Source organism: Zonotrichia leucophrys, chromosome 3 (genome assembly GCF_028769735.1).
Source record: "Zonotrichia leucophrys gambelii isolate GWCS_2022_RI chromosome 3, RI_Zleu_2.0, whole genome shotgun sequence".
Lineage (NCBI taxonomy): Eukaryota > Metazoa > Chordata > Aves > Passeriformes > Passerellidae > Zonotrichia > Zonotrichia leucophrys.
Window position 1 is genome coordinate 89,854,407 of NC_088172.1, and position 72,089 is coordinate 89,926,495.

Consider the following 72,089-nt stretch of genomic DNA (forward strand, 5'->3'; position numbering starts at 1 on the left):
CCAGGGTCTGCAAGTTATTTACTCATCAATCATATTTTATCTTGATTCATCATCCTTTTTCCTTTTAGTTGACTCTTGTAATTCAGCACAACAACATTTTTAGACACCTGTGATGAGGATTTAAATTTAACATTGCTGGGCACTTAATACAAAGCATTTTTTCCCATGTTGCTACATAGATGCCATAAAAAGTAGGTTAGGATTTACTAAATGATGATAGTCTTCCATTGCAGATAGGAGATGGAAGTAGATTATATGCTGTTTTGCCCAAGGCCTCAGGCAGAAGTGGAAAGTGAACTCCAACCCTATTTTCTTGTTTGGATGTCTGTAATCCCAGAACAGACTTTCTATCTTATCTTGTTCACAAACTTTATTAGTGTGTGGATGGACCTTGGTGTCCCAGCCACTCCGTGTAATTATCCAGCTGTGTCTTGCTGGACTTGGGTGCTGGAAGTATTAGGTCTATTTTACATAATTTATATCATTTACTCTTGAATGTCAGAAGGGAAAAGGAACCCCTAAGTTTGATTAGACACTAAATTCATTATTTCACATTAGAATTGCCTTCTCCAGAGGACCAAGGATACTTATTTGATTCAATAACAAGAGCTCCAAAGGGTACTAATTTAGTAAGACTATTGACTGTTCATTACTCTGATGTTGCTCAAATAGCTGAGAGCATGTGCGGTGTTTAATGTGATCTTAAACATTACTATCTATGGTAAATCAGAAACAGGGCACAAGTGCTATAGCTGCTGTTTAATGATGTATGAAAATGCTGCCTGGTAAAGTGCACCATTAAGAAAAGCTAAAACCAGTGCTGAACAAAGACCTGATGAAATATTGATACCTTTGAAGCCAGTACGATTTCTTCTTACTTGGAAAGCAAAGTCTGGGCTTCTGAAATATCAAACTTAACTTGAGCAAAGTAATGCAATCAGATGGATGGGAGCAAACTATCTATTAGGGGAAAAGCAAACCACAAAACAACAAGGAAAAATAATACAGTTAGTCTTCAACATGTCAGTGTTTATTTTATAACTGGGAAGACTTCCAGTTCAAACATTATTCTCTTTCCCTTGAAATACTGAACTTTCCCCACCCCATCCTCAACCCTTTCCTCTTTCTTAGAGAAAGAATCAAATAAAAAATCTCCAACTTAGCAAGACATTCAATTTCAAAAGATGGACTACAGGATGCAAGATTTATCCCATCTTTAAAAAGTGTAAAAAGTATAAAATGTTTGTGGAAGCTTTCTCAGGTCAGATGCCATCATTGCTACCTACACATTCTCTCAGAGATTCTTGGGAAAATCATCGCTCCACCTGCAATGGACTTGTATGTGCTGAGCAGGGACAATGGTTCTCTTCTCTGCACACGTCTATCTGAGATAATGGCTCTGTCATGAACACTGTTACTTAACTCCAGACCAATAAAGTGCACTCACTTTTGCCAATGTTTTGCCATAAAGCTAGTGTTTGTGCTTGTAGACTTGACTCCAGGACAGGATTTTTTAAGCTAGGAAAGCACCTCTTCAACTCTTTGTGAATCAAGGCTCAAACATCTGTGAAAGTTATTTTACTTTCAACTTCTTTGGTTTTGTTTTCCTCTTCCACAAAACTCAGGTTTTTCTGTAGCTTGGGCTGTGGTACGTCAGTGCTGTTGTCTGTTTTACCTGCTGCAAGGTCTTGTGTCCAGACATGTGATGGAAGTTTTCATCAATCAGGGTTGTATCATAGTTGTGGAAGCTGGCAGGGATGGCAGTGCTGGGTGGTGAGAGTGACTCCCTCACAATAACAGCTCTGTAGTTTGTGCTGTGGGAGACATGAAGTTTATCCTCCCCAGCTACTGTAAGAATATTTTGTGGGTCCCATAGAGCCCTCACTCAGCCTGGAAAGAAATAAATGTGAAACAGAGAAGGTTCCCAGAAATGGTTGAAGCAGGGAGTTTAATAAAACAAAACCTAAAGGAAGTGCTTCTTCACATAGCATGTAATGAAATTGTGCTACTCATGAACACAGGATGTTGAAGAGACCTGAAGAATAAACTCAATTCAAAACAAATAAAATAATAGGATTGGGCAACTTTATTAGAAGAGGTCCATTGCTGGTTATTAATGAAGTAGGTGGAACGTCCAGGTCAAGAAATCCTGGAGCGATTGATTTTAGGAAACAGGACACTGTAACCAAGATAGAATCATGCTTCACTGGCCCCATTGTTATATGGAGCTTCTATTACTGAGGTGTGCCAGGGACCTCGGGTTAAAGCAGAGCAGCCTTTCTGCTTAAAATATCCTGAAACTAGGGACTTGATTCAGTCCAGGTGAAACCTACAGGTCTCTGCTCTGGGAGGGATGGTGCCAGCTGCATGGAGGTGAAAACAGGAGATCATATTTTGGAATTTGGCAGATGTCTGGAGAGAGCCTTTTCTCTTAGCAAAGTCCCAGTGGTCAGTCTAAACTTGGGAGAAGCTCCAAATTGACAGGATAAAAGCCAGGCACATGGTTCCTAATGTGAGGCTTTGTATAGCTCTGCCTACTGCAATATACGCAATAAATGTACAGAATGTGTACACATGCATGTATGTTTCTGACTCTGCAAGAGGAGCAAAATGAAAGAGGATCAAGAATTATGTGCTCAATCTTTGGTCCAGCAGCATTTCAAGTTTTTTGGGGCTGCAGCATAACTTTTTTCATTGTGGGTATTTTAAAACCAAATAATAAAAGAGACTTCAGAGATAATTGATGTGGATCTGTGGTATTGTGCAACAAAGTGCCCTGAGAAAGACCTTGAGACAGGCAACTCATTCAGGTTGCAATTAGCTCACAAAGAATAGGTGAGGGGAGGGAGAAACCTCCAGCCTTTCTATTCTTCTCCTTAAACAAAGACCACCTTTACAAATATGTGTATTAGAGCCTTTGGTCTGCAAATTTCTCTCTTGCTCACACCATCATAAAAGATTCAGAGTGCTGTATCTTTTTGATTACTAATTTATGCTGTTTACAGGCTGGGTAAGGGGAAAAGGAGAAAAGCTCTAAAAACTCCAGGATCTGTGGCTTGTTATTAGGAGAAACCAGCATTCATCAGTGTTGTGCAGCCTGATACAGGATTTTATTTATTTGGAGAGGTTGTAGAGTCCAGTTTAACAATATGGGTTCTGACGAAAGTAGCACAGAGTGGGAGCAGTAACGATGCTGGTTTTGGGGAATATTTGCTGAATGAGACCTGACATGAGTCTGAAGCCAGGCCCTTGGAGATGCAGTTCCACTAAGCTGTGGGAAAGGCTTGTGTGCTTAGCTTTGTACGCCTCCTTCCCGCCTCCTTCCCGCCTCCTTCCCTGCATCAACCTGAGGCTGGCCATGCACAAAGTGATCCCCTTTCCTGAAAGAGATTAGAGCCATAATGTCCCACTCATATTTCCTAGAGGTCACAAGATGCTTCATCTACCTCAGGTGTGTGTCTACCTGGAAGCAGGGTAGCATTTTGCTCTTGCTCTGTCATGAGGCTGCAGGACCAATCTTACCATCTGTACTGCACTGCCATAATCCCCCATTTCATTTCTCTCAATACCAAGCCTTGATTTTCATCAGATGGGTCAAGATATGCAAGGAAAGTAGGTCTAAGCCCTTCCAGAGACCCTTATAAGGTCCCTGAAACTTCATTTTTTTTTCTATTTCTCTTTTCCTTTTCCATTATTCAAGCAGAAATACGACTCTTCTCCTCCACAGCAGTGCAATTAGCACATTGAATATCTACATATTGTAATCCCTTTGCATCTTTTCCCAGGATTTCTTAAACACATTTGTTCATCTAAATATGTGACCAAAGCTTTTCCTCCCTTGCCTTGAATGGATTCAGACACTCCTTAAGTTAAAAAAAAAAAATGTCATTGGGGTGCTATCTCGACTTGAGAGAAGCCAGAGGAATCAAATTAAGGCCATCACCATCATGTGTCCTTAATTCACACATTTGTGGGAAGGAAAATTCAAAGTTCAGCAGCATGACTGAAAGATGGAATCCTGGTTTGTCATATTCTTTTCTTAAAACATACACTTCAGTGATTTGATTGATCACAAGGATCCCTGTCTCTGAAACAAGGAAGTGAGATGATGCTCTTTTGCTGGTGATGTAAAATAGAAGACACAGCCAGGCTATGAGGATGCATCCTCTGTTAGGCATGTAAATAGTTGCATGTGCTTAAGGTTAAGTACAAATTATGGCTAAACTGTTTCTCAGCCAGTGAATTACAGGGATGGATAATGTTTCCATTAGAACATGAAAGGGTGAAAAAAAATCAGTCACGCTTGAAAATATCAGTACCCATGTGGCAGATGTGATTTGGGGTGTAGAATGTAGGCTTCTCTTTGTATATAAGTGGGCTCAGCTACTCTTTGTGTCTGTAGTTTTCTTCACTTGTACACACAGTCTGCAGATGCTTTGCTTTGATAAGGTATTCCCAGTTCATTTCTCTTTAACCTGGAAGGAGTTTCATCTGATGATGACTGGACTTCTTAAAAAATTCACTTGTACTTTTCAAAATCAAAAGAGCTTAGAGACACATTTTATTAATACGAAAAGCTGGCTTTGACATCTGTAGAAGAAAGGGGAAAGTAGGTGTCATAAATACATCATGTATTTGCTTTTCTAAAAGTTCAACAGGGCTCAGTGGTCCGGCCTGAATATTTGCAATGTACTTCCAAATTCTGCGAGTATCCAGACACCAGCATGCACAAAAATCTACCCATCATGGCAACACATGCTTCTGTAGTTCAGAATAACCTCCTTCCCTGAAGGACCACGTGCACAAAGTGCCAGTACATAACAGCTCTTGTAACTGAATTTTAAACTGAAAATAGCATCTCAGATTGGAAGTGCTGACATAGGCTTAGTGGCAGCAGTGCCAATTTAACAGTTGTATGCACTATGGAGTGTTCTTCCAACATTTCTCATCTAAAAGACAATCTGTGTACGGTATAGATTAGTCTGGTTGGGGAAAAAAATAAAAATTGTGGGGAAAGAAAACCCCAACTGTGGTCTTGGCTGCCAAACTCTGTCAACCAATGCAATCTGTGCTCCTGATGTTTACTGCTTGAAGCTAAATAGGATATTTAGCCAAATTTCAAGTTGTGCTACAAATAAGGCTCAATTTGTGTGTGTGCATACGTATGTGTGAGAGAGATGATTGCTCATTTAAATGACAACTTTATATATGATAATTACAGTCATTAATGAAGACAGAGTTACTTTACCATAGATTACAAGGATAAAAGGAGATCACCCAAGAATCATGTTCTGGTATAGAGTAGAGTCAATAAGAAAATTAGTGCAAATATTATCTGGAAAATTGTTCTTAAATAATGCCCTAAAGGTTAAAGGAACAATGGGTGTAAATTCAGTGGAAGAAATTTGAAAAACACACTAGAGGTCACTGTTGCTACTTGAGCAAAAGCTTTTTCTGCTTCCTTTTCATTTAAGACATTAAAGATCAAATATTTCAGCAGGGAAAAAAAGTACTACTGTTTCTATATATTTCAAAGCATGTACGTTTTGATATCCTAAAAAATAAACAATATATTTATACAGAATAGATGTTTGTGCTATGACTGTGGAAATGGTATATACTTACGAAGAACTTGGAGTCATAGGACAATGCAGTTCTATTTTCTGCAGCATCTTTCATACAAATAACATCCCCCAATACTTTATAGCTTGTAGCATTAAATAATATAGCTTTAAATTGCAGAGATAAATAATCCGTGGGAGAGAAATTAAATGTTATGGGCAAGGGACAAAAGAAATGTTAGATATTTGAAAGCTGTGAGAAGGCATAAATTGCAAATCTGAGCCAAAGATAAATGAGGAAGCCAAACAAATAACTTTTGTGATGCAGGAGAAAATACTTCAGTCTTTGCAAATTATTCATGAGCTGGGTATTAAAGGGGGAGCAATAGTTTTATATCATAAATACAGTCCTATGCCTGGTTATATTTATAAAGATATATATGTGTGTGTGTGTGTGTGTGTGTGTGTGTGTATAAATACATATTTAGATCTGCAGAAGAATCCGTCTGAATGCCCAAGGGTGTAGACACTCACTATAAATGCAGGACTAGACCATGGCATGTTGCATTTGTTACAGCCTTCAGCAATTAAAAAGGACTGGATTTAGCGTAACATTTTTACTCATTGATATGGAGAATAAAATCATACACTTCATATAATAGGAATATTATCATACACTTCAAAAGCAGAAGGTGAAATGTTCCTGAAAATTCAGGTTTTTTCCTCTGAGGTTTTGGCTGTCTCATGAATGCCATTAAATTTCAGGAGACAACCAGTTTCGCTAACAGCTCAAGGAGTTAAGCTTGATAGTAAGGAGTGCAAGTGACTGAGAAGGTGGGTACATTTAATATTTTCAGGGAACACTGTTCTGTGTTTGGTCTTCAAGCTCTAATTATCACCTCATCTCTCAGAGCTGCCACTGAATTGGATATGGGTTTAGGGGGTTGCTCAGTGATGGTTGCTGTTTCTGACAACTCCTCACCTGCTAGCACCATTGGAATCAGAATTTCCAGCTCCTTGGGAGCATGGATACTTTCCCAACTTTCCTTCAGTCTTTTTGAAACGTGGATTTTTCCTCTGTACATCCATTGCCTCCTGTAAATAAGAAACTCAAGGGTTATTATCCTATACCTGTCAATATCACCATTTTTAGTTATAAAGCATATCCTTTACAATTTATCTGTGGTCTTATTGTCCCTTTTTTTCTGTGTGCCTGGGATTGTCAGGAATCTGGCAGCCCAATCAGCTGCTGCCCTGGCTGGCTGTGGCCTGTCTGGACAGAGGGCCTTTGCCACAGGCACACAGATTGTTTCTGTAGCTCTTGTCTGTTGGAGGTCTGGCATCATTCGATTCTAGGGGTCTTCGAACATCAGCAGCTCAAGATTATCCTGAAATACAGTACTGAATTACAGAACTAGGAAAGTAGCAGCAAGATTTTATCTACATATATTCTGTATGTATACAATATGAATTTATAGATTTAATACAAGTCAGGGCCATGTTAAAGCCCTAGACTTTTTCCCTCCAGAGTTGTAGTATATATTTTTTTTCTGAGCTATTTTCTTCTTATAGCATTAGGCATGGCCCTATCTTTACATATGACACTACCCACTACCTGTTTTCTATTTAGACATCCAAAGCATTCCCTGATACCCATGTAGCTTTATTAAAAAGTGGAAGTGGGTGAGGATTGGCAGCTGCTGAGGGATGATGGACCAACATGGTCAGTTTTCCACAATAATATTTTTATGGCTATAATTTTCCTCTTGGCCATGTTTGGACTGAGAAACTCTCCCTTCTAAATGAAGCAATAATAATGAGGTAAACGGGTGGAAAGCTGGGGAAGTCACCCAAACCTGTATGTAAGAGCTGAGACGTTCAAACTCGGATGCACAGTCTGAGTAATCTTTGAGAAATCTTATTTTGAGAGAGCTGCACAATCATTTTGTGGAAACTTAGCTCCAGCAGCTTCTTGCAACTGTGAGTTTAAACTGGATGTGGCCTGAGAGCAGTGTACAAGGAGAGGAGAGAATGAATAGTTTTAAAAGACTGGCAGAAAAGTTCAGTTGTCTCTCTCTGGTTTTCCTGTTTGTATTGTTTTAGCATTGGTCTTTGACTATGTAACACCTGGCCTTGGGTCTTTTATTCAGTTTTCTTTTGAACAAAGTTCTTGTCAAAGCCAGAAAAGAAAAGAGGATACTAAAGCAGGAAAAACCCCATGTTGCAAGAGAATTCCTTCCCAGTTTAGGGTAAGTTCGAGGGATTCTGTGGTGTGCAAAAGGCTCAGTGGATGGTTCTGATCTTTTTCTATAGGAGAAAATACAGCCCAAAGGATAAGATGTTTTCCTATTGGCTCTCATGACTAGTTTATCTTCTCCAAATTTGTTAGCAAAGCCCTGTCCCTCATTCCTTTCAAGCCTCCCATCCAATTCCATCCCTAACATACTCTCTTCAGTGACTATTACAACCAGAGATGGAAAATCCTACATGTTCTTTCCCTTCTGTCATTCACCTTGCATCTCAGTGTATCCACTGAAGATGTTTGCTGTGCATACATCTTCTCCTCTTATGTGTCAAAACCAAGACCAAGGTATTGTGGTTGCCAGTGAGTTACACTTGTGTGGCCTAGCAGCTTGGATTGGAAATCATAAGTGAGCTGGTGAATTCCCAGGCTGCTCCCAAGCTGGGCAGGTAATGGCCTCTTTCTGTTTTCTCTCCCATCTCATTTTTGTACTATAATTCTTTAGAACAGGGCATATCTGTTACTATGTGAATACACATAGGTATTCACAGGTGTAGTGTAATACCTGCTAGACATGATTGGAATGACTATTATAAATAGCTGGAAGATGATTTAGCAGTTTTAAGGACTACAGTATTTATTTCCTTGCCAGCCTTTTTTTCCACCGTTATTTTCCTCTTTGTCTATTCAGTGATTGCTTTCTCTGAATAAAAGCAGAATCTTACTTCCTTTATGAAGCACACAATGAAAACCTGAAAACTCTAGGTACTGCCTCAATATTATTGAGAAACAATAAAAACATGTCCTAGTATCTAGCAATCACTGCATGGGAGAGAAAGAGGCAGGAAATAAAAGAATCATGTTGCATGCCCTTACTGAATGAATATTAGCTCTTCAGGGTACTGTATTATCACAATGCACTTAAGAAATCCAAATTATTGTAAGAGTCTGAATCAAACTTGCTCAGTTCCTTCCCTGTCACAGAGGCTCAGCTGCTGATGTTATTTTAATCAAAGATTTGATCAACAATATTAGGAAGAGAGATAGCAGGGAAAATTAACACATGCTTCTCACTAGGGAAGGGATTATTATTTTTAAATCTGCATTTAGTTTCCCACTACCCAGACTGATTTCTTTGGAGATAAGCACAGCAGCCAAATTGCCGTGTGCTGTATCTCAAAGACAGTAGAAATAGTCACAGTGCCCAGAAATTTACATCATCTTTTTGAGGCTTTTTGAGGTTTTTGCAAGAAAAAAATTCCTATCAGTTTTAGTATGAGGTGAAGGAGTTTTCCACGTCACAGTTTCATGTCTCATGTGAACACTGTTGGATGAAGGCTATTTTTCTTGCAGTTGGATTCGTAGTATGAGCCTTTTAATTAAACCTGGGTGCTGGAAAAGTAGATCAGGCCCTATGGGGGAAAGAAACATTTTCTGCATTTACCCTGTTATCCTGTCACAACAGGGTAACTCAAGTGAATATTTGTGTTTCCTGTGACTGTAAGGAAGACAAGAAGCTCAGGACTGGCAGGTTTATGTGCAGAAACTTGTCCAGGTGCTGGGAGCAGCCCTTTTCCTTTTTGCCTGTCATTCCTCCTTTCCCAGCTGACTTGGGCAGACAGCACAGCACAACAGTGAAGAGTGGCTGCCCATCCCACTTGGAAAGAACTTCCATTACCCTGTGCCACTGTCTTGGCCAAATGAGCCAGCTTTGGAGCAGGATATGGAATTTCCGTTCCTCTGAATAGCCAGGGGAGAAGCCTTAAAATGAGCCCAGTGCATTCATATCCAAGTAGGTAGCATGGTCCAGAATCCACATAACAGAGCTGAAACATGATGGCACAAGACATTTAACTGATGTCAAATTTAAATCCCTATTAAAAAGAGGTGTTCTCTAGTCTGCACCAGGCCATCCATTCTGCTAATCTCATTCCATATTTCTTTTTTCATTGAAAGAAGACGTAGATTAATGACAGAATGAATCTCAGCAGGAGGAACACACTCCTTATAAGGCAGGCTTGGGGTAGAGATGGTGGAAATTGTAACATAGGATGACTTTATTGGCAGAGAAAGTTGCATTTGTACCATTTATATTTGAAAATCCTTCACCCAGGGCAGCATAGTTCAGCCAAATTAACTCCATCTGGATAGATGGAGCTGAGGATTTCCTGTCAGAAAAGGACCTAGAATGGCTTATTGTAACTTAGGGAGACATTTTAAAAACCTCTTAGTGACCATGGTGGATCCATTCAGAAAAAAGGGGTGGATGGGAGAGATACAGTGGGGACTCCTCAAAGGGATTAAAGGTCTGAACAACGCCTGTTTGTTCAGCTGTCTCTCCCAGCTAGTCCACCCCAACTTGCTGTTGGTTTTTAGAGAAATATGGTTGTGGCTCCTGATGGTCTTGAATTAATATACAATCTCACCAGACAAGTGAATGTTCGCTATTTGCTCTGCTGTCAGCACATGATGTTTAGTGAGATTCCTGTGATGATTTCTAAAGCCTTGGGTTCTGTAGTCACATGAATATAGACTCGTCTCTAGCTTCTTGTAAAAAAAACTTCCAATCCCAGCCATAAAATAGAACTTTGATCCTCATGAATGTAGATGTAGAAGAATAGGACAAAAGCCTGTTGCCAATTTGCATGTTAAAAACAATGAACAGCAAATGAAAACAATATACTTTTAACAATGTCACAACCTTGAAACTTGCTTCATGATGAGAAGATGCTGGTGTGAAGGTTCAAAGCAGCACAAAGCCATATCACGGTGTAGGAAGGCTTGTGGTACCTAAGTATAAACTGGTCAGGTCTCCTGTGGATATTTAAACTCTGGTTTATGTGCGGGACCACAAATGTCCATGGAAAATGGCAGATCTCACAAAACAGGCATTCTCCCCCTGCCACTCACCGGCAAAGCCTGGATTTGTTCAAGGCCACCCAAAACATCAGCGGAGAAGGGAGGTGGCAGTTTTCCCTTCCCATTACCTGTCTGCTGGCGCAGTTTCTCCTCCCTCTCCTGTGCTCCTGTGGCCTTTTTGTCCCGTAATTACCTTCATGGGAAGGTCAAGATATACTATCACATACAAGTCTGTGTTGTCAAAGCTGGTGGAGATGGAAGGTTTTGCAAAATATGCATTGGCCTCTGGAGAGAATTGATACAGCCATAATCCAGAGTAGAGTAAGGGCATGTACTCTAGTTTACCTTCAGGTCTCAGGAGCAAACACTAAAGTCCACATTTTAAGTAAAGGCTTCTCCAAGTAATGCACTCCCTTGGCTGTAGAAAACCAGTGAGAGTGACTGTGAATGGACCAGATTTTCCTATAGTCCCTGGTAGCCTAGTGTTAAAAGCATCCCAAATTCATTATACGTTGAAGAATTCTAAAGAAAGTGGAGTTTAAACTGCAGGATATGTGTCAGAGTGTGACATGTGAGGGAAACAGGAAGGGAAGAACATGATCATGTCCTTCTCTCTTTGTGTACAGTGTGTGCAATGTAGTGCTTTTGTTAATGTATGTTTTCATCTTGTGTTTTTTGACCCTTAAATGGAGATATTTTTTATGTATTACTCCTGTGGGAAAATATTTTTGAATTTTCATGGAGGAGAGGAGGAAGAAAAAATGTTCTATATCAGCTGAAACAGATTTGATTTTTCTATTCTAGCAATTGAAGTAAAAAAAAAAAAAATCAATTATTAGTACAGCCCTAATCTGGGGATGTGTATTTCAGAGATCACATTATGCTGAATATGTGCATTACAAACACAAAGTAAAAATCCATGCCATTATTGTGCCTGTTCAGTAGCCACTTTTCAAACTGAAATATCTCAGCCATTTAAAATGACATTTTTATTTTTGCAAAAATGCTAAAAGCAATTAGAGGGCAATATTGACTGTTCACTTGCCAAATTTCACTGTTCCAATGAAAGCTGCCTTTGAGTTACTGTACACAAGTGCAAAAAGCATCCCAGATAATTTTACATACAAGTGAAACCAAAAAGAAATCACCATTTAAAAGAAAAGGAAAAGCTGTTTATAAAATAAATGCTTGCTCCCAGGTTGAAACCATGCGTCAGCATGGAGCAACCTGTTAAACTTGAGTTAGGAACCTCTGAAAAAAAAATAGTTGTTTGCAATGCCGTTGCTGAATATCATAATTCAAGCAGAGAAGTTTCATGCTGATGTTTTGCATAGGGAATGTTCACTACATGCCTTTGGTGGGAGAATTTTGTCTCTCTTCTCTCAGTAACATTTATTAGTTATCTATTTTAGCTGTCTCTTTCTAAATTAAAAAAAAATACATTACAAAAAACTTCTTGCATATACAAATGATCAAGATGGATTTTCTGTAATTTCAAAAAATCACAGTCAACACATCTTTCCAGAATTTGAGGCTACCTCCAGTTCACCTGAAGGGCTATTAATTTCTCCTCAGTGTGAATTTGTGCAGCAGGGTCATTCTTAGAGAGTTGAGACATAGGTAAGTCAACTCAAAACTTTTTTGTGGAGCTCAAACACAAGATGTTGTTCATAGCCAGAGAAAACTATTTAGGATCATCTTGCAAATGTGCTTTTGATTGGATTGGTTAGTAAGTTATCCAGGTTGGCCTGGCAGGAAATTGTTACAGATACTGTTGTCCCTTGGGGATTTTTCCTCCACCCACACCTTGTCCATGCAGTGTAAAAGTCTGATGCCTTTGAAGTCAAATTCTCAAGGTAGATGGTTGTGCTAAAATCGGTTGGGTTCCACTGTTGGGGTAAGTCATGGCTCTATTTTTCCATCTGCCATTAATTTTTCTGTGGGCTATGAGCCAAAATCTGATTTCTTTCTTCAATAGGGTTTGATTCTCATTAATGCTTAGGCTTCTTAACACCTTTGTGACAGTAAAAAAATGGCCTTGCAACAGAACTTTATTTTCCCCATTTGGTGGTCCCCTTTTTAAACTTCTGACGCACTTTTCTGCCTTTTCAGTGTGTTGCCCTGAAGAACTCACAAGTGTTTTGCTCTTGAACCAGAGTTTTCATTACTCTGTTGTCTGCCCTCATGCATGAAAAACAGAGATTTTATCTGCCAGAAATGAATGAGTTTTAATCGTAATGGTCCAAGCAAATGTCATTATTTAGAGCATAAGAGGATCAATGGCATGGATGGGTTGCACAATGGGCCTGTGTAAACAGAAGCTGGAATGTGAAAATTTGGAATGGCTTCCTTTCCTTTCAATAAAAGTTACCCTGGGAGAAAAATGGGGTTACATTTTATGAATTAGGGAAAATTGCTCTTTTTTTCACAAGGCCAAGTGGTGTAAACACAAACTTCTCAGCTGTCTTCCATACCCTGCCCCCTTTCACCCCCCTCACTCTTTATGAAAATGGGGCTACATTCCTGGGACATCCCAAATAGAGTTGATAGATGCCTGGTATTTTCTGGTGTCTGGGAAAACAATTTTCTCCTTCATTTCAAAATAACAATTGAATGCCACACCACGTGCCTTTAAGATATGATACAGGGTAACCCTGTGAAGAATTCAACCACGGCCATGCAGAAAAGGAAGGGGGGTTATCTAAGTGGGGTGGCATAAAGGTGATGATCAGTAGGCTGCACCCAGCCATTGTTCAGTGGAACACAGTCTTTATTTATAAATGAAAAGTAAAGATCTGCTAACTGCCCGACTGAGGATACTTGCTCATCTGCACACTTCAATCCAAGTGCAATAAATACAGATCAAATGTTCACCATCCATATAGAAACAAGAATCTGATCCAAAGCACATTTTTATTTCTACAGGGTTACCTTCCATCACATGTTTTGCTGTGTAATATATGGGTGCATCATTATTTAAATAAAAATAAGAGAAGGAGCTGAAAACAATATTAATTGCAAGCTAGAACTCTTGGGACACTCTGAAAAGTAGCGCTTTAGCCCATATCTATTAATACATTTTGTCTGTGCAATTTACAATGCCATTTATTTTACATCTTCCCTTCCCATCCCTCCCATTCCCCTGTTGTGCCCATTTTTTAAAGGATCTGAGTATCAAAAACAATTGGAAATTTTACCTTCAGAAGTAGCCCTGGTAGAATGTTTGTCGCAAATTCACATGCATGAATTTAAACAATTTAAAGCACAAAAATTTCCTCTTGCTAGCATGTATTTGGTACAGGAAAGTTGATACCTCTGAGAAAAAGTAAAATCAAGCAAGAATTAGGGGGCTAAGCTGAGTCTTTGGCAAATGCTGCTGGAGGCATCTCTGTCTCCCCTGTAATCCTAGGGTTGTAAGGGACATTTGAGGACAAGAATACAACAAAGTCACAAAGAAACAAACAACCTGAACATCTGCCAAGACATTTTCTCAGGTAATTAGCTAGGCTACTAGCAAATATTACTGACCCAAGATGTTCTTCATCGCTCATGTCCTAGAGATTTTCATATTCGGTGCCACGGATGCAGGTGTGCTCTAACTGCACTCACTGCTGGTCTGCCTTGGAGCTTTGAACCACATTTAAGGCAGCCCGTGTCAAAGAATTATGGAATCATAAAATGTTAAGGCCGTGGAAGGTACTTTAAAGATCATGATCATCTCAACCTTCCCGCTGTCAGCAAGGACACCTTCCACTAGACGAGGTTGCTCAAGGCTTTAAACAACCTGGCTTTGAACACTGCCAGGGTTGGGGCATCCACAGCCTTCGTGAGAAGCCTGTTTTGGTGTCTCATCACTCTCACAGTAAAGAACTTCTTCCTAATATGCAACCTAGATTTCCTCTCTTTCAATTAGTACCCGTTCTCCCTTGTCTTGGTGTGAAAGTTCTTGATGATTAGTCCTTCTCTGGCTTTCCTGTAGGTCTCCTTCAGATACTGGAAGATGCTGTGAGGTGTCCACAAATCATTTCTAATTGTATTTGCATTCCCTCCAGACGAAGGAAGGAATGATGAATCTGACTCCATGTTTTCAGAAGGCTAATTCAGTATTTTGTGATACTGTATTATATTAAACAATACTATACTATACTAAAGAATCCTGAAATATACTTAGAGAATGCTGAAAAGATAATAATAATGAAAAATCGTGACTCTCTCCAGAGTCTCCCAACAGAGCTTGGCACTGATTGGCCAATGAGTGAAAACACTCGCACCACAAACTATTCGAACAATCACCTGTTGGATAAACAATCTCCAAACACATTCCACATGAGCAAAACAGAGGAGAAGGAAATGAGATAATTATTGTTTTCATTTTTCTCTGAGGCTTTTCAGCTTCCCAGGAGAAAAACCCTGGGTGAAGGGATTTTTCAGAAAATGTGAATGTGACAATTTCCTTCTCCAGGCAGAAAAGTCCCAGCTTTCTCAGCCTGTTTTCATAGGGGCAGGTACTCCAGTTTGTAAGGGAAGTGTTCCATGTCCTGTTAAATAGCAGGACTCCATCACATCCACACTCCATACATCACTCCACCTACACATCGAGGTCTTTCCCGCTGGACATACCTTTCCCTGACTTCACAAGCCACACTGCAGCCCAGATGCAAATATGAGGCAGAGAATCCTTCAAACACTATTTAATTTAAATAAATCACTTGAAGTAAATGTTGAAGTAAATAACTCTTCTGTTTCATCTATTTCCTGCCTGAAAATGATAAAGCAGGATTTACAGAAGTAAAAAAGAAAAAAAGAAAGATCTGTAGACTTGTACTGCCTCCACTCCTGGGACATGATTAAGGTTTCTCTAGAAATTTTTGGTTGTTTTGGATGGGATGTGTCTCATGTCATTTTAGATGGCAGTTAAGTAGATACTTGTGTCTAAGCCAGGTGTGGAATTTTCTTCTTCTTGATGTTGAGGTGTATCTGCCATACTTTTAGGCCCCTGCCCAACAGAGCACCAGGGCACATGTTTTACTTTAAAATGTTAGTTCCAGTCTTTGCTATGGAGAGGTGGCTTTGAGCACTGCCCTGAGTGCCAGGCTGAAGTAGCTTCTTAGTTCTCTTTTAATGGGATGCTTACAAAGAAGAGCAAAAAATATTCCACTACCACCAGATTTGTGCTAGATAGCAAAAAACTCGGTGAAGATCTATCAACTGTGCCAGAATTACAGAAACAGGAATAAAAAATTTAGTTTTCAATGTCCTATATGAACTTGTCCATAGATCTCCAAAGCAAGGGGTTGCTGTTTCTGTTATAGCTGCTGTATTTTGTGTGTATCTATGACAAACTTTAAAAACCTTTTTTGCATTACTGATTTTAAAAATATTACAGAAATGTACTTTCCCCTTTAGGGGTATTTATTGGAAAACCTCTGTTCTGTCATCTATTCCCACCAGTGTTAGCCCACATAGTGAAGGCCCAGAGACAAGTGTGGAGCTTTTCATATAATGAGGTGGCAAGGAAGGCTGCTCCTGCTGTCATTAACTAAACTGGACAATGTTTTTTCTGGAACAAAACTTCTATGTTTCATCTAGAAAGGGGGTAAAAAGCCTTAGCTTTATATATTTAGCATATAAAAGCCTCAGCTTTTGGATATTTTGTATAAATATTTGCACCATGTTTATTCTGGAGTTTGTGTGTGGTCATCTTTAATTGTTTTAAATAATCATAATAAAGAAAAGAACCACTGTTTTTTTACAAGATAGCCGGAATGCAGTTATGTAGGGAGGTTGAAGTAGTGGCCTAAATATACACAGTTCAGTGAAATATGGAAGGATGGATTTGTCTCAGAAAGTCTGAGACAAAACAGAGCTCTTTCAGGAAAGCCATTGCAAGTACCAGCCTGGATATTGGCAATCTCTGCACCTGCTAAAGATCCACATTTATACCAGTTTCCACTGCACCATCTTTTGGCTGTATGAATAAGAACAGCACAAATTTGGATTTCAGAAGACCTTATTAATGGCATTGTAGAAGAGGGTGAAACTACAATGACTTCAAGAAGGAAAAAAAGGATAGAGCAGCTGACAAAGGGTCTACTGTATGTTCAAGTGGTTTTGAAAGCTGGGCTGATGTTAAATCAAGCTTGTGGACTGATGTGAAAATTAAGGCTGTCTCCTTGAAGCTTCTGGCAGCTGCCCTGAGAGCCCTGGTTGTTATAGAACAGTTGCATCAACACAGAAAGTGACACCCTTAGTTACAGGGATGAGATATTATACCTGGGTTTTTCTCTGCTTACTCTCCTTACTTTGGGTTATTTAAGGCTGTTTATTTGCATGGAATAGGCTGAGTGTTTTCTAGGCTTTGACTATTTACCTTTGCCAAAATAAAATTGCCACTTTCTACTTCTCCACCCAAATGCCAAAAGAAGAAGTGTCCAAACCTTAGCCCTTGATCTGAAGGGAGCACTGAATTTTGGAAGTGTCCCTCATGCTAATAACGAGGTGACTTGAAATCCTGTGTCTGACCAGCTCTAGACTTTCTGGGATTTGAAAACAACTTCAGATTTGATATTTGGCCTAGTTTCTTAATGAAAATGGAAAATTGCATTTCCTCAGCCTTCCTGAAGAAGAGCCCATGAACCTGATGAACTTGAGTTAAAAACAAGGACTAGCAGGGTGCTATGTCTCATCTCATATGGAGGTCAGCAGGAGTTTTGAGCAATGTGGGACTGATCCCTCTAGCTGGAAACTTCTTTATTTGCCTCTGAACTCCACAGCCACTGGGGTTTGAGACCTACACAGGTGTGCAGTGAGCTGAGTGAGCCATTTCTTTTGCTCAGAAGAGGATATTTGTGATGAGGGAAATCACAGATTTTATGTGCTCACATTTTTTGATCCTCCTTAAGCAAAAAGGAAACATTTAGAATGCCAAAATCTTGTCTTAATATTTCACGGAGGTAAGTCTTTTATAAATGCGTTGCTGTAAATGGCACTATAAATTCCCCACTATGGAAAATTGCTATCTAGTTTGAAACGAGGCAGGATAAATAGAACTATAAAAGGTTACCTGGAGTAAACAGATAGGGTTTCCAAAATGTACCACATGAGATATATTGGAGCTCATAGTAATCTGTTTTCCATGCTTAACATATGATCAGCATCAGCTGAACTCTGTAACTGAGCTGCCATCTGTATCAATCCTGTTCCTGGATGTCTTGGCCCTGCTAATGAAATCTGGAAGTGGAATTGTAAATGGATTCAGTGAATGGTAGATGTCAGCCCATTGCGTGATGGGCAATCATCAATCATCCACTGTCAGTTATTTCTGTCTCAGTGAGTAAGCCTTTATTTAAAGCATAAAGTAAGAATGTTGCCAGACCACAGGAACAAGCCCTGAGCTGTTTGCAGGTGCTGCTATTCACAGCTGCCAATTAAACCCCTGACATTTCCATAATGGCCAAGAGGCAAGGCATATGCACTTGATACAAACATTTTTGTAAAAATTAATCTCAGTTTATCAATACTTCACTTTTTTCTTTTTTTTTCCCCAGAGCGACATACAACATCCTACTTTGGGCCTATTGTTTGTTTGCCGTAGAAAGAGAGAAATACGAGTTGGAAAGCAGCCAGGGCATTCATTTCCCCAGGATATACAGAGGATTCCAGTGGCTCATTTCAACCCTTAATTGGGGAGGGAAAGCACAGTAGTGAGGAATTCCACCTTCAGAAAATGGTGTGTGTGCCCTTTGCCCCTCAGCCATGTGCACATACTCAACTCCAGCATTTCTCATCACATGCTGGCCCTTACCTTGGTAAAAATGTAATGTTTGGTTTGGCAAATGCTGTTCCTAAAGTTACCTAGCCCACTGTGGTTTGTTGCTAATATAACAAAATGTTAGCTTATCTGGATTTTTATACAGATGTCTGGACATACTTCTTCTATCTGGTCCTTCTCATAACCCCTCCACAATCTGAAAAAAAAAAAAAAGAAAATCCAAACGACAAAAACCTAGAAATGTGAGCACATTTTAATACGCTCATTCTTTTCTTTTGGGCAGGAGAAAAAAATGAATTATCATCTCAACTTATCAAAGACATTCCTCAATATTTCTGCAAGTTTATATAAATTTCATAAAATTGCCAGTGATGAGCTAGGGTGTTGTTTTTTTGGTTTTTTTTTCCTTGAGAAAATATTTTCATGGGAAAAAAATTATATATTTCTTCAGAAAAATAAACTGCCTAGTATTGCCACCTGACATTTATAGTTTGGAGGACATAAAACTTTTCAGAGGTCCTTTTATTTCTTGCTCTCAGCTGTTTATAGTTCTTTAGGGGTACCCTGATCTGTAAGTAAATACAGAAAAAGAAAGAACTGCATTCACATTTTGGAGGAGATTTCATTACATGCTGATTGCTCTGCCCTTTTTTGCTGCAAAGACTAAAAAACGCAGAACACTGAGTGGGAAACTGGATAGCACTGGGGCATTTTAAATTTGTCTTCTTCAGTCTTCATGGTATTGAGGGAGATGACACAAGTCACCCAGAAATTTGGAGTGGATTCTCATGTTTCGTTCTGTCTGGTTATAAAATGCTGCACTATTGGATTAAATTAATTTCTGAAACCTATAGAATTCTGTTAACATGACATATTTAGAATTGTTGTTCGAGAGCTTGCTGGCATGTGGGTTTCAAACTGGGTGTAATTGTTTGCCCAACAGCTGTGCCAGTGTGCTCATGGTCAGATGCAGAGGTGCCAGTGCAGTTCTATCAGCATAACTTATTTTACTTCACCACACTGACACAAGCTGTCCTGCCTTAAGCATTTCATGTCAATGGAAGTAGATAAGTGTACCTATGCTGAGTAATTTCCTACCTATCTTGGATCTGAAATTTTAAGTATAGAGTGAATTTTACTCAATTCTTTTGTCCATGTAGGTGCCTTGAGAAGTTCCACATTGCTTTTCGGGCATAGATGTTGCTTCAGGACTAGTTTTGAAATCAGCTAATTCAGCTTATTTTCTAACAAGTTTCTTAATTTTTAAAATTTTTTCATTCAAAACCACTCAAAATGTTTGAGATCTGTGAAAACATTGCCTTTAGATGTTAAATAAGAATGTTAAAACCTGATTAATGTTTTAATTAGGTCTCTTCGGAGCTTGAAGGACCTAACTGTCTGAGTTATCCAGTGTAGATCAATTAATCCCACATATATTGCTGTTTTGTTTTAAAATAAAGAAAAACGAAAGCACTAACTTAAAACTAGCTGACTTTAAAAAGTCAAAAATCAAAAAAATCTCCCAAGTCTCAGCATCAAGTGCTTCTTTGTAGCATATCTTTGTGGCTGTAAGGTAATTTCCTGTGTTCAGGATGACTCAGCTTTCATTATCACCCAAGATAACCATCTTCTTTGGGTGGTTCCATGTGAGCAGAAATCACTGAGGTCATGCTGCTGTGCTGTCCCCTCTGACTTGGCCCCCCTGCTCTGAGCTAAAAGGCAAAGGCAAAAGGTAACTAATCCCTGTTGGACTAAGTTTCTGTGATCTTGCAGATGTTAACAATAACAATACTGCTCTGAGTATGTCCACATTTAGAAATGCAGAAATGTCCAAGCTGGATGTAAATGAACCATTGTGGATACTGGACACAGTAAAGATGAGCCAGCAGAGAATACCAAGAGGACTAATTTACCCTGCTTTTTGCCAGTGGTAGCACCATATAGGCAAATTTATTCTACCAGAAAGCAGGCTTATTCATTATTAGCTCATTTACAGCTAGTCTGACTACTGGAATTTGCATTGTAGACACACATTCTATTAAGATGACTATGTGATTGTTTTAAATAACAGTACAGAGGTTGAGATTTTGGAGATATCTGAGGGCTTCCATTGAAGTTGGTTTAAGAAGTTGCTGCCTCCAGTGATCTCTTTGGCAACTTCTGCTGAAGATGGCATGCCCCATGAATTGGCACATGAGACCACATGCCTGCCTAAGAGCCTCAGGTGTTTACAACACAATATTTCAGCTTAAATCACTGAAGAGGATTTGCTTGCATCTAGAGTCCTACTCTAAATGATGAACTGGATCACAGCAATTGCATCTCTTGATGTGGCAGAAGCAGGCAGACAGTTTGGTGATAATGCTCCATATCTCTCCTTTTAAAGAGCCCAAAGAGACCTCGGTGCCAGGGCCCATGGAAATGTCCTTCTGCTCTACTGTGCATCAGTGGTTGAGCACCTCATTCTCCTCACATCCTGTCAAAAATATTTGTCCTTTTAGGGTTGTGGCACTATGTAGCCTCCTACTGTAATCTTTGATCCTGGTACAGAAGGCAAAGCACAAATGCAGATTTCCAGCCTGATGACAGTGAGATTTCTCAGGGGCTTAAATCAAAACATAAAATTCCCTTATTCAAGTTATATTGCCTTTAACTTCAGAGAAGTTTATACATGTGAACATTCCTGGTACAAAGGGATACTGGTATGTAGAGGAGGATTTGACATTATGAAAGTTAACAAGTACCAGTAGCCATTCTTCCCTCTATTGCTGCACTTGTGCATGATGAACTCCAGGTCTGTCTCTTGCCTCCCTACTCCTGGCGCTGCCCAGCTATGATCTAGTGTACTGACCTCACTAGCCATGTAATGGCTTTATGCTACCAAATCCCATCAGGAACTCCATGTCTCTTGTGGCAGTCTTCATCCATTGCTAACTTGTATTATCATTGGCACACTTAAAATTGTGATGTTATGTTTCAAAAGTTTTTGAAGCTGAAACACACAAGCTCTTTTATTTCTCTTCTGCCCTGTAGGATTATTTTAGCTCTACACATGCAAAACCTCATATTAAGCAAGAAATTAATCATATCAGGGTAAAGTAGCTACTGAAAAATTGCCAAGCACCATAAACATTGGTCAAAATGCAGGCCAACCATTTGCACAGCAAGTAATTGGAGCTAGAGATTCACTGGAGCGGCGCGTAACTTTGGAGCGATGCGTAACTTTTCATTTTGAATTAGAAAGCTTTTCAAACAAAAAATGATATCTGAGAAGACTGCACTACCTAAAAGGTTTCAGTAAACACTGAAAAAAAAAAGTGTTAAAATATGCTGGAGAGATCAATCATGCTTTGTGGTTACTTGCTCCATGTAGTTTCACACACATTCTTTGATAAACAATGTCCCGCACACTCTGCCCAGACCCATTATTTTCTTCAGCACCAAAGCGTCAAGGGCCAGATCCTCATTTGGTTTAAGTCAGCAGAGCTCTGCTGAGGTTGACTGCTTGCCATTGATTTATGCCAGCTGAAGATCTGGCCTGAAGAGTGACAAAAATATAATTTTATGTTTTATTTATGGGTGTAAAACAATAGTCCTAAAGGGAGCAGATGTTCCATGTCAAGGGAGGAGGTTTATTAAATGCAATTCCAGACACAAAAGCTAATCTTTGTGGTCAGGGAAGGCATGAGGCCTGTTTTACATGATGAACTTTAATTGAAATCTTGCTCTTTTGTGTTCATTTATTTCTTCTATTTGGGAGCTGACAAGCGTCATTTAAATTACTTAACAGCTGCCAGACACCTTAAAAAACAATAAATAGTTGTCTTAGACACCTGGAGAAGGTTAGACAGTCTTCATTTGTCTTCCAAGTACCTGCTGAAATGGTATTAATTTGGTATCACATATTTTTAATTAAGTGGTCACTTCACTAACGAAATTTCCATCTGCTTCAGATGGAGCTGTGGGGAGAAAGATCACTCCGCTTATGGAGGGTTTTGCAATTGCAAAATGTCTTTTTTTTTGCAGTTTGGATTTAAACCCAAAGGATTTTGAAATCATCTCGAAAAGAGAAGGGAGTGTCTGCCTCTAAGTCTCAGGCCTCAAACCTCTTATTGTCCCCAGCACCAAAACTATTCCCTTTGTGAATGATCTTCCCTCTGTATGTCCAAGAGCAGGAGTTCCTTGGGTGCCAAAAACTGAAGTTAGGGAACTGAAAGAAAATCAGTGGCAAAAGCCTGCTTGCAGGAATGTCACATTTTTTTTGAAGCTCTCCTCATCACGTTTTCTTTCATTGAGCCAGCATTTTTGACTCCCATGTCACTGCACCACCCTAAAAAGGAGAGAGCATTCAGTGATGTGCCTGTTCCTTGGGTTTAAATGGCCAAGAAATGTACTATGGCGAGATCTGGGCTCTTTAGAGGCACACAGCAATAGTCAGCGAAGCAGTGCTGATTCACATCAGATAAATTTTGGACAGATATGCACAAGGATGACATTTACTCCCTGACCTTCTGTGATCCTTCCCACACCCTCACATGGATCGCTAGAGAACAAGCTGTACTTATCAGAGGTCAACAGTGACATGTAAACTGGAGCTTCAGAAAAGACAGTAAATAGAGGAAAATTGGAGTGAATATTCCTGTATTCTATTAAAAGAGAGGAACAAAAGTAAAGATTGAAGAAGGCTGTGTATGGAAAAAGAAATGGAGAGGGAGCAAACTCCAGTGTGTCAGCTTGGGTGAGATTTAATGTGAGATTTTGTTCTGAATCAGGCTGAGCATAACAAGTTTGAAATTGTCTATGAACCAAAATTAGAAAAAAGAAACCTGAGGCTAAGCTGTCAGTGGGATGCAGGGAATGCTGAAATATTTCATTCATGTTTCAGCATAATTTTTTGTTAATTTATGTTAGAAATCTGGTATATCTTCATTGGAACTTTTCAACACAAACAGCAGCAGCAACCACAACCTTCCATTCTATAAATATCAAAGGAGAAACTTCCAAGATTATAAAAAAGCCTAATACTTGTTATCCTCCCTGAATAAGAAGTTAACGGAATAAGTTTTTCACAACACATGTATTTTGTTTGACATAACATTTGTTTCCTTTCAAAGCCACTCTGAATAACATTTCCAGTTGCACATTTCCAAAGGCATGACTCACTTCATGGGATGGAATATGTCTATGGTAAATGTATTCTACAGCCACACTGGGCCTTCTAGACTCCTTTGTAAGCTTTCCAGTAGAGAAACCCTTTAGAACATAGTCTCACCTGTTTTAAACCTCTCTTTTAGGATGATGTAAATTAGAGCCTGGAACTGTCTTTTTCCTCTTATCACCAAAAAGCAGTGTAGGGTGAGTAAGGATCAATCTAACTTCACCCAAATATTCTTGTCCATGGGGACAGTTGCTGTAGTATATTGTGGTAAAGACTTCACGTCTACAGATACCATATGCAAGAGAAAGGTTTAGGCATTGGAGTGAAGACACAGAAGAATTACAAAATGCTCCAAAAATACAAAGGGCTTAGTTAGAAAGAAGTATGAAAAGGCCTAAATGTACACAAATGCAAAGTGCTGGATGAATATGTTATATGCATAATGATCACTTCAAATGTGAAAACAAACTGAGGGGCAGTAAAAATTAGGACTTTCCAGGGAAAGAAAATAGAGGATTGGTTGTGATAACAGGGCAAAATACTTTCTTATCAGATGATCTGTTTTGTCTGGGGGCCAGTTTTCAGGAGAAGCAGTAGCCCCAGAATTTGAGTAATTTCATACCAGAGCTTGGAAATGCACAATAGAGATTATTCCTGTCTGGGAAGAGAATGAAAAGAGGGTCTACTAAAGAGGATCTCATCCAGCCCTCACTTCATTCAGCAGGAATCTTTTCCACTGACCAAAGCAGGATTTGGATCAGACCCTTTTTTACCTTCTATGTTGATGTCTGTCTAAAAAAAAAGACTTAGGAAGAGACATGAATGAGAGCCCAAGTATGACACTAAGAATGGCTTTTTTGGGCTGCTGTAAGGAAAAAGGCAAGTCTCAGAAAATTATGAAGCAGGCAGCTGGCAAATCAGAGGGACTGTTTTACAGCTGCAAGCTGAGTCAATCTCTAAAATGTCTTTACGGAATTAAATGACATTAAGCTTGGTGTCAGCAATTCCCTTAAAACTGTGAGCAAACACTTTTTGAGCAGCAGATTTAAGGGCAGCGTCATCACTTGGCAACTTTTGTCACAGCGGGACTTTGCTCTCTAGCTTACTCTATTTTTACACACAATATTTGAAAGATGTTTTGCTGTGGTTAACAAAACATAGTTGCATTTTATATCTGATTCAAGAGAAACCAATAATAATAGAAGTAGAGTAACATTTTTGTATATGCCTGACTGATTCCCTTTGCCTGTTTTGAACCTACCTAACGGCAAACCTCACTTCATTCTACACTGCTCTAATTAATTTGACAGGACTGGAAACTTGCTCTTCCTGTTCACACTTATTATTCATCTCTTCAGAATGCCATGTAGGGAGTATGAAGCATTTACCGAATCCCTCAATGCTAAATACACCTTTTAAGCTGACTCTGCACAATGCCAGCAGTGAGGAGATCTGACTAAAAGGGCAGCCAAAGAAAAAGAACATTTTCCAGAGCATCGTCTCTTTACACATGGCTAGCAGGTCTTAGGCAAGGAAACTATGTCTTTTTACCCCACTTCAAATTCTATAGTATGCTCTGGGGATTCCAGTTTAGTCCTACTCTATCTGAAAGCTTTGCTGTAGCCAAAGCAAATGACAGAGTGATCATACTCAATGAGCTCTGATGTTAGTTCACAAGAGCCACTGAGTAATTTCATACAGGCGTATCTTTTAACCTTTCATCACCCAAATTAGAAACATCATAACACAACATAAAACACATCTGAAAAATCCATCAGAGACAGGAACTCAGAAAAATGCGTGTAGAAATAAGCGTTTTGAGATGTAGGTGTTTTGAGAAAACACTGACATTGAATGTTAGATTTCCTTTTTTAAAATTCTCAGTGCAGAAAGGGATCTTTTACAAACACACAAAGTGATCAAGGAGTTTAAAAAGTGAAACATGCTTGTTTGCACACACTAGGGAAGAAACTCAGACATTTCATATTTTAAAAGTGAAAGATCAATGAAAGAGATTTTCAACAGCAAGTTACCAGTTGGGTCCTTGAATCTAATCATGAGCTCCCTTTGCACTTTTATGCCTGTATAAATCTCACTTTACATGAAGCTAAAGGTGAAGTTTTCAGAGTACCTGAGAAAATTTCTCCATGGCGTAGGGCAGCACTGTGCGCAAATACCCACATCAGCTCTAAATGAACTAACTCAAGAACCAAATGGGACAGAATCACTGTAGCAGAGCAGTTTTTCCAGCTTTCTGCTCTTAACCTCCAAATATTTCTTTGTGTGGCATCCACCAGAGTTAGATGCCACAGTGTGCAAGTCACTGTTTTTAATGAGGACTTACTTTCAAAGAGGTGTGGAGAAGCAGATGGGCATTCAATGGGATTTTTCAAGGCACATGTTAAAATGGAAACTAAAGTAACTACACTTAGATGCTTCTGAAAATTAAACACTTTAAACTCCTGAAAAAAATCAGAAAACTAAATACCTGCCCTGCTTCTGAAAAGTTTATGTTGAGTAATTTTTCCTAGTACCTGAATTTTCTTATTCATATTTCGTGGAAAAGCATGGAGACAATCACACATAGGCTTCCTTATTCCCTTTAGTCTTTTCTTTTCTTCATTTATCCACTTGTTCACCTATGGAAAATCTAAACACTATTCTTTTCACAGTCATGGAGCTCTTACACTGATGTTACACTGTTCATCTTTAGGCTAAGCTTAATGAAGACAAACAGGAGACTCCCATCAGTTCAGCTTGGTTTTGGATCAGATCCTAATAGAGAGGAGTTGGGTTCGTTGAATTGTAGATAGAGTAACAGCTCAACTCCTTCAGGCATAACTCCTCTCTGAATTGTTGTAGAGGAAAACCCACTCTAAACAGATTGAATCTGGAAAAAAACCTTGGATAATTGGGAGTAGAATGGGTCCATTGACTTCAAGAAGAGCTACTGCATGAATAAAAGGTGGTCTGGCATTGGCTTTTGCCGTGTTACATATGAAAGATGGTTCTTGAAACTAATTAATCCTTGGAAAGATCAGCTGACCCATCTCATTGTTAGCAATACATTTTTAATTATTCATTTTAGTCAAGCATCATTTGAACACAAGTCAATTTGCAATTTCATTAGAGTACAGAAAAGGCCTGGGGTCTATTCCCAGTAAAAAGGAAAAAATCTCTGGCAAAATTTCATAAAAGATGTTAATCCTTTAATTAATTTTATGTATCAAGTAAGAATTAATGTGTCCTGCTATTTAAGCAGAAGTCATCTTGCCAAGAAATGCATTTTGTCATACCTTCCCCTCCAGGAAAGCCTCTTTACAAGCTTTGTGGCAGAACACCCTGGCAACTAATGACTAGCTTTGAAGCAACATTCACAGACCATTTGCTTTGATGACATTTGGAACTTTTTTCTCCCCCCTAGTACTCATTCCAAAGTCTATTGTAAATGTAGAGCTCTCACCCCTCTGCTTTTGAAAACTAATCAATAAAGTAAGATTTGTCAGGTTGCATCTGAGGAGTATCACATCTTTTAACTCCCTTCTTGGTTGAGCTGCTGTATACATTTTTAAACTAAACCTTATGAACCTATTTGAGTAGGTTATACGTACTATATTCACAGGCACACAAGGGTGACGCGTTTCTTTTTTTTTCTTATATTAACTTCAAAAGCTTAAAACTTCTGCCAGTTAACCTTCCATAAAACTGACATTATATGGTCATCATACATAATCAAGTGATGGATTGCATGCCAAGAAGACACAAAGAGCAAATGTTTACACTTGTTATAACTATGACAATTACAGTATTCAAAAATGGAAAAAGAATACTTCACTCCATGCTAAAGAACTCCAAAGAAAACATATCCATGTTAGTAAATACTGAAATGAATTTTAAATACCTCACTAGCATCAGCGTAAATCCTAGAGTGAGGCAATCTGTGCTCACAGAAAAGAATTGAGATCAAAATAAGGGCCACAGCGTTTCATCTTTATTCTAACTTTTGACTTTTCTCAATCAATGCTAAAATCCTTAGGTCTGATTTCTCATTTTAATGGCTTTGTGCTATGTGTCTCAACCATACCTCATCTAATTTAATAAGATGCAAGCTAAGGAAGTACTTAAGTTACTTATCAGGGGTTTCAGATGACACATTATTATTGTACTCAAAAGTCAATATTTGCTAATCATGTTAGTAGAGGAACTGATCCAGAGCTACAATTCTTGAATTGCTAAGGCATTTAAGATTAATTAAACCTGTCTTCTCCTCACTTGTCATATACACACATAGCACAACACCCTCAATCCCCACCCCTTCCTCTCTTCTGAATTGGACAAGTCAGTTTCTCCATAAGGAAAATCTGCCTAGTCCACAGCTATAGGATGAAAACCTCATAATTTTCTCAGTTTTCTACCTCCAGTGTTGGGATGGCCATTCAGAACCTGATTTCAGGTCCCAGGGCAGGTCAAGTTCAGCACTTTGGCGTTGTGCCCTTTCTCTTTAACACTGGTACAACTTCAAAGCAGGCCGTTGTATTCTACCTGTGATCTTTGCACAAGACTGTGGTTGAAATTAGGAGAGAGCTGCATGCTAGCAGAAGCAGAGCCAATCTGGCAGTGTGACACAGGTTGAAAAAGCCTGATTGCTCATCTTGTTTCAACTGGGCTTGTTCATCCCACGGTCTCACACGTTAAAGGTACTGAAATGCTGAGCAGGTCTTATTCCTCATAGTGGCAGAAGAGAAGTGAGTTTACACCTCACTATCTATCCTAATTTTCATTTTATCACGCATAATGGGAACAGTTAAAAACTGATCTATGTCTCTCTTTCTCTCTTTCTAAGCTGTTGTTGAATTTGTTATGTACAACGTGAAAAGATTAGTGTATTTCCTAGGGCTAAGTGCAGTGTAAGCAAGTAATGTGCAAGCTTCCACATGCAGACTTGCCAGTGCACGATCAGGCTGGATTTCCAACCCTTCTGCCGCAACAGACTCAATCTCCTCTGAGTGTACATCAGCTGCTCAGAGGCCATGTCAGTGTCTGGACATGTGCATTTGATTAGCAGTGTGATGGCTTCCTGATAGGATTGTATATTTATTCAGAACCTGGCTTAGAAGGAGGCACAGATCTGCCTTGAAGCAGGAATCTCTTAGTGGATGAAATGTGGCTTACCTGCTACCCAGAATATATTACTGTAGTTTGTGTATTATTGTGGTTTTCTCTTGCTTGACTTTAGGCAATTATTATACTGATCTAAACAGAGTGGATTGAATGTTTACATGAGAATAATAGAGCAGAGTGGAGATTTGCAATCAGACACATTGGTAGAGTTTCTGATTTACATAAAACTTATGCAAACCAGGAGGATAGTTATATCTATACTAGATTAGGCCAGATTTACGCTCATAAATGGGACGGTAGTGTTGGGAGACACAGGTATGAATCAACAGAGTCACTTGTAAAATTGGTGTTTTGCAAAGACTTATAAAGTGTTTGTTTCACTTTAGTGGGGAAGTGTTCACTGTTATCAGGAGATTGAATAGATATTGTGTATTAAATTGTACAGTGACTGCATGGGGTTTGAAAAAGACATATAGAACATCAATACACACATTAAAAAAGTAACTGTTTTGAGTACTGTGGTATCCAGCCTGCAAATGTTTCAGATCAGCACATTATTGAGTATAATACTCAGACGGACATTTTGCCAAATCAGAACAACACATTCTGTTTAATATTCCAACTAGTGTTAAACTATTAATTTAAATGTGTTAATAGTGGCTGTCATGTAAGCTGAGCATCTGAAAGCCTCCCAACAGTCATGCCTTATCCTCAAGTAATTTATTTTTTATATTAATTCAGTAAAAAATATAAGATAATTTACTCTTTAAAGTGGTTCCCCCTCCTCCTTTTTTTAAATTAGACATTATTTTATGCATGCCTTTTAACTTACTAATTTATTAATTTAGCCCTGCCACACACAGGTTGAGTTACTATTTTCTTTTCTTTATTTATTTGTCTTTAGATCAATCATGGTACTATTTTTTGACATAGGCATGCTTTTGACATAGGCAAGATCTCACGTTTTTCTCTGTATGAGTACCTTTTTGCCTCAGTAAATTGTTAGTGAATATCACACTTACCTTTACTGGTCTATGCAAACTCAGTTTGATAATCTTAGCTCATCTTCCAGTAGAGCACATATCTGTATCACAGATATCATCTTTGAAACTGGCACTAATTGGCATTCATGTTGGAATTCTCAGTGGAATGGCCACAGACACAAGGTGAAAATTTGGCTCTGTTGAAGGCAACAGGAGTTTTGTCATTGACTTTAATAGGGTCAGGACTTCTTCCAGAGACTGAGCTGCCTCTCATACAGATGTTCAGACTGAGATGGGAGATTCAAATCCTCTGTGTTTGCTCATGACTAACAAAATGTCATTTTCTGCTAACCTTTGTCCCCCTTCTGCCAGGATCTAGTATTTTTTTTTTAAAGGAGAAAGTGAATAAGTAAGGCCCCCAGCTTCGTATTGCATTGTCTTCCTCAAATTCCAGTTCCCTTCCCTCTCTTTCTACTTGATATAGTATCTCTCCATGCACAGTGCAAGCTCTCTGTCTTCTATTATCTCTTGATTCTTCAGTTCTTGTTTATTTTTAACCGCTGTTTTCTTAGCAACTCTACTTTCAAGGAAGCTCTTGCTCTTGAAAAAATGAAATTCCTTTAATTCAGTCTATCTTTCTAGCAACCCACTGTTTTCCTTGTGTCTGCCTCTATTTTCTCAGAAGCTGTTGTTTCTTGCCATTTCTAAGAAGCTTCTCAGTCTCTGGTAAGAGAATCTACATTTCTCCAGGTTCTGTACTGGGCTTCATCTAAAGGGAATCTTTGTCCTTTTCTTTACTGACCCTTCCCTCCCAGCACCTGTCTTCTGTAATCTGCTCTCATTTCAGTTTGCTTTGGATATGCACCTTCACTGACAGCTCCTTTATTTTTTCTGTCTCTCTTTGCCACTTGCTCTCCCCGCCGCCTCACAGAGGTGTCCATGTCAGAATCCTTGAGGTACTTGCTTTTCTCTGACAGTTATTCTCCTCTGCACATCACAGTCATTTGCCTCTGTGCATCCTGCTGTCACTTACATAATGGCTTGACTTCCTAAGGTTAGTTATTTACTACTTCTTGCTGATTTTCAGATCCACATCTCCTCTATCAATCCTGTTACACTTGCTGTTTCCTCAGTTGTCTCCTAGACCATCTTTTTCTCTTATCTTGCTGCCCCTTCTGCTGCTGATTGTCTTCTCTATCGCAGCAGCAATCATGATTTTTTTCATCAACACAAACTAAAAATGTTATGATAATCTCTGTTACTGATGGATGATGTCAGCAAGATCTTCCCACTTCCTCTCCTTCCATCTAAAATACTGCTTGCTAATACTGCCTTGTCTCCACCAACCATCATCTTCCTTGATTTTCTACTGCCTGCTATAAGAAAAGCAAGCCATTAAAAATTCTGTAAAATCTACTGCTTGAGGTTCTACTGCCATTTATCTTCCACTCAATTTATCCAACTGCTTCTCCCATTCTTCTCTTTTACAGACTGCCTCTGTCCCCTTTTTCCTTTCTGTGTTTTCTTCTGTGTTGCTCCATAGAGTAGGAAGCTTTTTTATTTTGGTCATCCCTCAGCAATTTTTTCTTTTGCTTCTTGAAATCTTTTATAAGAACTCATCTTTCAGCTTTCAACTGTGCCTTCCAGCACATTAAAGCAGAGGCTTTAATGTGCTGGAAGACAAAAACTGAGGCCTGTTACTGTAATGTCCCCTCACGGCCAAGTACAGCTCCAGTGAAGGCGCTGTTCCCAACATTACCTGGAGATGGTAGAGAGCACAGACTGGCACTCGTGTCTGAAATGCATGAACTACATGTTCAGTACTACCTCAGTGTGCTACAATACATCGCTGTTAAGAACTCAGAATTGTCTGCATGCTATGAAGTAACTGCATTTCTCATGTAGTAAAAAAAAGAAAAGGCAAATGTGGAATGCCTTGAAGCCTAGAGCAAAGCTGAAAGCTGCAAATTCTACAGCTGCTCTTATCTTGCATTGAAACACACTGGCTACTCCTTTGAAAGTTTTGCATTAAAAGTTAGGACAGGAGTTCTTGGTACACCCAATTACTTGCTGGGACTTGGAAAGCATTGCTACACAGAATTTTTACTGGGTGAGTTTTTACAACAAAGGCCATGTAGGAATTAGCATGAGGTTATCTTGGTTTTACAGAGCAGGGTGATTTTTTTGCATAGGTTTTTATTTTATTCTGCAAAGCTTCCCCTGGCAACATAAAAGGAGAGCTGGACGAGTGCAACAATTGCAACAATTGAACTCCCTATGACAGAAGTAACAAAATACTGCAGTGTGTGGACGATTGAGTGAGATATCAGAAATATTCCCTCTGATACAGGAAGAGAATGATGCCACATAGTATGATGCAAAGTATTTAATTCTTTACAGTCATGAACTAGAAGCTGTGTAGGCCTTGACTCAAGAGTCCAGATGTACTGGTGGACAAGTGAGTCATTTGCCAGTTCATACAGGGCTACGCCTGATGTTATGAACTTCAGACCAGTATATTCTGTGTTCTGCAAATTACTCTCTTTTTGTGTCATGACCATGATACAGTTTGGACAAAGTCTAGAGCAGAAGGTTTTAAGTAGTGAGTTCCAGAAAAATGAATGGAAGAATCCAGAATTCAGTCTCCAGATCCACGTCACAATCTTTGTGATAATTAAAACTCCTCCAATACAGGAAATTAGATTAGATTAAATGCTTTGAGCCACTGCATGACCTCTGTATTCCGCCTTCCTTCTTGTGCAATCCATATATTATGCTGAACCATTTTTCTTTACAGAGTGATAGGAAAGGTTTTCTTTTGGGAATACTTCAGTTCTGAGCCAGCTTTGACCTCTGACTCAGAGATCAATGCTTCTCCACAATCTAGAAAATTGGAAGGTGACCACCATCCCTTCACTGTGTCCCTGTGGCACAAAATCTTGTCTTCTCCTCTCCCACACCTGTCTGTGTGCTGACAGCAGGACCAGCTGGCTGTCCCTTGGCAGTCAGGCCTAGGCTTGCCCTCTCCATCACAAAACTGATTTGAATACATTTACATGATTTACATTATTCAGTTCTAGTGCCCAGGATTACCTCAGCTGGTCAGAGCGTGGTGTTAATAATGCCAAGGTTGTGGGTTTGATCCCTGTATGGGCCATTCATTTAAGAGTAGGACTTGATGATCCTTGTGGGTCCCTTTTAACTCACAATATTCAGTAATCCTGTGAAGGTAATTACTGCAAATTCCTGGCCTCTGAGCCAATCAGGGCTAATCAAGCCTCATGACCCCTTCAGCATAACACTGGTTGGCCATGCAGTACTATGCTTGCCTAGGAATACTGAAAATCTGTGTGGGTTACCAAGTGCTGTGTGAGTTGTCCAGCTGCAAGTAAATTTTCCCAGGCATTTAGAATGCACCTTAGAAAAAGGAACTTGAAAAGGCATTTCTGTTACCAAGTGCACCGTTGCAAACAACTATCTCAGCCAGCAAAAGGTGAAGCACACCTGTGGGGCTGGAGTAAGAAACCACAAGTTTACCACTGAGCTCAAAAAAAAAAATTTCATGTTTCTGTAGTAAAAGGACATTTTATGTATGAGAGGTTGACTTTCTGTGCACAAATCTTCTGGTTGTGTAAAGTGTCCCCAGCTCCACGGAGGAGCTGTGACAATTTATACCAGCTGAGGTGCTGCTCAGCATTTTTGGTTATGGACCTTATTTACTCATGGCTAGTTAGAGTTCCTCTGGAGCTGTTAACAGCACTGTGTGCATGTAAATCTTGCTTTAGATGACTTTGAAACAGTTAGGAGACAGCCTGCCTGTCTATAAAGTAGAAGCATCCTTGAACATATGCCTGGCATAAGGTTAAAATAGAACAGTGCCCCAGCAATATGAAATATAGCTATTATCACCTAAGTGAAGACCTACAAATTATGTCCACTAAAAGTTGTCACACAGGATAGTTAGGCGGTAAAAAAGTTCCCTTGTGTTTTGGCATAGCCTATTTCATTTGTGTCTGTGGTTTTAAGCACCCTCATCCCAGAAGATAGCTAGCTCCTCATTCACCTCAGGGTATTGTGCTAACTCACCGACATTTTGTTCTAGAAATTGCTCAGTCAGGGAACGGCATCAGCCGTTTTATTGAATTAAGTTTGCTAAACAGTCAAACAGCAGCCTAAGGTAGGCAAGGCCTGAGGTACTGACAGGCAGCAGCAGTTACTACTCTTTGCAGTTAAAAAGGTCAGGGTAAATGAGAATTTAGTTGTCTGGCTAGCTACTTTCTGTGTATTCACACAGGTAATTCATATGTCCCTGTGGTGGGATGCGACTATGCTGCAAAGGTCAGGTGGCATTTTCACAGCAAGGCCCTGAAACACAGACATTTCAGAACACACTCCTCTCCCTGTAACACTGCGAGTGGTACCAGCAGAAAACCAAGGTAACAGTGAACAAGGAAACCATTGCTTTGTAAACCTCCCTGAGCTCAGTATGCACAAAGCCAGCAGTGAGCAGGAAGAAGGAAAAAGTTCAGTCTTGTGTATCCTTATCAGCTGTCCACTTCTTGGGTGAAGCTGGTTCTGCAGAGCACATGACATTTCAATGTTCTCCTGATGTTGTGTGTGAATGTAGGGATATAAAGCACATATTTCTAGGTAGCACTAAAGGGGAAAAGTAGGTCCTCTGAAAAAATATTTCTGTACAATTTTTTAGCTTATGATACTAACTTACAACAAAACTTCTCAAGACTGTCCTTGCAAGTCATTTATACCATAAAACAAAAAATTACACTAAGTCTCCATTAGTACTGTAGCTAGTATTGTAATTAGTTTTGACAAATGTGCTCTATTAGTGGAGGTATTTTGATTTAAGATCCTGTTGAGGAGCAGTCTAAAACATACACTTTAAATTACTCTTTAAAATATGTCCCATGGTACCTCACTACAGTGTATACAGTACACTGGCTCTGTGTAATGAATTCTTGTCCAATGTTGTCATTAAGTTGCAGTAAATATTGAAGCTACCTTAATTTTAAAATAATTTACTTCTTGATTTTAGCTGATAGATATTCTTGTATAGAAAATTAATAAAAATATGTACACGTATAAAACAGGGCAGGACTTCTGCTTTCAGCTGTTACTATGGCTGAAAGCAGAAGTCCTGGCTTCTATCAGCAGTATGGCAGTTGACTGACAACAACATGGAGAAAACAGTCATACACAGGACTTCTCAGGGTGAGAATGAAAGGAATTAAAGTCCCAGGCCCTCTCCTATCGTCTGTCATTTCTAGCACCAAATTAATTATTAATTAATTGAAATACTTCCTGTGAATAACAAAAAATCAGATCTGAAGGGTAGAAGCAACCATTTCTCATATGTGGTCAGGCCATCATGGGCACAACACTACCATGAAATGGAAAGGACAGAGAAATTCCACTGAGTAGACTGGGTGACAAAAATGTCAGCTCTTCAGAGTTTAAAAAATAATAGTATTTTTCAGAAGTTTGATGAAACTGACTGAGATGAGGGAGAAGAAAGTCTCAAAAAATCCTTGAATCTGTCAAAGAACTGATGGAGGCAATCATTGTTACTAGAGAATCCATGGCAGATTCTCATAATATGGGATTCAACCAGAAAAGGTTCAGTTTGAACTTTCATCTTTTAGAAACTCCATTAATTAGTCTGTAGGAAATCAGGCTCAATTGCTTTCAGTGCTCACAAACTACTTGTGTTTTTTCTGGAACACAGGCAAATTGCTGAGATGACAAATATATGTCTTCCAAGAATCTCTCTCTCCTTTTCATGAATGTCTGAATATTTTCATTTCCCAAATGTATATTTGTTTGACAGTTTTATACCTAACAGATGTTTTATGTAGATTTATTGGTGCCTCAGACTTTTCAAGAACATGAAAAAAGGGTCTGTCTTTACCTGGACTACACTGATCGAAATTATCTTAAACCATTGTCAAATTTCTTTCCATTCACCTCCATAAGTCTTTCCACAGGCTGCCCTCCAAGTTTTCTTTATATCTCTCTGGTTATCTATTACAGAACTGCCATTTGGTCAGACCCTTTTTAATGTGTTACATTATCAAGATTTGACACTCTGGTGGAGCGTATTCAAAGTTTGCTTTGATTTCGACAAATTTTTCATCTGTGATGTGGGGCCTTTAAAAAATGTCAGGTCTGCAGATTTCTATCGATCATATATGAACTTGTTGTTCTGACTCCACACACATCCTTTAGAAGCAGTCCAACTGCTCCTCCACTCCACACCCAGAGATTACAGACTGCACAGTTTTAGCACGTCAAACTTGGGATCCTGAAATGTTGGGAGTGCATGACTTACAAAGAAGAAAATATCTGAGGTAGAGACCTAACTAAAAATAAATGTAAATTTGAAATAGTAGATTGTGCCAGTCTCCCACAAAGGAGCAGGAGTCTGGTTGTTGTGAAAGCTTTAATAGGACAAGATTCCTAGTTAGAACTACATAGCACATCACATCAGACATTTTCGCATTACAGTTACAAAAGAGAAAGAGAAAAAAAGAGCCCCAAAGAGTTTCAAAAATGTCCGTATGAGATATGGATAGCAGGCTTCTGTAAAGAGGTTGGCCTAGAAAAAGAATTGTATTGAAAATAGGCCTGTGAGACTCCACTCCCAGCCCATAAACAGGCACAGTTTTCTTCTCCTTTCTTACTATTGATTGGCAATCTGGAATTCCAAAAAAGGAGAAAATCTTGAAAGCTTTTGACACTGTATCTTGGATACAGTGAGGTCTTTGTTGGTTTGACTGTCACTTCTGATACATGGTGTACATCGAAGTCACAGGACAAGTAAGCATGCTGCAATTTCAGCAAGGTGGAAAATAGGGTAAAATCCAGGGTCATTTATTCATTGTTAACCCTATTCAAGTTGAATAAAGAAGTAGCTATTCCAGTTAATGATGTCTTCTTTTACAGCATTAGAGTTTACAAAACCATCTATCCCTAATGTCCCTATCCAGGTACAGTATAGCCTAAAAGAAGCAACCAAAAAGTCAGGAATTCAAATATCTGAATTTCTAAGCATATTTCAGGAATTTGATATAGAACATGAGAGAGAACTTTTTCTAAAAATGATCCTTTGCAAGTCATTATCGGTGAAGGAAGTTGTGCTGGTTTTGGCTGGGGCAGTTAATTTTCTTCAAAGTGTCTGATGTGAGGCTGAGTTTTGGATTTATGCTAAGCACATGACTGGTAATACAGAAATGTTTTTGTTTATGCTGGGCAGGGCTTACCCAGAGCCAAGGCCTTTTCTGCTTCTTGTACTGCCATGCTGGCAAGGTAGTTGGGGGTGCATGAGGAGGCACAGCCAGGACAGGTAACCACAACGGACCAAAGGGATATTCCAGACAATATTGACATCATGCTCAGTACATAAAGCTGAGGGAAGAAGGAGGAAGTCGTGGAGCATTTGCAGTGATAGCATTTGTCTTCATAAGTCACTGTTAGGCGTAATGGGAGCCTGCCCTCCTGGAGATGCCGAACACCTGCCTACCCATGGGAAGTAGTGAATTAATTCCTTGTTTTGCTTTGCTTTCCCTATTGAACAGTCTTTATCTCAACCCAGGAGTTTTCCAGCTTTTACCTTTGTGATTCTCTCCCTAACCCTGCTGGTGGGGCAGTGAGGGAGTGGTTGTCTGGGGCCTGTCTGCTGGCTGGGGTGAAACCATGACAGAAGTGTTAACACTTCATTTACTGTTTCTGAACGCTTACTCATGGCTTGGAGAACACATTTTTCTGTCCCTCATTATGTCCTTTTTTTTTTTTGCTGTCACACTTCAGCTTTCTGAAGCCCTCTAACACCCAAAGATGCAGCTAAGTAGATATAGTGAATATCTACTAGGATACTCAAAACCAGCTGTTCATTGGGCTCTTTATTATACCCCTCTGAACGGCCAATGTGACTCACCATGAGTAACTTCCTAAGGTGCTTAAATACCCTTTGACACTTGGCCCTAGAGCTACAAAACTTGCCTGATGTACGCTCAGCTTGAGGCATGTAAGCAATCCCCCCTGCTCAGCCAAAAGAAAGTACAACACCGCAAACCTAACTTGCCATGATCAGTTAGAATATGATATTTTATTTGGATCTCCTCTGTCCATTGAGTGTGGCAGTGTATGCAAAACTTCATTTCCATGTCTACACAGATCCTATTTTCCCAGGGTTAAAACTTAAATCAAGTTTTTCCTTTAGGGAATACAAGCTGCAAAGAGCAGACAACCTTCATTTAAATATAAATCTATAAATCCTTTAGTCTTCACCTCTTTTAACCACATTGAGGTGAAAGCTGTTAATTGTGGTCTTTAGAAGGTATGTGTAAATGCAACCTTTTCCCCAAAAAACTTTGAAAATACATAATCAATAATATTTTTGATAAATGCTACTGCTAAAGACAAGAACTACTTGTCATAGTGAAATGCATGGGCTTGATTCTTTATTCAGCTGAGTCACCCCCTTACCTCCAGTGCTTTAAGGAATTCACTGCAAGAGCAGGATCAGGCCCTTAATGGTCTGCCAGCTCCATACCGACATTATACCCAGACAGCTGTCACTGAAATTTATATTTAGTTGCATAAGAACAGTACATTAGATATCCTTAAATGTTTTAGGAGGCAGGATTTTTCTGACTATTCTGGCAAAACCACCAGTACATGTAGAAACCAGAGCTGTGAACAAATACTGCAGTTATGATTTACAGCACAATTGCCAGAGTCTTTCCAGCTTCATCTCTGATGGCCACTTACTCAGGCTGTCATTTTTAGCTCCACAGATTATATCTGCCTTGGCCTCTTCCACAAACACTGGATTCACTGGAGTGTGTTGCAGACAATACAGCTATCAAACAATGAAGCATTTGTGTTCATTTTCTTCTATTTTATCTTAGGAATTCTACTATTTAGGTCACTATCTCCTGCTTCCAGCTATTCTTTACTGAAAAATTGTAGCTCTTTTTAGGCTTAAGAAGATAAAATCAATGAATTCATCTATGTTATTCCTCTGGGTATAAAGGTCTAGATGTAATAAGTGGTATACATAGTATAAGATTACATTGCTGTTCCTGAACTGCAGCCCCAAGATTAATTGTGCCTTATAGGCCAAAATTTGAAGAGCTGCTGGATGCAGGCCTCTCTGAAAATCTGATATAACTAACACAATAAAACCCCAGTATTACCAAATTTCTCAAATGCTTTAAATGTGATCCCTCCCTAGCATGAAGAGGAAAGGTGTGAATGTATGTCTGTGTAGAATTTTAGATACAGATATGGAGAATAATGGTGAACAGATCCTCTTCCTGATTGTATCTGCCTTTCCTAAAAGAAATGAAAAAATCCACTACAGGTTTTACTTGAGAAAGATAATGCTTGGATTTTAGCAAGCAACATCACTCATTGTGAAATCCATCAATATCTGTGGAATAAAAATTATACTTAGATATGGCGACATACAGGAATTCCATTTACATTACATTTAAGCTCACTGATAATTCTACTGACATAAAAAATTGGTATGCTCTGAATGAGAAGATGGGTGCTTAAGAAAACAGTCATAATTTAATTTAGAATGGATTTAAGATTGTTATTACTATTTGTATGGGACTTTTTTTGCCTGGAGGAAGATGTGGCTTCATAATGAAATGCCAGCTATTGAAATACTAAACTTCTTAAGTGTACATATGTATTAATTAAAATTATGTAGATACTTTCCTAATGAAGATCTATTGTCTACCACAATCAGTCAAAAGACTCCATAACTGAGGCATACTAGTGGGCCACCAGAACCCACCAGGAAGCACAAAGGATGCTGAGCACAACCTATAAAATCTGTGGGGTCATGAGCCTGCTGCTCAACTTTCTTTCTCAGTAGTGAGGGGACAAAGCAAGTCAAATGACAAAAAGAAGTAATTCTATCGAGTTTGTTAACTGAGAGATGGCATAGCAGGGCAATTTGGGGATAGTCAGGCCATGACCAAAAAACTTTGTCAGTTTGTCTCACCGTCAAAAAATAGGCACTTATTAAAAGTAAAATAAATAACAAATAAATAACAAAGTCTCTCCGTCATGATTAGTTTAAAAGCAGAGGGCAATAAATTGCATTTACCTCACTATCAAAATTGGTATGTGTCACACTGACCAGCAGATTCTTTAAATTTGGTTTAAATAAGCAGCACATATGTTGTACTTGAGTGGGTAAGAAGTGACAATTGGTTGAAATGGAGTTTTTGGAGTCTCACTGCATTGGAAAGTTTGCAAGGGGTTCTTTCCACATGCTCCATGGAAAGATCATTCCCCTTGTCATACACTGAACTCTTAAGTTACAGCACTGACAATGATGATCAAGGGTGAGCTAGTATATTCAAGGACAGAGCAGTGGTGGCATTTTAGATGGGCAGCTCCAGGACCTTTTTATTGTGAATGCTGAGAAAATCAGCAGTTAGCTGGTTTTAAACATTCTGAGTATGCTCAACAACACACAGTGACAGCATTCAGGCTGTGTCATTTCCATGCAGAACTTGGGGAACTATAATGTGGTTAGCCCCCATTATTTACCCCCATTTCAAACCTGATTAAAAGTCAGTCCTTTCAAATCACAGAATGAAATCTTCCTAAAAAAATACTCAACATCTACAATAGCTCCTTCCTTTCATCTTCTCAAATTGTAATTAACAAAATTATTCCTGAAAAAAAACTTTACCCTGGTTTCTTTACAGAATTGTATCTAGGGAAACATACTGGGAAGGGAATGATGGTTAAGCTGAATACTGTTGTAGCAAAAGCCTTTCTTTTATCTTTCTCAATTTAACATTCTCATGTATCAGTACCTTAAAAGCCACTTTTGTAACTCTCATATTTAATACTGGTGGTAGTAGCCTTTTCTCATTGCCTTTTGCTTGGCTTCTGGCCTGTTACCTGATTGTAGTGTTCTAGGAGAATCTAAACTAAGAAAAGCATACCTCAGATACACAGAGCAAATTATATTGTCTGGATAAATCAAATTTCTCCCAATAGCTGCTGTTTGGGGTTTACACTTATTTGTCATATGGACATGCAAATCTTCTTTTAAACACAAAACTGCCAGCAGAGGCTTGATGATACAACAAAATCTTGCTATTTCATGGTATGTTAGCTGTTGAGGGTATTATGATGAACTTCTTTGAAAAGCTGAAAAATGTTTTTCTGGGTTAATTTTCAGTCAGATCAGTAAATGAGTCCAATTCATCATATATTGCTCAACAGTAGCAGGGGAGGCACTTACAGCCACAGACTGTAACGCTTACTTGGGCACCTGCACAGGCTTTGGTGGCCTTAATCACCTGACACTGATCCCACAGTGGTTAATACAAGCAAACAGAACCCAGGTAAATACTTCAGGACTGCACTGCAGCTGGTTGTGTGTTGAAACAGTTTGTCCATGAAGGACTGTTAGCTTAAATGGATCAAAGGAAGCTCTTTGTCACCACTATGGGTAGAAAACTGAGGTATCGAGTAATTAGGGAAATTACCAAATGAGGGCTTCAGGTAAAGCCCATATGGAATCTCCATTTCACTCCCTTTTACCAGTTTCTATAGTAGAGTATTTTCAAAAACAGACTAGAAAAATGTGAAAAAAAGTTTAATGATGACTTACAAATATACAATACTTACATTTTCAAGAGTTACAAAAACGGCATACTACAGAAACCAAAAGCTTCCCCCAACCTTTGGAGGAACATTTCCTAGTTATTTATTTACAAAGAAAAATTACAGTCACTTTTCACAGTGTCACATGTTTACATATAAACACTTCTCAGTTGAAAAATATCTTGCAGCTTACCCAGAAGCAGTTTTTGCAGTCTGAGCCCTACACTCATCTATCAGAACAAAAATTCTATCAGACCCTTAGGCTGACATGACACAGCATTCTTATAATTTAACCTTTGTTAATTTAGCCTTTGTTTGAGAATATGTACAACTCAGATGGCTAAACTGATGCATAGTTGAGATTTCACCTGGTGTATTACGTATTGCTCATGATTGCGTAAATGGCATAGGCTACCTTTTTTAATTAGGTTGGTGATGTGCCTTTAGAAAAAGGTGGTTTAATTTCCTTAAGGTATTTATATTTATAAGTTCTTCCTGAAAGGAATTTAAAAGAATATACCATGTCCTCTGCAGGGCACTTTTTCACACAATGAAAATTCTGTAATAAATTCTTCCTTCTCAATGTACAGTTCTTACCCCTAGTAAGGGACAAACTGAGCACATTTTCCAAAGTCTGTTCATTTCCATCAGTTTTCTGATGTTGGAAGTTTCTTAGATTGTAGTTATTAACCCAACATTTTAAAACTTTCTTCTACCTGAGAGCAAACATTAGTATTTCTTAGTCTGTGTGTACTTGAGAGTCTTCTTGTAGATTAGAATACCTGTGGTAACACAGCCAAAACACAACCAGTCTATTTTTGACACCTTCATTATGTGAGTATACCAATACTTTCATGATTTTCAGGCGATACTCAACAGAATCTTCATCTAGCTGAATGTAGTTTGGGACTGCACATTTATACTGATTGTTTTTAATTTAAACTAAGTACCTCCAGAGTATTAGTTATAGTTCAGTTCCAGATCTTTTTATATTCAAAACCAGAAAATGCGTGCCATCAATAGCTGTGATCAGAGTTCAAAAAGTGTCTTCCAGCATTACAGTATTTCCCTACCAAAAGCTTACTCCACAGACAAAATACACTCCAAGTTCAAGCATCTTTAAAGAATGCCTGTGTTCTGGACTTTCTTCGTGCAAGAGCTTCTTGTTTTTTTCTTTCAATCTCCTCTTGAGAACATTTTCTATTTTTTTGTTCTACCACAGACACTGTAAATAAAAAAAAAAATATGTATTAGGAGCTTCAGGTTTGTTCCATACGTATTTTAACTTAGCCATTTCCAGTTTTTGAAGATCTATGGCAGGAGCACACTGTTCTGACACACTGGGCACCCAAGTTAAGAAAGGCTCATCTATCCTGTCCCCTAGGCAGGAAGGGGGCAAGATGCATGACCTTTGTAGCGCTACTGGTTACTCCCTCCCAATGAAAACACTGGGATGCACACATTTGCTTCAAGGAAATTTTACTTGGGTGCCCTTCAAATGAACCTTATGACATCAGAGTCAACACAGGAGATTGCGATGGGTTAAGAAAATTAAGGCTATCAGAGTGAAAAGGGCTCTACAATTTAGTGAGTTAGGCAGAGATATGAACATGGAGATAGTATAGATACAGGGGTCACATACAGTACAGGTGTCACACAAATAAAACAAGATAGGTTGAAAAAAGGTCAAAAGTAGCAATAAAAATTGGCAAAGGAGACAAGAACATGATAGCTAAGCATACCATTTTATATGGTGTGTTACAGAACTATGAATTCCCATACTATAAAATCCTGACCTCACTGGAACAAACAGGAACACTCCTTGCACATATGAAATAATTTTACCATTTTTATACACCAATTTCCAATTAATGTATTTTTAATAAATATTTCAAGTGAATAAATAGAACAAAGGGTATATTTGCTTCTCACAAAAAAGCGTCCATGAAAAATTAAATAGCAATTTTCAAAAGGAACACTTAATATCAATTTTTTTGTTAACGCCCTTTCCCTTAAAATTTAAGATGAAGAAAGCTATGGTTTATCTGTACAGAAAATCTATGCTATCTTCATTCATTCCTTTAGTCTCTAGAACATTCCACAGAATAACTAGCTATCTCTCTGCTTTTTTCCCCTTATAATCCAAAATTGCTACTTTCCATTTATACACCTCTCAGCTGAGGAAGAAACAGATAAAATATTCATTCTTCAATAATTGATTGTTTTGTTGCTTTTGCAACAGTGCTTCTTTATAATGGAGGCTAATACAGGACACTTTTAAAGGCATGTTTTATCAGAATGAATATTGATTAGAACTTTGCCAAGCTGTGAGATCAAGAAAAAATAAGACTGACTGGCACTTGACTGGTTCTCCATTTCCCCAGTAAGTAACACTGAGCATGGAATATTACTGATGGTCTCTTGGCAATAAAGAAGTGACTGACCTCTCTTCTGGATGAAAGGGCATCTTAGTGCTTAGATAACACAACAATATTTCACTGGCAATTTCAGCCACAGAGCAAACAATAGAGGCTGAGCTCTGAAAAGTATCAAGTGATTTGAGGTTCCAAATTCCAGGTGTACAGTATTATAAACTGGCATTCCATATCACCTGGTGTCTTCTTCCCCTGTCCCATTATTAACTAGGGTTTTACTATGCATCAAAATACCAGTATTTTAAGTAACAGTTTAAGAAAATAGTATGCTGAGTGCTGCATCAGCCTATAATTGATCCTAGGGAACCTGAGTGTCTATAGAGAGACGGTGTCAGGTATTTAGAGAAGTGGAAGGGAAACAGGTGTCCTGAAGGACAGGAATTCAGGATATGCATCAAGACAATTTAATTTTTGAGAAAATGAAGTCCAGATTCTCCTTAGAACATCTGCTAACACAACTGAATAGATGAACACTGAAGCCTGTTTTAAGCTGCAGTACAGTATTAATTTCTCTGACACTCTGACTACAGTAAGGAAACAAACGGTCTAACAGTGATACAATAAAGACAAATACCTGATGTAGTCTGTGCAAATGACTCTGAAAGATGCCTCTTGAAAGGTGATTTCTTATTGTCAAGCTTGCGGTGCAAAGTGACATTCACCTGATTCTTGCTTCCTTCCAAATCCTGCAGAGTAATTCCAATGCCAGAATGATTCCCTGAACTTTCAGACCCTACATGATGACCACCCTGAGAATTGTTAATCTTTTTGAACTTAAACTTTGAATGCACAAGTGAAGTTTTGTTACTAGAGGTGCTACTTGGAATCTTTCCCGCATTACACAAGAAATGTGAGCAGTCGAGTGCTTTTCTACTAAAAATATTTACTGCATTAACAGGACTTAGTTCAGAACCTGTCTCTCCTGCTGGCACAGAATTGGACCTGTACCATTTCCCTGAAACAGTCTTTGCAGTATCTTCAGAAGTATCTTGATGACAGTTTTTAGGGAGTGTGTATTTACACTCCACAGAAGGACCTGAGATCACAGTCAGAGGATTTGACATGTTCTTAGAGTTCATGACATGACCTGTTGTGGCCAGCCCATGCACTGTCTTTGATGAATTCCTACAGGCATCATTTAGTGAGAGAGCCTCCTGTTTTGCATTTGTTTTTTGCACCAAGAGGAGATCGGGTAGTCCTTGTTTAGATGCTGGGAAACTGTTATCAGCATTTGATCTGGAATTAATACTAGCTCCTTGAATAGTTTTAATTTTTTCATTTCCTTGTTTAACATCCTGGCTCTGAGTTTGCTTTTCTATATCATCACACACCTGATATAACAATTCATCATCCTCACAGTTTGCATCCCAAGGATTATCGGATCCACAAAACATACCTAGTATCTCATCAGAGAATTTCGCTTCATTCCAGTCATCAAATGACAGAGGACATTTCTTTGGCACTTCAACTTGATTTGAGTGACCTGTATTAGCTTGGTTAACCACTTTGGTTAGATCATTAGGCTTCATGTTGGTAGAAACACTGGATGACTGACAGGAAATAGTATGAGTGTTATTCCCAGGTTTTCCTGCTGATTGTCTATGAGGATTAAATCTTGAAGGAAAAAGAGGAAGAGCATCGCTTTTAGGCTTAGTAGATTCATTTCCATTCTCCATTTCAGATTGCACTGAAACAGGAATATAGTTCAAATCATTGTTTTGGGTACTCTTCCAAACAGATTTAGTTTTATCTGGTTTAACATCACATTTACCATGCAAGGCCTTGGTCTCTGTCTTGGCGTTTTCTGTCTTACATGGCTTTTGTAAAGACAGGGATTTTACATGTTGTGAGTTTTTATTAGAATGTTTCAAAGGTGAATACTGCAAACTGTTAGATTTGCTTATAGTCCCCAAAAGAGTTACTGAATTGCCACTACTTCTTTGCTTTGTTCTGCTAGCATCACTGAAATCATGCACAAATGGATTTACAGGAATTTGTGGTGGTTCTTCAGTACTTAGCAGTTCAGGATTTTGGGTTATTTGCATCACAAAAGAGTCATCTGCCAAAAGATCTGTATCCCAGTCATCAAAGCTATCATTAACTACTCCAGCAAGCTTAGCAGAGGCCACCAATTGTGTCTTCAAAGAAGGAGGATTTTTTTTGGTCAGCGTGTCAGCGTGGTCAGCTTTTGGTATAGTCTGGTCCATGCTTCCTACTGCAAACAGAGTATCTTTTTGATATGCCTCTGAATTACCATGCTGTGTCTCTTCAACTATCTCAGGAAGATTCTCCTCCTCCAATGTACTTCTAATTTTATGAAAACTATTATTTAAAGAAATATCTGACAGTCCTTGGCTCAACTGTCCACTGCACTTCTGGGTAGAAGAGTCAAAAAGAGCATGAAGGGCTACTTCAGCCTCAAGGTCTACAGACTTTTGACTGCTGGACTGACAGGGCTCTGCCACAGGGATGCCAGTGCTCTGTCCAACTGGTTTCAGGGATGCAGTAGGATCTGCTTCAGATCCTTCACCAAGGAGTGATTTCTGGTTCTTCGTATTTATTTCATCTTTAGAATTACTTGAAAGCTCTGAGGTGCTCTGGATGAAGTTGTGACCAAGCTTCTCCTGTTCCTGAACAGCATCTAACTCTACTAGATTTTTATCAAACTCCTTAGCCAACTTCATGAGTTCCTCTTCAGGATTTTTTATTTTAAGATCTCTAGATTAAAAAGAAAATACAGAAAATAAAGTCAGAGCTACTGAGAAAGTTTGGCCAAGTTCAGTTACATGACCCTATGAGCTGCTCATTCTATAGTTTAACAACTACAAAGGTATGACTAAATCCCACTGCTTCCAATATGCAGTCAATATACACCCACTGCAAGAAGACACAACAAGCCCACAGTTAAAAGCATTCTATATGCTAATGTACAATTATATGGTTCACTATACACAGAAGACCACATAGCCTTCTTCATGAAAGTCCAGCTATGATTAGTGAGAAAAAACTGTAACTTACCTTGTACAACTTAACTTTGTCCTAGCTTTTACTACTATAGGTGTACAGGGAATAGCATCCTCACCAATCCATGTTCCTAAAAGGGAGTCTTCATTACAGCTTGCTTTTTCATCCTAAATAATTAGATTTATTCAGGAAATTAGAAATTTGATTATTAATTTATTTAGAAATTTGATTTCAGATAAAGACTGGATTAGACACACATCTTACATGAGTTAAAAGTTGCTAAACTAAATAAACTGGATAAAACCTGTTGAAAACCACAGATAAGAGCAAAAACAAGTTAAGTGAGATTACTGCAACATTGTCCACTGATACTTGCATCACTTTAATTATATCAATTTAAAGCAGAACTTCAATTAAAATAACTGAATTATACTTTTGGCATGCAAGTCTAGTAGTCTAATTCAGGTTTACACACATTCATGTTACAAGCAGCCATCTAGTTTACTTCAGTATACTACTAAGGAGCTGGCTGAGGCAAGCAGCACAAACAAATTAGAGACCTTAAAATAAATTACATTCTGTATGCTTACAGAAAAAAAATCTGACTTCTTCCACTACAACTAATTTACAAAAAGAGCCTTTAAACAGAATTAAGTGACATTTAGAAACTAAATGAAATTGTTTCAGAGCTTCAAAGTTCAGGCTTGAATTTGAATTCTGAAATGAAGGAGATACAATACTGTGATGAATTGTTTAGAAGGGCAGAGCAATGGGATGTAGGAAATTGCTGTGTGTAAGCCAGCAAAAGTAATTAGAACTTTACTAACTACTAGGGTTGTTTTAAATAGGTTCTCTTATTCTTAGTAAATTTAACGTTTTTAAAAATTATTTTTGTTTAAAAAATAATATAAACAGCAGATTACATTTATGGCAGAACTGTAATTATTTAAAAAGCATGCAGTAGCACTCCTTATCAATGATTTTCCAATTCTTTTAGTAAAATTTCTCACAAATACACTAAACAGTAAATATATTTTAAACAGCCCTGTCAAAAAAGTAGGCATGTTTTGCAAGCTAAATACTACAGAACTATTTTAGGAATTACATGTTTTCTTCTTGTACTTAAAATGCAACACCACTTTGGTTTTGACTTTCGGGACTGTGGACATCAGGTTCATGGCAAGAGGAAAAGGGCAAGAGATACTGGGGTAAAGAGGAGAATGATTTATAGTATTGAAGCAAGGCTACTATGTTTATATTACTACAAAATATTTCTCATCTTGGTCATCAAAAATCAGCATTGTAAATTCATAGTCAATCAAGACTCTTCAAAATGCTTAAAAACAACTGCCAAGTAAATCTAGTATTTGAAAAAACTCTTACCTTTTAACAGATGAGTAATTAAGGGTAAATAAACAGTATTCTTAAGACCAAGGGCAGTAACTTGTATTCTGAAAGTAAAGCTTTCTAAAATAGAGCTGCTGCAAGTCTCTTCATGTGCCCTTTTCTACAGCATCTGTGACTCACACAACAACCAGTAAATGCTATGCTTACTATTTTAATTCAATCCTGTTCTATAAACTAGTTTTCTACAAGCCCAACTCTAATCACGACACTACTGTAACTAAAACAAGGCTAAGGCTGAAATACTACTCTCTTTTGATCAGTGCACATGCACAGCATTGTTTTAGAAAGTTACAATTACCTGAGGAGCAATACGATTAACAATTTCCGAAATTTCTACTGCGCATCTGCTGGTAGTCTGCTTGCTTTTTCCATTGCCTATGAAAACAAACAAACCTCTTAAAATTTTGAATTATCTATCCAGTTTATGAAGTGCAGTACATCTCAAATAATTCAAATAAACCTGTAGACATGGGAGCTTGATTCAGTGCTGTATTGAAGAATTTATGGGTTTTTAATGCAAGTAAAATCAAACAACCATTATAAAAGAAAATAACCTTTTTCCAAGAAATCATTTATAACTTTTGCTACACCCCCACTGCATGCCTCAAACAGATGTCCTGAAGTCTGGATTTTAGTATTACCTAATCTGTGTGCAACTGGTGAATGAGAATCCCAAAAGATTTCTTGCTGTGTCTCAGTGTCATTAATAGGAGAGCTGAAAGTAGGTATTCGGGATTTTCTACTCAATGATCTCTTTGGTGTTTTATGTAAACATGGTTCTGTGAAAAAAGAAATAGGATCTTTATTAAAAAACAACAAATAAGAGGCAAAAATCACTTAAAACACAGAACAGGTCAAGGCAAAAGAAGATGCATTAGGAACATCAAGAATAAAAATCAAGTTCACACTCACCAGGATTCCTTTACTCACAACAGGAATACTGTACAAAACTAGACATTAAATACAGGACTCTTAGCTTTGCCAATCATATCTCCACAGAGATAAGAGAAAATTACATGATACTGACACCTTTCCACCCAGGATCTGATTGCAAGGATGTCAGTTCTTTCACTGACTTAATCTTATATTAAGTGTAAAATGATGTATACCTCTATGAGAGAATATTTTGTATTCTTGCTTGCTTTGTGTCTTTCACCCAGACTCTGAGCTAAACTACTATTTTAATGGGCATCCAAACTATTCTGGGTCATAACCTACATTTGTCTATATTTCCTCCCCTGGGCTCTTCCAGCTAGGACTATTAAAAGCAGGAATATAGGTATACAAAACCTGCTTGCAGCTGCCTTTGATCAGTAAGTGAACTAAACACCCTAAGTGAAACTCAGTTAGTCACCCCTGCCCTTTAGAAATGATGCTGTAGATGTGAAAGCTTACAGAAATAATTTAGAATATGCTATTACTATGGGAGGAACATCTTAGAGGATGTTTTGCCCTGAAGTGCCTAGCACGGCCACAAAGATTTTATCTTCTCCTCGGTTAGTTCTCAGTATTTGCTGTGGGAATCACAGAATATGTCAGGTTGGAAGGCACCACAGTGGGTCACCTTGTCCAAACTCCCCCTCAAACAGGGTCATCCCAGAGCACATACCACAGGATTGTGACCAGATAGTTCTGGAATATCTCCAGTGAGGGAAACTCCACACTCTCTCTGGGCAACCCAGTGCACGGTCACCGTACAGTGGAACTTCTTGTGCATCAGTTTCTGCCTGTTTCTTATGCTACTGCTCAGCACCACAGAGCAGAGCCTGGTCCATCCTCTTTGCACCCTGCCTTTAGATATTTACACAGATTGATGACGTGCCCTGTTTTCTCTTTGCAAGACTAAACAGGTCCAACTCCCTCAGCTTTTCCTCGTGAAAAACATTCTCCAAACCACTAACCAACTTTGTAGCTCTCTGATGGACCTGTTCCAGGAACTCCATGTCTCTTGTCCTGAGGAGGACTGACAACTGGTCACAGTATTCCAAATGTGGCCTCATCAGGGCTGAACAGAGAAGCAGGCACACCTGCCTTGCCCTGCTGGCAATGCTCTTCTTAACGCACACCAGGTACCATTGGCTTGCCTGGCCCCCGGGGCACACTGGCTCAGCCGGCCCTTGGCAGTAACAGCCCCTTCCCAGGGCACGCGAGCCGGGCGAGCGGAGATTTACTCCGCACCAACCCCTCCTCACGGCTCAGCCGCGCCTCCCCCGCGGTTCGAGAGTTGGCGGGCAGGGCCGGGGCCCCCAGGGGCCGCTCCCGCCGTACCTGCAGCGCGGGGCGAGCACGCCGCCGCCTCCCCGGCGGGCAGGCCTCGGCCCGCGCCGCGTTCCACCGGCCCCTCCTCCGCGGGGGGCTCCGCCCGCCGCCGCGTCAGCTGCTCCTCGCCGCCGCTGCGCCTCCTCAGGGCGGCGGGCCCGAGGGACAGCCCCCTCCGCCGGCTACTGGGCATGGCGGCCGCTACGGCGGCACCGCACCGGTCCCGCTACCGACCGCACCGCCATTTTGCCGGGCTCGGGAAACCGCCGCCAATTGGCCGCCGCCGTGCCGCCTCAAGCAGCCATTGGCCCCGCGCTGTGGGGGCGGGCGGGCGGACGGTCGGGCTTTCGGAGGCGGCGGAGAACTGAGGCCCCGCCCCGCCCTGCCGGGCGTGAGGCGCTGCCGGCTCCTCCTGCCCCGCGCTGCCTCCGCCGTGTTGCGGAGAGACCCTGCTGCCCCTACAGCTGGGGGGAGGAAAAGCTCAGCCATGGGCAGGGGGGCAGGAGGTGCCCTCCTGCGGACTCTTGCTGTCGGCTTGGCCTGAGGTGCCTCGAATCTACCGTTAGGAAATTCTGGCCTGATATCTCGGTGGGTGGGAATGCTACTGTGCCAGAGGGCAGGGAGGCTCTGCAGAAGGATCTGAGACAGACTGGATTGATGGGCCAAGACCAATAGTTTGAGGTTCGACAAGGCCAAGTGGGGGGTTCTACACTGTGGCCAGAACAGCCCCGTTCAGTGATACAAGATGAGGGATGAGTGGCTGGAAACGGGCTCCAGTAAAAGCACCTGAGGGTGGTGGTCACTGGCTGCTGGACATGAGCCAGCATATGCCCAGGTGGCCAAGGAGGCCTGAGGCATCCTGGCCTGTATCAGGAACAGTGTGGCCAGCAGGAGCACAGGGGAAGGAGACCAGGGGAAGTGATTCTTCCCCCACACTTGGCACTGATGAAATGGCACCCCAACTGCTGTGTCCAGTTCTGGACTCCCCAATTCAGGAAGGACATGGAGGTGCTGCAGCGAGCCCAGAGTAGGATAGTAAAACTGAGTCAAGGAAATCATTCTTACAAGGAGCAGCTGATGGAGCTGGAGGTGTTTAGCCTGGAGAAGAGGATGCTCAGGGGTAACGTACGTACTCTCTACAGCTCCCTGAAAGGACATTGGAGCCCAGTGGTGGTCGGTCTCTTCTTCCAGCCAACCAGCAGCAAGATGAGAGGAAATTTAATGAATCTGCGCCAGGGGAGGTTTGGGTTGGACATCAGGGGGAATTTTGTCACAGGAACAGTGGTTCTGCATTAGAATGGGCTGCCCAGGGAGTCACAGTCCCTGTTAGATGTTTAAGGAAAGTCTGGTTGTGGCACTTAGTGCTGTGGTCTAGTTGACATGTTGGTCATAATTTGGACTCAATGATCTCAGAGGAGTTTTCCGATCTAATTGAGTCTGTGATTCTGAGAAACCCATCAGGCACAAATCATTTAATCCCAGTGAGGCAGGTGATGCTGGTGAAGAGAGGCTTACAGAACCTAAACTGGTAGATAAGAAATTAGCTTGGGGTTCCTGAGGGACTGTGATACTACATCATTATTTTAAGCAATATAAATGCGAACATATGTATATGTTATGTAACAATGTGAATATTTCCTCTCTGAGCCTCTAAAAATAAATATAAAAACATATCCATTAAGCATGTAGGGTCAAGGAGTGAACTACTCCGTCCTTTTTTTCCCCACTGGTTTTCATTTAATTGATTGGGAGTAATTTGGGATAATTCTTAGTTTGTGACATGTAAGCAGTGGGTTTTAGGGTGGATCAGGAGTAAAAAGTTTTGAAGTCACTAAAGATTGATTCCCTGAGCCATGAAACCTTTTCTTTTCACCTGAGGCCTCAGGCAAACAGTATTTTTTTTTCACTTCTCCATTCTCATGTGTAATTAAAGCCAATAGAGCACTTTTTAACAAGGAAAAAAAATAGGTACTATGTATTAAATAGAGAAACAGTATCATGTATGTAGCTAATTTATAGCAAGCACAGAAAGTTGTGACATTTGAGTAGTTAACTTGTTTATGCCAGACCTGTAAAGTACTGCAAGCAGATTGTAAAATACAAAGAGGACTGAAAAAGCGAGTCAAGATTTTGGCTTCAAAATCTATCATAGATATCTGAACATTGCTACTGTCTTGTAATCATACCAATGTGGGTAGGTCTGTACATCAGCATGAAGTGTGGCAAAGCTGTGCAGGATATTTTCTTTGCCAGTTTGCAGTATAGTAATTAAAAAATGGCTTCCCTGGACTCCATGCAATAGGCACTGTGTAAGGTACCTGCTGCTTATTTATGGTTGGAACAGATACTGAGAAGAAATTTTGTACAGTAGCAGCAGATACGTCTTAAGGGAATGTAAAACACTGAAACTGACACATTTTCTAGAAAGTACTACTAGATCTTGATGTCTCCTACCACTTTCTGGCAGCCTCTTAGCAGCTGGGTACTGTACAGTAGTCTACCTTGTATTTCTTTCTGTTAACAAGCATAATCTGAAATACTGTCATCAGTAATTAAAATTAAGTGACATTTGTCATATTCACTGAGTGTTACAAATTTTGCAGTGCCTTCTTTGATTTCTTCCTTTCTCTGAGCTCATTGTTCACTAACCCCATTCATAAAATGTGAATATTTGCCACAGGTCTTTCACACATTTGTGAGGTTTTACTCATGCAGTAAAAGCATTTTGGAGAAAAAAATAGAAGCATATTTAACATGTGTTTTGTTCTGCATAGGAGATTTTTTTGCATCAATTTAAGCCTGTGTAAAGTTGTGTTACCAAAAGATAGCAAAACCCAAAATAATCTGTATGTATAGATAAGATAAACAGATTTATAATGGGAAAGAAATCCCACTTTCCTAATGAATAAAAGTGTGTGTATGTTACTGCAGTTTAAGAACTCAACTCTGAGCTGACACTGTTTATTAAGTTTAGGAATGTAGTGTTAGAAGCCTGTGATGTTGGAGGGTTTCTCTGTGGAGCTGTAGCCTCAAGGAGGGAGTTTGCATTCCCTTGGCGTGGCATGAGCAGCTGGATCAATGGCTAATTGTGGCAAGGCTGTGTTCCAGGGACTTGCAGCAAACTCCTAGTGCTGCAGTTGGGAGTCCTAGTTTCAAATCAAAACGGATAAATAATGCAGGAGATTGAATGAATAATAAAGTTAGTTCAGTTTTTAATAGTAGTATAAACTGCCTGAGAACTTTTCACTGTGTTTTATGAGACAAAATCTAAAATTAAATTAAATGAATGTGGCCGATCTGAGAAGTTTCCTAAGAATTTCCCACTGGTGTAATGAATTCATTGAACATTGAAAAAAGGACTGAAAAAGGCTCATTTCTAAAATCCTTTGAACACAGAACTTTTAAGTGAGGATTTTTATCTTGGACAGAGTATGTCTCATTAGTGAGTTTTTCAAAATATCTAATGTATTGCATAAATATAACAAAGAAAGGGAAGTGACTATGTTAATCTTTCATTCTTGTTAGGGCTGGGGAAAAGGGAAAATCAATAATAATGATTTCAATGAAAATATCAAGAATTATGAGAGCATGGAAGTTATTATAAACAATGAAATTAATTTGAAAAATACTGCTTTTTTTCTAGTATGTTTTTAAATGCTCTGTGATGTTTTCAAAGTGAGCAGTCTTTCATTTTGAAATTAATTTCTTTTCAACCACTGGAAATGAAAGAAACAAAACACACACGTGCTCATAATTTATCTCCAATGAAAACACATGTCTATGCATTTTGATCACCTGAGACTAGGTGAAGAAGCAAATTCTCCAAGCCATTTTTTCCGTGGTTAATCTGTTTTTAAAATGGTGTGGGTACAAACTCTAAAACTCAGGACAATTATAAGGTGCTTTAAAACATGTTTTCTCCTAAGGAAGGAGCAGTTAAGTAATGTCTATGTACCTATATGTCTCATCGTGTGTTTCTGCAGAGGGGGGCTCAGCAAAGCTCAGGGATTGCAGCACTGAGGGATGTAACTCAGGGAACCTGATCTCTTCTAGTCAGCTCTACCCCTTCAGAGCCAGCTTGGGTGTTTCTGTGCTGCACTGCCTCACCTGCTATGTCTGGATTCACAGGAGATAATAGTACTTACTGCAGCATGGATTGTCCTGGGGAAAACTGAGGAGTCATGGTACAGCAGTGAGGGGAATTATAGGAACAGAGGAGAGAATTTAGATGCCTAATGTAAGATGCATTTATAAATACATCTTTGGCCCTGTGACCCCAAACAAAAATGAACCAAGATATAACATTTAACTATTGAAGTACAATGTTTTCCACCTTTTCTCAACCCAGAAATCCTGTTTGTTCACATATTTTCTTAAGAAGCCTTGGAATGTTTACTAAAATTGAGCACTGTGTGATTACATGAGTTAACAAGAAGAGATTTGTGTTTTGTTGCTGGTTTTGGGACCTTAGGAAAAACTGAGAGAATATCTGAAATGTTAACTTAATGGATAATATTTTTTTCCATCCATAGCGGAGGGCAGGCATCATGTGTGTATTTTTGCTTTTATTAATAGCATTTTGATAGTACAGTTATAAAGCTTGTCCTTGGCTTGCCTTGAAATATCATACTGACTTCACTTATTATAGAATGTTACTTTAATTTTCCAAGGTGAAGTGCTCGCAGAGCAGAAACTGGTGAGGAAAAAAATATGGCCAAAACAGTTACATATACCTTTAATTTTAAAGTGGTGTCCAGAAAGGTTTGCAGCAATGTTTGCTGATGCATAAATTGACCTAGACAGTAAATGATACATGACCTTAAAAATACCTGAAGTAGCCTTGCTTGGGAATTTTTTAGTAGAGAGCTATTATATGTCAGAGTAATTTACACAAGCCTAGTTTATGGTTTTGCATTCTCTTTTCCTCTCTCTCTCTCTGCCATGACATCCAAAAACCATAGAAGCATTAAAAATATTTTACATATATTTCTTTCTTTTTTCCCCCTCTTCTTATCATAGAGCTTCATCTTAATTTATTTATCACACTCAGAACATCTCATCAAATGTGGGACTAAAATGTGCCTCACAAAGACCTGATCCAGCAGAGCACTTAAGTACCTGCATAACTTCATTGCAATGACATTTTCCATTGCTCATTAACTGGAATTTAAAGAAAGTTTTTCATTGCTTGGTGTCTGGGCATTTAGAGAAAATTGTCAGCCAAAATGGCTGAGCTATTTAGAAGAATTAGGTCAGGCAATGAACAGACTACAAGTTGCAGAGTTCTGCAGGGAGCACTGGAGGTTCAGACCCCTGGCAGAAAACTGGAGATAGCCATTGGGAGGGCCTTCCAGGTATTTATTGTAATGTAGACTTAATTCCACAGCTCTTGTCCAGGGATCAGAGTGAACTGCATTGAGGAGAAGAGTCACACTTGTGCAAGACAGAGGAGACTTATGCCTTAAACCTTAGCTGGGCCAGTCAGTTTCAGTGCACTGCTGCCTAGTCACAGCTCAACAGCTTTGTCTGGAACAGGTATGATCACTTGGGCACAGCAGTGTTGTGCTGGCTTGCACTGAAGAATGATCAGGAGGAGTCTTGAGGCAGTCATCACCCATCCACTCAGTTATTTGCTGTGTCTCTCCTTATGCCAAGGAGCTTTCAGAGTGCCTCGCTGTTTTTCAATTTTGTCCATACTATTATTGTTTGCTGTGGCATGGAAGGATGTGTTCTCCCAGCTGAGATGCATCCTCTGCTACCTTATTGTTAATATATGAAGAGAAGATATAAACAAGGACCAAAAACTGTTCATAGAAATTATAGCAACAAGATTTTCTTTTGTTTCGTTTTGCTTAAATCTGTTGATCCTGCTGTATGACAGCTCCGAGCCAGCAAGTGGTGACAAATAGGTTTTCTGTTCTGTTCTCTTAATTTCTGAATTTTTTTTTATCCCTTATAGGAAAGCAAGTTAGAGAGTTCTTTAAACAACAGGAAAGAATAGGTTTCCAGGTTGTTTGGAAAGCCTGGCAAATGCGGATCTACTATATATCCTGTAGACTAATTTTTTTCATCAGTGACAAAAACTAAGCTGTATTTCAGACCTCAACTTGCTAAAAACTCTCACACACTACAATGTAAATTAGTGAAGTATTTTGTCAGCTACCAAACACAAAGCAGTGGATGGTCAGAGAGGAGAGCTTTTTGATCATGCATTCTGGTGAAGAAAATATGCACTGCTTATTTATTTAAAGCAGGTTTAGCTTTTGATGACACATCTGTTCCAGGAGAATGTTTATCCTAAATAGCTTACTAAAAAATCAATGATCAAACTAGTATGAAGTTCTCCAAACACAGTAATTCTCTCTATTTCTCCAATATACTCAGCAATTTCTGGATAGACTATTTTTGTGTCGAGGGAACATTGCTTGCAATTGAAAAAACAATTTCTGTTACCAAAGTGCCTTTTTTGAGGCTTTCATTTTATACATTCTATGCATTATCCTTTGAGCCTGTATTCCATTAGCTATAAGTCAAGTTTACATGGAAATGCTTAACAGTGAAGTCTCCCTATTCCATGTGTGTGTGTTACTCTTATTATGCAACATAAACTTCTGCTGATTTTAATGTTGGAGTGATTAGAAGTTACCATCTCCCAACAGTGGTTTTGTAATCACTGTATAATGATTTGAAGTCTAGGACTGGTTCCTCATGGCCCTACAGGTGCCCTAACTGCCATTGTTAGTTTTTTGGTGACAAGATTCAAGCTAGTACTGGATATGGAGGTTTGACTCGGAATTTTAGAACCCTGGTTTCAGGAATGAAGCAAGAGAAAAATTTATGTTTCTGATGCCTCACCTGTTTTCTGGTGGAAGAATTCCTTTCTCTGGAATGACTGCTTCATCAAGCATTCCTTGAGGAATGGCACCTTCCTTAAAGCAGGATTGAGTTCTGGGCCCAGAGTCCCTTCCAGCTTTATAGGCCATAGCTTGGTCGTCTGAATTCATAGAGTGAGCAAACAAGTGCCCAGATAAGAATTAGACACCCTTTTGATTATTAATTTTTTCATTTATTTTCAGATGGCTTTTCCTTTTGTCGTGTTGTTCACACATAATGCCTCTGACTCTTCCTATGTCACACTACATCTTTGCAGTAATTTTCTGTGCTGTTCTGTCCCTCTGGATTTTACAGCCATGGATCAGAAAGGAAGTGCAAGCCCTAGCAGAAATAATAAATCCACTGCAGGTCTTGAAGGTACTAATTTCTGCAAAACAAAATACTGCCTCAATTTTGTTACGGGCTAGAAGGGGTGATCAAAGTGAAATACATTCATTGTGGAATTGGTTTGCAAAGCCTCTTTCCAAACCATTACACACACTTTCTAGATTTCTTTCCCCCACCCAAAAAAGTAAATAATGCAACTGTGTCCTGCCTGGCCTGTAGCACTGCACCCCATGCAGCTCTTGTCCAAAGATTGTTCCCAAACCAGGCCTGTCTCATGAGATGGACAGGGAAGCTATGTTTGCTTGGAAAGACGTCACTGGATATTATGAATCTGGATAACATATTAACATCTGTGAAGGACTGCACAATGCTCTGCTTGTGGGTAATGCAGGGAACCATCCCCATGTTTGCTGCACTGGATTGCTGGGAATCATGATCATCTCCCAGCTGCAAATTGCCTGGTGTGCCCAGAAGTCTGTGGCATATGTTCTGTGACTCCAACCAGAAGGTTGAGGTCGTTGGTCTTTGCTGGAGTAATATGACATTTGAAAAAATATTTTAGGAACTGTCCTATAATAGCAGGTATTTTTAATCTGTGCGATCTATCTAATTAGGTTCAACCATGCCCCATTCCTTGTCTGATTGCCTGAGCACTTCCGCTTAACCAGTGAGGTTTATTCAATAAGGTGTCCTATAATGCTATTTCCTTCCTTGAGAGTATATGTTATCATTCCCAACACAGACTTAAGAATCCTTCTACTTTTTCTCTTATTTTGACATCCTCTGTCTCCACAGTAAAGCCCTGTGCATTAGTCAGGAGTCATCTAGCTAAGGAGAAACCTAGGTGAGACTTTTGATCACATTAATTTTGTTTTTAAGAACCTAGAAGATTCTTAACAGACACAGCAAGTATAGAGCAAGCACAATACAGGTAGAATCCCCATAAATTTAATATAATCTGGTTAAATTATGGATTCAAATAGTTAACAAGATTAGAAATAATAAGAAATTAATACAGTTGCACAGGCATCTGTATTACTAAGACTATTACTATTGCATCTAAGACTCACTCTTACTGTAATTTCCTTTTGGCTTTGGTCATAGGGATAACAAGGTAAGAAATAACTGTTTCCTTTTATTGATTGGTTTGACAGTTGGAATAAAGACAATTTTTTTTATGTCTGAAAAGGTCTTTTGTAACTTAATATTGTGTTAATTAGAATGGATGTCTTTCTGAGCCTTATTTTCTTGTTCATTTGATCTAATTTGCTGATTAATTTTTAATTGTCTACCGAGAGATCTTTATCATGTTGTGATTTGGATTTTACATTTACATTTGGAAAACAATGGCATGACTAAAAGGACTCAGAAATTTTGTACTAAGGAATTTCTGCAAGGGATAATTACAAATTGTGATTTCTTCCTGCTTCCTAATTTTAGCGCAATCCATTTTGAATTAGTACTCTTTAACTAGTGGAGTAGTGAGAAGGTGTTTCAGTTAGGGAAGCTTCATGGTAGAGAGTTTGTCAAGGCACTCAATGTTGGTGGTCAAATGGAAAATAAATCTCTTGGCTGTTTATGAATTGCAGTGAGCACTTCCCAACTTACAACATATGTTCTTTTTCTCCATAGTAATGTTCTGAGATTCTTACAATTAATGTATTAATAAGCTTAGAAATAGAAGTATAAAGTTCTAATAAGGCCAAGTGTTGATTAAAGCTTATTTTCTGGTGAGAGAAAATAAAAAATCATAGTTCTTGGCAAGTTATTTCAAGTTATTTCCCTAAATGCTTAAAATTTACACCTTATTTTTAGACTGAATTAGTCTTGCTATAATTTCTAGCCCTTCGATCTTGTTCTTTCTCTGCCTGGTAGATTGAAGAGCCCTCTATTATCAATTTTTTATTCCCTGTGGGAGGCACTTGTAGCCTGTGATCAAATAATCCTTTAACTTTTACTCTGGTAAGTTAATTGATTGAGTGCCTTGAGTCTCTTGTAGTAAGACACGTTTCCTAATACTGTAATTGTTCCCCTGGCTTCCTCATAATCTATTTAAATTTTCACAGTCTTTCTTAAAACAACACCAGGAACACAGTGAAACTACTAGTCATTTCACTGATGCAAAATAAGAAAATACAACCTCCCTATTCCTATTTACTATTATTCATACATCTGATGAGTATGGTAGCTTTTTGTCACTCTCAAATTTCAGTACTCTTAGAAGTATTCTAAAAATTCATAGTAATCTGGTTACTTTTCCTGGCCTGTGATCCCAAAACCTTGCCTCCTCTGTGGGATCTCTTTTTTCCAGAGTTGAGTCTTTCCTCATTAAATCTGTCTCATTGTACTAATTCCTTGATCCACAGCCTTCCTGTTAGCTATACTGAGGTACATAATATCTGGTTATGGTCACCTAATCCAACAATCTTCTCCATTATTTTCCATTTTTTAGTCATCTTCCCATATTGTGAAAATGTGATTTTTTTAAAAAAAGTGAAAATTAGTCTAGGAGGCAAGAGCCAATTCCAATACTAGCTCCTTGTTCCCCAGTCACATAATGATTAGTAAGATATATCTGCTACCTAGTTTATAAGTAGTTTAGGATGTTATTGTGATTCACTGTATCTCATTTTAGCCATCCAAAAATTAGTTTCTAATGATTGCTAGTTTTCTAAGCTCTTAATAGTCAAAGGAGAGAGATGGAGACCTTCGCAGAAAGATGTAGTGGACTTATCTGGAAAACCATAAATCACTTTTTGACAGTATCTTTTTCTTTTCCTAGACTATAATGGGAATATAGAGAAGTTAAGACAAGCTGCCAAACTTTTAGACAACTATAATTAGTGTGGATGAATCCCATCTCTTATGCTTTTTAGCTTTTCAATCAAACTGTGGTGTGATGCAAAGCCAGTTCTCTTACAGGCATCTATCAAAATGGTTGCCTTTAGCAGTCCCATTTGAGATCACATCAGAAAATGGTATCAATTTAGCTTGACAAAATCTGCTTTCCAGAAACCCATGTGGATCAACTTTAATTTGATTATCCCTTTTAGTTCTCTATCAGGTTAGTTATCCCTTATATACCTCTTTTGCTTTTTTATCAGATCCTTTTATCAAATCCCTAATTTTTTTTTTTTACTTTAATATTGACACACATCCAAACTGTGAAAAATCTGAGGCTCTGATGTCTTAGATTTTTTTATTTGTTTCCACCCCATCTATATCAGATGGACTTTTCTCTGAGGTACTCCTTCAGTCCTTGATCAGACACCAGGAGGTCTCTGGATGACTTAGAGCCATTTCTGATAAGATGTCCTTTCCATGCAGCTTGTCCGTATGGTTAAGTCCTGCAACCTGCACAATGGAGGTGATAGTTTTGGGGTTTTTTTAGCTATTTTTTGGTTTGGTTTGGTGGGTTTTGTTTGTTTGTTTTCAGGTTTTTTTTGTTTTGTTTTTTTAGGACTTCAAGTAAAACATTTCATAAATATATTAGAATGTGTGTTTCTCTTTCCAAACATGCGTGGCTTTAAACTTTTTGTGTTTTAATATCTGAGGAAAAGTTGCCAGGTTTTTGATTTTTCTTCATCATTCTCATTTCTTTTTCTTTGTAAAATAGAGATGTCTGGTAGAAAACACGCAGACCAAGGTAGTCTGTCGCCTTCTGACTGCAGAAAGGCTTACAGGGCTGAAGGGAAGGCTGTGACCTTGTACTACTTGCTCGGTAAGTACCTGCTCTTTTTTAATTAATATTGTTGCATAAGCAGAATGCTCTGGAATAAGATATTTTGCCTTCAAATTAAAAGAATGCTCGCAGAACAAAAGCAATAGGAGAAAATATACACAATGGTGTTCTCCTGATATGGAGACTCCCCAAAACTCAAAACTACCTGACAAAGAAGAAACACTCTTGCAAGACTGTTCAAGTCAATGTCATCTTAGAAACTACTGGTGGCAATTGAAATACTAAAATGCTAATTTACCTGGTATCAAAGTGATGAGCTGTGAAGGCAAGTCATTACCATCCTGTCCTGCCTGATCCCTCTGTCAGATTTTGAGCAGCACCTCAAAGGACAGAGGGTCTTATATTTCATTCCAGCCACTCCTGTTCATCTGTTGGAGGGATATTTTGCCATTGTAGAAGTGTATCCTATCACAAGATGCATCAGGATTTCTTGTATTTAACAAATGGTGGACTGCAATGTCAACAATTATAGGAATAATTTATTTCCTGTAAAGATGGATTAGAGAAATAGTTCAATGATATGTCCTTTTTTCTAGATAATCCAAGGACAGATTTTGATGGGAGGGCAAGGTGGTGTCACCTGGCAATGATATTTCACACAGCCTATTTCTGAGCCTTCTGATAAGTATCAGGGATCAAGTTAATGTCTAGTGAAACCCTCCACTGCTGGAAGTTAATTCACCTCAATAGGAGGTGTCTGGAATTTTCTTTCTTCTCTTTCCTTAGTCTTATAACTTCCTTCATTTTTTGCTGTTGTCTGCTGTTTCTTCCACTGCATCAGAAGTAAAGGTAATAGTTTTGCAGGGGCCAGACGACCAAATGGGTCAGTTGGAGAGTTTCAGTTCATTAGGGTTCTGAGGGTGTTGTTTTTTTTTTTTTAATTCCTACTTTGCCAGACTAGTGTCATATAGGACATTTTGAGAGAATATTATCCAAAATGCAGTTTTGTAGTCCAGAACTAATATCTTGCAACACAGCAAGTGTTTCACAGCACTACATAGTTACCTCTCCAACATCTACATCATATTAAAAGAATATTTGCACTGAAGCAATTTCAGAACTTTTCAGATCTTCAGATCAAAGACAGATCACACTTAGGCTCGTTATAGGAGTTATCTAACCAGCAATGAGTTGCATTTCATCATGAAGGTATTTACATGATTATTTCTTGGGAGGTGTTCATCCAAGTGTAAATTACTCTGCCTCAGAACAGATTTTAGCTGGTGCTGACAGCTTGGATGACTGGCACATTGTCATTTTCATAACACACCTAAAAGGAAGGTGTCAAAAGAACCTAAGTGGCATTGATGCAGTGAAAAATTTCCAGTAAAAATTTGTCTCAAGGTATATGGCTGGTTTCAGGTAATATCTGGGAAAGAAAGATTAAAAACTATTATTTTTCTTTCACACTATATAGGGAGGAGGGATCTCCATTCATGTGAAAGCAGTGTATGGTGATAATGCCATGGTAACACAAAATTATGTGGTTTATGCTTCTTCTAATGCATACTCATACTCTTTTCAGATGTCCCTGAACTGCTCCAGCTGTGTTAATGACATGAAAACAGTTTATTTTCTCTCCTAGCCATTTTTTCAGAGGTTTTGTGGGGTGAAACTTCTGTGCTCTTGTGGATATTTTACCCTGATTTCCCAAAGAATAGAAGGGATATGCAGTCACTCCATGTGCCAGACAGTCAGTTGAGTTCCTCTCTCTGTTGACCAGTTACAACAAAATTCGATGTAAAAAATTATTTCTGAAACTAAATTCCTACTAGTATTAGGAAAAGTGGTGGTTAAAAAGAGCAGACAGACTCAATTTACTACCCCCATTCCTCTGGACAAGAGAATCGCCGCACTAGAGTGATGCTACACGTACTCCAGGGTTCACACATTACTAAGCACATCTCACATGCACTTTATTAGACAGAATATAATCCAGACATGGAATGCAAATCAAAGTGAACCACACTTTGTGAGTTTACAGCTCAGGAAATGGAGAGAAGCTGCTTTCCTTCTGCTCACTGCAACAGAAGTCCTTTTGGAAAGAACCCTAGTTCCAACCTCTGCTTTGGAAGTATGCTGTGTGTGATTTCATCCCATTAGCTGTGATGGTCACCATTTGGTCCTGTAAGTGATGACGTGATATAATGGGGGAAAGGGTTGTTGTCAGTGTTATCAGTATAAATCTTCCTGTGAACACTTGACCAAGAACACACGTTTTGCAATTATGTCAGTTTAAAGAAAGCAGCTATTTCCCTGCAGTACAGTAGAATGGTTTTGTTTTTCTTTTTTTTTTTTTTTTTTTTTTTTCTGGCAAGAGATGTGAAGAATTTGTCATTTCTATATATTATAATAATTTTTAATGTTGGAATGGTTCACATCCAGGATTTTAAAACAGGAGGCATGTAGCCCAGAGTTTTGCTTGTTTCATTTATTTAGCATGGCATGGCTAGGTCCTGGAACTAGCTTATATGAGGTCATTACCCTATTGATTAAATAGTGTGATGAAAAGGGCATGATAATACACTGCTGGGAGATTATTGCCAGACACTTTGCAAACAAAGCTGCTGAAAGGGGAGCAGTTGTGAGACCTTCAGTGTGGTGTGTAATTAGCAAGTGAGTGGAAATTAAAATAAAGGATACATGGCGTGATACAGTGATTATATGCAGATAAATAATGTTTTGAATACTCCCTTTTGGGATATGTATTCTGATGAGAATACATCTTAGTACAGGAAATGTCTTCTGGGACTACACTATCCAGAATCCTTAAACAAGCTGTGCAGAAAGTTGTCTCCAACAGTGAAAAAAAAAGCATGGATGCAAATACTGTGGATCTGCCTCTCTCTTCAAAACTTTTTCTCTATGTCTTTCTTGTCTTTGAAAAATCTCATAGTGGTATAACTAGTGTTAGAGAAAAACAGTACATGTGTGCTTTTTCTTTGGGATGGAGCACCATTTCTTTAAAAAACTCCAAACAACCTTTGGGGGGACAAGTGGATTTGAACAAACTACCTTTTGAATGGGAAACATCAGCCACTTCAACAAGAAAAAGTTGTCTAAACCTGGGATGTACAGGCAGTACCAAACTTGTGATTCTTGCACTCAGCCTCCCCTCTGTCCTTCTGAGGAGAACAAATGCATGTTCCTGAAATAAATCAGGGCATCTGATTTACTCTGTGGCATGTGTTTCACCTCGGCAACCCTTTCAGGCCTACAAATCCCAACAAATCAGAGGCTTTTCAGGCAGCATCTCAGTTGCCTAAAGGGGAATTAAATGGTAATTTTCCGAATAAGGCATAGACCAACTTTAGGGAGAGAGAGATGGATAGACATTAGGAGACATCTTTCTGGCCATTTCTTTGCCCAGTTTCAAGATCCTTCCAGTCATGAAATTCAACACAAGACAAAGCAAATTTCCAAAATAATATCAATAAAATTCTTCAGAGCTGTTACCCATGGTTTAATAGATATGGGAGAGACAGCTCCTGTATTAGTGTCTATCTAAAATTTCAAGCTGCTCAATAAATAGAGAAACTTAAACAGCCACAGCAGCAGTAAGAGAGGGAGAGAAGAGGACATCGGGGAAAAAAATAAGGGAAGAGAGAAGAGAGGAAAAGAGAAAAACAGTGTTTTTATGGGAGAAAGCACCCACTCAAGGCAGAAGGGTTGAAGCAGCCATGGTGAGGGCAAAGTAAATGGGGAATACTCTGTCTGGCTCTATTAACCTTAATTTTAATTCCTCTTTTCCATTTTTCAGCTTAAGTAAGCAAGCATATAGCCATGTTTATATAATAGCTGGAATAATGAAGATGGAATATACCAATTTGGGACTAATTCTGGCCCTCAGGAAAGCACAGGCACTGCAGCTGTGGCCAGCCCCTACCAAAAAGGAGTGGTGAGGAGAACAGCTCCTTGTGTCTTACTTCCCATTACATCCTCACCAGGGACCACCGCAGTCTAGCCCTTAGAATAAATAGATTTGGTTAATTTTTCCATCTGTAGAGTTGGTTTAGCAGCTCTCAGCACTGGTTCAGTTGTGCTCCCACTGAAGCTAATGAAGTGATTTCCTTGAGAACAGTTGAACCCAAAAAGCCCATTTATAACCTTTCTCAGGTACTGGAGTTTGTGTCTTGAGACTCTTTTGTTCTCTTCCTATTTGATATCTTCATCTTCCAGATCATAACAGGCAGGGTTTCCCTCAACTTTATCACAATGCTGTTACATACTTATAGCCAAAATATCCCTTGATTTGAGGGCGTGGGAGGAACATGCAGCATGCCACATTTGACCACATCCTCTGAAACTGAGGTTGTGGTTGAGCTAATTATTTTCATGGCTGGAAGAGAACAGACAATGCTGCCTAAAGAGTGGGAAGATATGTGTCTGTGTGAGTCTGTGTTTGTGTGGTTATACCATCTGGGAAGAGCAGAGCCAGATATACTTCCCCTTGGCTTTTTTTTTAATGTGCAAATCCTCAGTAAACATGCAAATGGTGAAGCCTCATTTCTCCGCTGAAGTCCTGCGTTTGTCTGAGGGTTGGAGTGCTGGAGACTGCATCTCACTGCAGAAACTCTGCCCTCTGGAATTTCTGTTTTTCATTCCCCAACTGACTCTTTTTGCTTCTGTGGGCAGGGGGGAAGTTGCCCTTCCTCTGCATTTCTTGTTTCTGTTACACAAGCAGTATGAGGTACCCTTTATTTATAATCTGAACGTTAGGGATGTTGGGCCAATCTGGTGCTTCCAGCTGGCTGAACACTTCCTAGTGCTTTGGATGCCAGATAGAATGTAATTTATTGTGGAAAACAGTAGGGGAAATACACCTCTCACTATCAAAGGTTAATGTAGAATATCAGCAGCTCTTCACCAAGGGTACATGTATTGTTGGATAGTCTGTGATTATGTGTCTCTTAATGAAATAGAAAACCAAATTGCTTTCCTTTTTGATGCTGCTGTTTAGCCCCTTCTATTTTCCCTCTTTCCCCTCAGTTATTTTAACTCCTTCATTGCATTTTGCAGTTTTCACAAGTTACCTCAGGGAAAAAAATAAATTTTACTTTGTTTGGCATGACACTGAGCAAAATAAGGGGGATTGTTTGTCTTTTCTTTTACCTTTGTTTTAACTAAAACACCAATTTCTGTGCCAAGACAGAGCAAAACTGCTGAGTTATCTGAGGCTATAAATTGAAATGGTCCTTTTACCTCTAGAAAATATTATTAAAGCATCCTTCTGCCACTGAGCTGGCACTCGTTGCTGGATCAAGTGCTACTATTAACAGGAAATCAGTAAAGTATATTATAACTCCAGTGCTGTCATTACCAGAGAGTTTCACTGAGCTATAGAGTCTGGAAAGTGACACTGGGAAGACCAGAGAAAAATGGCATACTTTGAGCAAGGGAAGAGAAGCTTCAGACAAAAAAGTTGGAGGCACATTTGTGAAAGTACCCAACATGGATGCAATTGGCTGCTTTAAAGGGGATGTATTAGGTAAAGTGTCCCATTATTCTTCAGGTTTAGAGATAAACTCATGTAGACTTTTCTAATGGGCTCATTTAATCAATTCTAAAAGGTCTGAAACCTGCCAAGGCAAGACTGAGGCTGGAATCTTATGAGGCTCATTCTGCACCAAGGAAAACCCCAAAGTGAGATATTATTGGCAACTTTTTTCTTGCCACTAAAGTAAGTTCCTTCTGCTTAAGTTCTTCTGCTTGAGAGGTTTTTTTTAAATCATCAGAAATACAGTGAACTGCACTGATAGTTGAATTAAAAATATAAAGGAAACATATAGAATAATAACAATTAAGCAAATATTGGGGTTATTTAAGACATAAACTTATTACTTACCCCGAGTGTTGCCAGGTTAGTAGGTGGGGAAGCTGCTTTCTTCCTGCAAAGCCATGCTGAATTCACCAGTTCTTTTGTCATTAGAGACATAAGGAAGACTTAGTTGAACATTTTGTTATAGTTCACAGTCTGGGCTGCATCTGACTTCCATTTTATGGGATAAAAAAATGACAAATAATAATAAATTCAGTTTGGTTTGCTTTTCCTTTTCAAACTTCTCTAGAGACCTGAAATAATCTTCCTGACACCCATGCAAGGTAAGCATAGCTATCAAGTTTTACAGATGTGGAAACTGAGGCAGAGAGGTTAAATAGTACCATTTGAAAATATAGGTGCCTAAAATGAAGCAACTTGAGTCCACGATCCAAACAGCAGAAGCTCCAAGCTCCTGATTTCACCAGAAAACAAGGGTGCTCAGAATATCCAAACAGCAGGCCCTGAATGGATGTGCTGAATCTTCTGCAGAGCAAGAATCTCCCAAGTATGGTTCCCCAGCCTGTAGTCAGACCACTAGACCAGAGCACTCCTTCGTGATTGTCACGACCTGCATGTGGTTCCTAGCCCCATTAAGGATTTGGGAATCTGACATTTTTTACTGATATTTGCTCCCCACTTACCTGCTCTTAGTCAATTCTCTTCATTCTATGCCTGCATTTTTTTTTTTCTGTGTGAGAAATCTTCTCAATAAGCATGATCAACTTCACAAGAAAACAATTATAACAACATAAAATATATTTTTGTTTATTGGGATAGGCTTCCCTCTGAGAATTACTCACCAAGTCACATATTTGCTTTGCTCAGCACTATTCTATTAGAAATATTTCTTGTTTATTTAGTCTTATGCACTGGTCTGACATTCCCTTGTTGCTAAAATACATTTGAGTAAGAGATTGAAACACCCAGGGAATCCAAGATTATGCCCAGAAGTTAAAAACAAGCACTGATTTTAACTGTGATTTTTTGGGGCCTCTGGTTGGAGTATCAGCACATTCAATTTTTCAGCATGTCCTGATCTCTGACTCTGTGTAAAGCTGGGATTGTTTTGGGTGTCTGAAGGCAGCAGTTCCTGTTGTTCACAACAAATATTTCCAGCCTCGGGCTCCCAAGGAGCAGATGTACCTTTGAAACATTGGTTATTTTCACTGAGAACTTATTAGTTTGACTAATACAATTTCTGTCAATTCATAGTCGCAGTAAATTAAACAATATTGAGCTACTATTTCACAATTCTTCCAAAGTCATCTATTCCCTAAGCTACAGCAGAAAAGAATATTTCCTCATCCCTCCCCCTAAGTTGTTTTCAAAGAGGTTTCAAAAATCATTCAGATAGAGACTTTAGTGCTGTGAAATTTTATCAAAGGGCACTCTTTCCCTGGACTCAGATATGAACATATTTTGTCAATCAGATAAAACTTCTCAAGCTTTTTTCTAGCAGTGTCAGTGGTTAACTTGATCTTATTGCACTGTAAACAATTTTGTGCTACAAATAATTTTCATAAAATCTCTATGGGTGAACTCTGGAAAGATGATTTGTAAGAATATTTCAAGAACTTTACAGCACAGTGTAGTCTTCAAGGAAATTAATGATACTTAAAAAGGTTTTTCTTTAGATTAATAAAAGAGAGAATATATAATGAAAAGGAGTGATAGAGAAATGTTTTGATATAGTAATAGGCAGAAGAAATACCTATTACTCAGGAAAATATCTGTATACCAACCCCCTCTCCATTTTAAATTGTATATATTATTTTAACTGTTAGGAATCCATCCTTCCACCTTGTGAAAGCTGACAATTTTTACTTACAGCCCGAAGCTAAATACTGCAGTGCCTCAAAATGGAAGATGAAACAGGCCAACAGGTTTTCTTTGTCTTTTGAAAAAAATGGAGTGTCATTTCTTCTCCCTCCCCCTCGCATGTTCTTTCCTCCCCTGCCACATCCCTGCTGGTATTAGCAGCTTTTCCTCCAAAAAAGCACTAGATGGTGCCCCTTTTCTTTGAGAGTGACAGAGCTGGATTCCCAAGGGACATGCTGCCCTGCCAGGAAAAACATCGGACACAAAAACTTGGAGTGTCTCCTTGTTCTTTAATATAATTGTTCCAACTCTTTGTTCCAATATAAGTCTCTTTTATGTCTTTCAAGTCTTCAAACCTGAACTAGATCCATCTTTAGGAGACCCTCTTGTTCCTCTTGGAAAATGAGTCATGACTTCAAAGATTCATGGGCAGTAAAATAATTTTTTAAAAAGTGATTTTAAATCAAAAAGAAGGAACGACGTATGTACCTTCCTCCCTGTTGTCAGTAGCTCAGCACTGCAATATCAAAGAACATTTGCATTCTTTGCTGAAAACTTTTCAAGTCAGCAATCTTTAATTAGATGCTAGCTGGTCAGTCTGACTGATATTAATTACTTGATTTTGTTATGAACCTTAGCCTTTAACTGACTGAGTAGCTGTTTGTAAACAGAATTGATATTACACTTCAGTATTTCTTTCAAATAAAGTGTCAAACAGGGAATCTGGCCTAGCCTTGTATTCTGTGTGTTCTGCCAACTTATTCTATATCTTTATCAAAAAAAAGTTAGTAGTTATGTTCATCAGATTGTTACCTAGCCTTTGAAATTAGAATGAATAATTGCTTAAAATTATATTACCTACCTGCATCTGTATCTCTTTCTGCAAAGTAATTCTGTTTACCTGGTACATGTCATCTTTGTGTTTAGGCAGTCATTCTATTCTAGACCCTTAACAGATGAAACTTATAGCATGACACTGAAACAAATTCAAAGTCAACAACAAATAAAATGTTTGCTTGTTAAGAAGGAAAGTTGAGACAGATATCTAATCTCTCATTGTGAAAACCCTAAAAATTAACTGAAAAAAAAGCTGCTTCCTTTAACCTGTTTATTTAAGCATTTGAAATGGCATAAAAATAATCATTCTTTGAAATTACCCATGATAAATTAGTCCAGGTTTGTAATTTCTTACTATTTTTGTAAATGGTCCTTAGAAAATTAGGTCCATTGGCATCTGGGAACAAAAATTCAACTGGGAAAAGAAGCTCTAATATGAAACAGAAAGAATTATTCCCATGCTCTGGCTGCCCTGTCATATGTCATGACATGTGGCAGGTTGACTGCTCATTAATTCTATTTATATCAGTATGATAATACACCCCACTGAGTACACATGTGTTAAAATATTCATAAATTATGTTTAGTGCAAGCAGATATACATTACATGCCAAAAGAAGACTATTATTTAAAGACAAAACTGGTAAACAGTCAAACATGGAAAAGTCTTTTTAATGTTAGTCCAGCACGTTGTGTATCATCAAACTCACATTTAATTGCCTTTACTTGCAGACTCTGTCTCCAGCAATGCAGTATCCAATGCACCTTTATATTTTTACAGCTTGCAAAAGAAGCAGCTTTTACTGAAAGTAATTGGAATTCCAGCAATTACTGTAAATGTCATATTATCTCAAAGCAGTAACTATAACAGTTTGAAATATTTAAAATGAAGATTTACTTTGACCTGCACATATTTCAAGGTACTTTTACATAGCTTAAAGCTCTACTCTAAATATTAAAAAATTCAAATATTTTTGAAGGGAAATGCAGTTTAGCCACCAAAATAGTTAATGGTAAATTTTAGGCAAAAATTAGCCAAAAATAGTTAATCATCCTTGCTCAGGATATTTTATATTGCATATATCTCTGTCTCTATCAATATTCATATCTTAAATATTGCTAAAATTTTAAAAGGCCTGTTAAAACAGTAAAATGAAAAGTATGTTTTACAGGTAGCTAATTTTCCATAGAATGTGAAAATAATCTCAGAATATGAAACCACATGTATCTGTGTCTTAAAATCAGTTTGTTCAGCATCCAAATGCTCTTCTATGTGCAATCAGATTTTAATTTCTCCTAGCATTGGATCAGAATTATTAGAATATTTAGACATTCTTTTTTTCTGGCAAGAAATCATTATGGATTATGTTGAATTCCTTTATTTAAAAATACTTTTGAAATTATGTTTTAAATTTAAAAATACATTTCAGAACTTCAGAAATTATCGCAAATTATCGTGGACTAATGGCACAGGTGTTAAAATCCCTGCAAGTTTGAAAATTATTAACAGAAGATATGAAATACTACACATTTATTTGCAGTTATTGTGATAGCAGTTTTCCTACTAAGTAAGTACAAACCAAGCTGGTTTTGATATCCTGTCAGTGCTTCACATTTGGAAAACAATTTCAAAGCTTTTAAAAATATCAAATGTTGTAATGGGCTCAGAGAGAAGGGAGAAGGTTACTTTATGGTGAAATTTTGAGAAGATATATGATGAGATTTGGAATTTATCTATATCAAAAAGGGAAAATAATTACCCTGTTTCTACTCAGTTTTGAGACCTGAACAAGGGCAGGATGACGTGACTGACTGTAAGGTGTACATAACTGTTCTAATCACAAAACCATGTTAATGTTTCTAGCAGCAGTGAAGCATAGTGACTTCTGATAAAGGACAAAGAGGGGGCACAGGACCACGATATTACAGAGTCAGCAGATTTGTTACTTCAGCACATTTGGAAGGAAAGATGGTTTGCCCAGGTGTTTGTGGGCAAAAATGTCACCCCTTGATTTTTGCTGCATTGCCAAACTCACCAGCCCAGCTGAGGATTGCCCAGCTATACAAGTGGCTCAATTTTAGCCGTCAGTGAAATGGTTAGAACGGGTCGGGAATTTTCTGTTTCTTTGATTGAAAAGGCTGGCTTGAGGAAACTGAAACTTTTTCTTTTGCAGGCAGGTATCGATTTCAAAGAAACTCATCAGAAGAGATTTGTCAGCCGTCGGATGG

At 38.8% G+C, this 72,089-nt stretch overlaps 1 protein-coding gene across 1 annotated transcript; it reads right to left on the reverse strand.

The window, feature by feature from the left end:
* Positions 1-41,346: 41,346 nt before the first annotated feature.
* ETAA1 (ETAA1 activator of ATR kinase) lies at positions 41,347-50,684 on the reverse strand. The gene is made up of 6 exons (XM_064709206.1): positions 50,431-50,684; positions 48,804-48,941; positions 48,461-48,537; positions 46,810-46,922; positions 44,366-46,509; positions 41,347-42,581 (listed from the first exon to the last, which is right to left on the reverse strand). Exons 1-6 carry the CDS (start codon positions 50,612-50,614, stop codon positions 42,466-42,468), a joined length of 2,772 nt encoding a protein of 923 aa, XP_064565276.1. The 5' UTR covers positions 50,615-50,684; the 3' UTR covers positions 41,347-42,465.
* Between the last annotated feature and the right edge of the window lie 21,405 nt (positions 50,685-72,089).

Bases quoted from the DNA above. Each gene is read 5' to 3' on its own strand.
- ETAA1 (XM_064709206.1), bottom strand. From the start codon at position 50,614: ATGCCCAGTAGCCGGCGGAGGGGGCTGTCCCTCGGGCCCGCCGCCCTG. The intron at 48,942-50,430 runs GTACGGCGGGAG...CTTTTTTCACAG, and splicing joins GTGCTCGCCCCGCGCTGCAG to AACCATGTTTACATAAAACA. The intron at 42,582-44,365 runs GTATTTGTCTTT...TTTTATTTACAG, and splicing joins ATTTGCACAGACTACATCAG to TGTCTGTGGTAGAACAAAAA.